The sequence below is a fragment of the Glycine max genome, chromosome 3 (assembly GCF_000004515.6).
Source record: "Glycine max cultivar Williams 82 chromosome 3, Glycine_max_v4.0, whole genome shotgun sequence".
In the NCBI taxonomy this organism is placed as follows: Eukaryota; Viridiplantae; Streptophyta; class Magnoliopsida; order Fabales; family Fabaceae; genus Glycine; species Glycine max.
The window spans coordinates 1,732,169-1,804,257 of NC_016090.4; the positions used below are offsets into that span (position 1 = coordinate 1,732,169).

Below are 72,089 nucleotides of genomic sequence, written 5' to 3' on the forward strand. Positions count from 1 at the left end.
TACATTACTTGCATCATTAATTTCATGTCCATGACATAACACACTTTTCCCTCAAAGCCTGCTGCAACTTCTCTTTTTTGTATATACATGCTGTGAAAACTTTTCCTTCACCAAAACATGTATAACTTATTCTCTTAACCTTCAATTCCACTTGTTTAAAGATGCTCAAAAACCTCCATGGTTATAGTAGTATATTAGTATACATGTGCTTTTCACTTCTTATTATTGTAATAAGGAGAAGCATAACCATTACAAGGGGAGGCACAACCGTTGTTGTTATATGGAGAGGCATAACCGCTATTATAAGGAGAGGCATAACCGGTATAAGGGGATCCACAATCATAAGGAGAGCCAGTGAAAGTAGGTGGCACAAGCACAGAAGAAGACACCTTGAACCTCTTACTCCTTGAACCCTCATCACTAACATCAGGGCTTTCAACCCACCCCATCAACTGCTCCAAGAACCCTTGATCACCAACACTAGCCTCTCCGATCTCCGACCCGTCTGACTCCAACCCGAGTTTCGAATTATTATTCCCAAACCCTACCCACTCAGAGCTGCAATCAGAGACACTAGAAGCACTTTCCCAGTTGGCAACACAAGAATTATAATCACCACCACTTTGTTCCATAGGAGGCACAATAATACTAGGCTGCACCACTTTCTCAATGTTCTTCATCATGTCACCTTCAGGGATTTGGTAACTCCTACGGTGGAAGATGCTGGCAAAGGTGAAGTGGTCACTCACCCTACTCTTTGAGGACTTGTTGTTGTTGTTGTTGTTGTGATCACTTGCCCTAGCCATAATGTTCTGAAGATTCTTGCTCAACTTGGCCTTCAAGGATGCAAAGCTCAAACCATGCTTCCCAATATCAGACCCAGTTGAAAGAAGGTTGTTATTATTATTAAACCCTGATTGTTGACCCAGTTGGCCATTGACTAGTTGACTCACTGGTGCAAAGTTGGTTCGAGCATTTTCACCTCTCAGAGCTCTTGCAGCTTCATCATAAGCCCTTGCAGCTTCTTCAGGAGTATCATAGGTTCCAAGCCACAACCTCACGTGCTGAGAAGAGTCTTTGATCTCAGCCACCCACCTTCCTGAGGGTCTTTGCCTCACCCCAATGAACCTTCTAACGGAAATTGGTTTGTTCGATTTGGTAGCCATGCTGTTGTTTGAAGCAGTGATTGTAGGACTTGTAGCAGAAGAAGCATATTTTGTAGCTTCAGCTCCAGCCATGACTAACTATAGCTATAATAATAATAATAAAAAAAAAAGGCCAAAAGGAAGAGAATGAGAGAGATTTTAGTGTTTTTGATTAGCTAAACTAGCTAGCTTGTTTTGGTTTGGGGTTGAGTAGAGTATGTTTTTTAGGTAATGGTGTGTATGATTGGATAGAGAAAAAAGCACTTTGGTGTGGCTTATATATATGATGCTCATCTATGCATATGCTCTCTCTATATATATGTAAGGTTTTGGAAGTGTGTGCGTATGAATGTAGGTATATTCCCATGCTCTATTTGTGGTTTGTACGTTTCTTCATGCTTTCTAATTTTTAATGCTTACAATGTGTGCCTCATGTACTTGCAAGTTGCACTCCCGGCAACTTGGATCGGTTTGATTAGGTTGTGAAAATGCCACCAGTTGTTACTGTGCAAAATATATCACTCTTACTATAGGTTCATGCGAACAATTTGTGATTTGGAAAAAGGATTTAATTTGAATACACTAAATGCAAGTAAATTAATCTCGTTAATATGGGATCCACTTATGCTTTACATAAGAAAGAATTATTTAGAACGTGTTCCTTTTGAACTTGAATATAAGTAAAAATAGTTATTCTTAATTTATACTGATTAAAAATATTAGTTAAGTTTATTTAATTTTGTTATTTCATACAAAAAGGAATCAAATTTACTAAACTACTCTTAATCATATTTATTGGATATCATGGTCAATTTTGGAGTGTTAAATCGGGTTTGATTGATTGAAAATTATTTTATTTCAGTTCGTCAACTTCACACTAATTAAAAATGTTAGTTAATTTTATTTAATTTTTTATGTAATAAAAAAAGAACTACATTTCATAAGTTACCTTTTATCGTATTTATTGGAGATAGTGCTTATATTTAAATTAATTTAAAGATATATTTAAATGATATTAAATAGGGTTAAGCTAATTAAAATTTACTTATATTTTAGTGTATTAAACTTGAATGTATTTATATATATATATTTTTGTGCATGAGTTTTTTTTATTGTGGTATTGATACAAATTATCTCGTAGGAAGTAATTGTTAATTTTTATCCAAAACAATGAGTATACATACCGTGTATATTTTTCTTTCAATACAATGAGGGCACACATCTAAAATTTAATTAAGATTTAAACTATGAATTAATTAATTAAGAAACACAAATTGTTACTGGTTGTTAGGTTGTTAATAAGTTGTGCTTGATGAGTATTTTGCTAAGCATTTGAGATAATCTTAGGAGTTGTTGATAATTGTAAAGCTAAAGAAAATGAGTCAGTATTTCCTCGATCTTTGGGATACGATCGATTGCATGGTCAATATCTGCTAAACTCCAAATTGAACCGTGTTAATCACTACTAGCCACAAAATCATCCAAATTCAATTATTTACAATGCATGCCTGCAATATTACAGATATATCGGCCAACTTCGACTAATGCTGCCTTTGTAATTATTTTTTGTATTTGTAATTTTGCATAACTATATACTGAGCTACATTTGAACTTAGTTGACCATTCGCACTTCAACATTTTACTTTTCTGTTTAGCTTCTAAAAAGCTATCCTAACATATACGGTTGAGTTTCACGTACATAAATGCTGGTACGATTTTTTTTTTCTTTTAAACTATGTAGCAGTACGATTAGATCATCTCCAACCTAGCAGAGCTTTTTCATATATTTTTTGTATTTCTTATACATTTTAGGTCGTCTATTACACATAACTTAAACATTAACTCTAATATTTTTGTTACTAAATGAATCACACAACTAACTATCCCCCACAACGTAAAAATTAATTAATTATTCTAACATGAAAAACATCATTATTCTAACATAAATAAGCACCCAGTATTTGACAAGTGAAGTGCTTCAATGCTTCCTTCTTACTACTACTATTAAACATCGAAGCTTAATAAGAAAAAATAAGTTGAAATACCTCCAATAGAGGTGGCTTTAGTTTACTTAAAAATATGTATTCAGGAAACAGTGTAATAAATTTAATATATTTCCCCAATAAAAAATATTCATATATATATATATATATATATATATATATTACTGTATAATTTTGCATTTTTCTGTACCTAAACATTTTTTTTAAAAGTGACATCACACATAAGTAACATTCATTAAAGAATATGTTGTATAAATATTTTTCTCTCTACTAGATTAGTCTAAGTGTTTAATTAATTAGACGATGCTTATTATTCGAGTCTTGATGGAAATAATTTTTTATCAGATTTTATTTATTTTTTTGACTGAATTTTGAATTAACCAAGAGTCTTTTTTCCTTGATGAAATAAAGGATTAAAAAAAATAAAAGATGGTTGGAGTGAGTTAAGTTTGGTTGATCCTTACTATTTTATAATTCACACTGGAACTCTTAATTAAGAGCCTATATATGGATAAAAGTGAGTTAATTAAGTGCATTATTGAAAGGGACCAAAGGTATTTCTTGACTCATGTGTATGTTAGGCGGGCTACTAGGCTAAGGTCACGACAGAAAAAGTAAAAAAAAAATAACGTAGTTTGTTTTGCGTGTGTATGTTGCAAAGCAAAATAAGAGTAGGGGACACTATGGTTTGTTGCAAAAGGGTTGCCATTTTATGTTGTTGAAACTCCAGATTACGCTGCCACTGCCATCACCCTCATATCTTACCGTTGCTACTAAGTAAAAGTAATAAATTGTTATTATTTTTTGAAATTACTTTTACTTTTCCATTTAGCCTTATCAATGTTCGGAATAAAGGGCATACAATTTTCTTCACTCACAGTCATATACCATATATTTCCAAATCAATCATTGTATTTTATTGGGAGTAAATAAAGTATGGTGTAAAGAATTTTTATATTATTATTTAATTATAAATTATCATTTATATATAAATTTTCTAATTTTAATAATAATTATCTTAAGAATTATTTAAATCATAATATTTTATTAGTTAACCGTCTAAACTGATAATACATTGAAATATTTGCCTGTATTGTAGTTTTCCAGACTTTTTATTTACCGTATGAAGGTTATTAAGATAAGTTTTATCTCTCTTATATTAATAATTTTTTCATAATTATAAATCAAATTATAATGTATTTTAGTATAAATTATTTTTATGAAAATAATCACTTTTTAAAAAAATGAAAAATTAAATAACTAGATCGAGCTTAAAGAGAACTCATCTATCCAACTAGATCGAGCTTTGTCAACATGGAAAGTTTATCCATAATTAACTAGCAGGAAGCTAATTAAGGAACGTAACTTTGGAGTGGCTAAGCTATAGCCGAGCAATACAGTTAAAGAAGCAAACAGAAGTGTTAGGACATATTTTTTAATGTACTCTTTTAAATATACTTTTCACTATTAATTATCATAAATTTATTAAAAATCATATAAATTTTAAAAGATTTATTTCTTATTTAGGATATTTTAGTCTAGATCACAAATATTCTTCACTAATATTTTTCGAACGAGATAACTATGAAACTCTTTGAAACCTTTGATGATCTTTCTTGTTTAGGATATGTAAGAAAGTATATTACTAGCTACTACTCCTAATAACTAAATAATAGTATAATACATTTAGAATCAAACAAAAGAAGGGCCGTCAAAGTTTGTCGTCTTGCTTAAGAAGAACGGGTTCCCAACGTTAAATCAAGAACAGAAGAGAAATTTGAAAGGAAAAAAAAAAACCATAGATAAAAAGTTTGTTTATAGCTTCTAGTGACGTATTGGAATTTAGCCGTTGTTGATAGAATGATTCATGGGCTCCACCCCTTTGTTCCCCTGTCCCTTCTGTTGTTTCCATTATAGCCCTAATGCTTTCATCACATTTTTATATATGATATAATTAGGGAATATAAATTTGTTGCAATTTAAGTTTAGTGGGTGAAATTAAGATGGCTATTTTGTCCTCTTGTTGAAGACGTGGTCCATTTGAATTAGGACTAATCACCTAAATGCGGCCAAGAGATGCCACTGCTTACGTTCTTTGTTAACTTGGAGGAAATATATTTGTCCACTAATATGGTGGAATTTGGGATAATTATGTATATAGAATGACACCTGGCACGTTTGAGTTTGTGTAATGCTGCCACTAACCAAGGATAATCAAGAGGAAGAGTTCCATCAAATTATGAGTTTGATTATGTGTATAGAGCATGATCAGTTTATAAATTAAAGGACCATTAATGGAGGGAATCCTCTATGAGAGTTTAAAAGTTTGTTTGGGAGCTACTTATTATTTTATGACTACTGCAACATGTTTCCCAAAAGGCCAACTAATTCAAAATTCCCAAGCTTTGTCCAATTTTCAGTGTAAGGTAGCAAAACTAATGTTCTTCTTTGTCGATGAAATCAACAAATTAATGTACTGCCTGCTCGTAGTAATTAACTAATTATAATAAAGTTGACTTGATCATATTTCTTGAAGTTGGAGTTTTGATTGTTTAAAAACTTCAGTTCATAAAAATAAGATCTTGAAGAATTTTGATTGATGAAAAGATTCTCAAAGACATACCATGTGTTTGATTAAGCATTTAAACCACGTTCAATGGAAAAATACATGCTTCAAAAAAGCACAAAAGTTAAAGTAATAATGTGATGATGGTTTGCTAAAACCGAAGGCACGAATAAACTAGTGGCACTTCTTCATGGTCAAACACTTACTACTAATCTACTTTCTTGATTATCAGTAAAGGTACAACATGTGCATGAGTTAGAGATTAGGGAGCATAACATACATATGCATTTTGTGTAATGTAATGTGTGAATCATGTTGTATAGCAACTAGGTACAACACTTGTTTTATATCAGATTATTAGTGTGAGATATTATGAAATTGTCTAGGTTATAAGTATTTGATTGCATTATGTGTGTGTATGCATGATAGAGAACAGGGTGTATGTCTAGAAATTAGGCAAAAGGTGTTTCGTTAGAAACTAAGAATGTTTCATGTCACCTTAGAGGTTTAAGACGGATTATACTTTAGAATCAGTCGCGGATTCGGGAAATAATCGAAAGGGGGCTAGATTTTTTTTTACTTAAATTATTTAAATATCTAATTCTAACAAATAAATATTTAATAAATAATAATTTTTATAAAATTATTTATTAGTTTTACACGTAAAATTAAAATTATTTTTTGTTTCAAATAATAAAAGAAAGAAATATGTATTTATAACTTGTACACGTCTTTTTCACGTTTTGAAATATTTTCTAGTCTCACAGGCACAATAACAATCAAACACGATTCATTTAATAATGTCACAAAAAAAACTCATCAAATATAATAATACCTGAACGTCATCAAAATTTATAATAATTATATAATATATATATATATATATATATATATATATATATATATATGAGACTTAAATAATAACACAAAAATATATTTGGGTTAGATTATAACTAGAGACAATATATATTATTAAAAATATTAGTATTTTTCAGTATTAAAAATATTATTTTATATAATCAAATTCATTAATTAACATATTTATTTTATTTTTAATGTAAGTAGTATTTAACTATTAATTAGTATATATTATTTTTTCTGAAAATAGTATATTTATTATTAATTAATATATCATTAACTATTATATATGCTATTAATAATATTTTTTTTTAAATATTGTTAACTATTATTATTGAAAGAAGTTTGAGGGAGGAGACTAAAACCCCTCGCTACCTCCCTGTAAATCCGTCCCTATAAAATAATGCAAGTTATTAATTTTAATGAATAAGACAAAATAATAAATAATAAAATTTTAATGATTATATACTAATAATATAAAAATAATTTTATAATATAATATAATTATAATTTATTATTTATATAATTTTTAAAATAATTATTATAAAAATTAATAAAATTATATATATATATATATATATATATAATTATTTTATCTTGTATCCTGTCAGTAGATCTCCCTTTTTCTCAAATAATAATGTTTAGAAGTCATTACCCTTTTTATAAACCTTTTTTTTTCATATACTGTCCACGTTAGCCTGCATATGCTAGGGATAAGTGCAAAACTAAAGTTAGACCATTTATTTTGTGGTGTAGACTCACTGACCCATTTAAATTGTGGACCATTGAAATGCGAGCCTAAACGAATGAACCAACTTGTATTCCCACTTTTAACTTGATACTTTCGAATTTAAGATTGTAGACTCACTTGAAGACTAATTTCATACGACAAGGATTTTTTCTTCCCAAAACTTATCCTAAAAATAAAAAATGTTGGCAATTTCCTATTATATTTTAAAATTTTATTATCTAGTGGAATAGTGATTAATAACACTATAATATGCTAATAAATTATTAGTTTAATTAATACGGAGTTCGATCTTTTAAACCTTATAAATAAATAAAAATAATTAAAATTCAAAATTTATTAAAGAGATTTCTTTATAAAGATTAATCATTTATAAATACTCCACACCAATATTATTGTGATATAAAAATATACTCTTACACTACATTACATGAAATCATATTTGCTTATTTATTTAAATCTTTTGAAGGCTCGGTTAGTGAGCTTGACTCGTTAAGCGAGAGTAAGTGAATTTGGCACGCTAAGCGAGTTGCATGTCTCTCTCTTAGTGGATGTCACTCGTTAAGCGTATATGTCTCACTTAGCAAGACATCAACTGCTAACCTTCTTTTCTTTTAGCATGAAACCAAAGTGGTTTCAACATTAATTCACAAAAATGAAAGTATTTACTATATAAAATCAAACTAAACATAAAAATATGTACAATTCCTACAAAAAGAATGATAAATTAGAGGAAAGATGTTAATTTCATGTCACTATTCAATACAAAAGTTAATCATATATAGAAATTATTTTAGTTAATTTTTTTTTACCCATAACATCAATGCGGAGTATCCACTACTTTCCGTAACAACTAATCTTTCTTAGAGAATCTGTTCAACCATTTTTAGTTAGATACTTTCTCCTAATCATGCTTTTTGCATCATATGATTTGAATCTAAAACATTGTTTAAGGGAACAAAATCCAATAGTATCACCCGGACCAACTATGATATTTCCTATTTTGTTTGATGCTCAATATTGTGACACAAAATTAAGAAATGAAATTAATATTTTAGATTTCATAAAAGTTGTGTAATTTCTAGATATATACGACATCATTTTTCTTTTATACTAATTATATTATATCTTATTTATACTTTTTAGCTTATTTTTTCACTTGATAATAAATATTTAAGGATATAATTAAAAACTTTAATGATGTTGTAAAATGATAATCAAAATAAAACAAGAACAATCTGCTAAAAGGTTAAACAAAATAGGATAGATGAGGGACATGGGGTAATTAAAATGACATTTTTTCTTCAGATTTCTTAATTAGCAATAATATATTTTATGAAAATAATTTTATTTTAATTGAGGAAATATATATACCAATATAGTGTATTTTAAAAGAATTTTTTGATAATTTTTTTTAATTTTTAAAGTATTAATATTTTATATTGTTGGCCAATAAAAAATGATGACAAATATAACTTTTTTTTTCATTTGTTATTACACTCAATTAAAAAAGAGTGTAATAAATATTATTGAATACCAACAAACAAAGCAATTGTTGTTGTGTCTTATTTGCAAATGCACGATATGTGCATCTAAATCTGAACGAATAGGAATCACCGACACCCCCACATCCAAATCCTTGTGCGAGACCCATATTTCACCAAAAACTATTCATTTAAAACAAGATGAAACAATGAAAGGAAAGAAACATTCATGCACTTACACTCATATAACGTCATTGCAGGCCACGTTGGTGTTCATGACAAGGCACAAACTCCTTATGATAAAAACCTCCTTCCTCTCATCCTATTTCACTCTTCACATTTCTTCTCCATTCCCTCTTCAAAAACTCCTTATGATAAAAACCTCCTTCCTCTCATCTTGTTTCACTCTTCACATTTCTTCTCCATCCCTTCTTCAATTTTCTCCTATGCTTTCTCATTTTTGCTCTTTGAAATGCATCATTTTGCTATTCTCTTTAATTCTTGTCCGTTTTCTTCTTCTTTTTTGCCATGACTCCACCAATAAAATTGCAATAACATTTCAAGTGATTACTCCCTTTCTCTTTTACTCTCTCTAATTTTGAAACTCTCTTTTAATTCTCTACATTGAAACTATCATTTTTTTTTGCAGAACTACAATATGTTTCGTTGGAAGCAATTCTCATTAAGAAATGAATCCTAACGTCATTGAGATTCCATCTATGATAAAGAACAATGCTTCCAATTCCATGAAGCAGAAAAAGGTATATCTCACTATCCTCTATTCTCACCTTACTATTTTTTTATAATTTAATTTTCTTTTTTTTCTCACAATTATTTTATTTATGTTGAGTACTAACCGATATTTTTTTGGTTTTAATTTGAGGTTTAGGGTGATAGTATTTTGGTTGATCAATTTGGTTCAATTGAATTTTTTGTTTGTTTTTAAAGGCTTTTTTTATGTGGTGGCATGCATTTTGTGGAGTTCGAGGTTGCTAGGTTTGTGTGCCATGAGCTTAATTTGTTGGTTTTGTGTTTATAGGTGTGAGATGAAAGTTGAGAAAATACTTTATTTAACACTATAGTGCATTTTAAAAGATTTTTGTATTTTTTTAAAAAAATTATGTATTATTAGTAGAAATTATTTATATTGTTAACCAATAAAAATCATGACAAATATATCATTTTTTCATTTGTTATTACGCTCAATTTAAAAAAAGAGTATAATAAATATTATTAAATACTAATAACTTGACTGTCAAACAAAGCAATCACTGTGTCTTATTGGCAAATGCAAGACACGTGCAGCTAAACCCGAACGCAAGAAAATGTGTCTCACCGACACACCTAAATCCTGAACGCAAGAAAATGTGTCTCACCGACACACCCAAATCCAAACCCCAATGGCAGACCCGTAAATTTCACCCAAAATCCTATCTATTTATAAAACAATATTAAACAAAGAGACAAAAGAAACGCTCACACACTTCAACTCAGATGACGTCGTTACACACCCTGTTGATGTTCATGACAAGGTGCAAATCCGTTACCATACAATCCTCGCTCCTCTTTTCCCCTTTCACTCTTCAACTTTTCCTTCAATTTTTTGTTACGCTTTCTCATTGTCGCTCCATGAATCACATTGTTTTGCTTTTCTCTCTAATTCTTCTTCTTTTTCATGACTCCACCTATCAACATGCAACAATATTTCAAGTGATTACTCCATTTCTCAAACTCTTTTCTAATTCGCTACATTGAACACAATGTCATTTTTTTGTTGTTTTTGCAATAGAGTGTGTTTCGAGGGAAACAATTCTCATTGGAAAATGGACCCTGACATCATTGATATTCCACCTCCAACGAAGAATAATGTTTCTAATTCCATGAAACAGAATGAGGTATATCTCACTTTCCTCTACCCTCACCTCACTATTTATTTTAAAATATATACTTTTCTCTTTTTTTTCTCACAATTATTTTATTTATGCTAAGTAATGACTGAATTTTAATTTTATTTTTTGGTTTTAATTTGAGGTTTAGGGGTGATCATGTTTTGGTTGATCAATTGGGTTTCAATTGATATTTTTTTAAAGGCTTCTTCTTCTTCTCTTTTTTTATGTCGTCGTGGCATGCAATTTGTGGAGTTTGAGTTGTTAGGTTTGCATGCTATCAACTTAAAATTGTTGGTTTTGTGTTTTTAGATGTGAGATGAAAGTTGAGAAAATACTTTATTTAACAATATATAGCAATATAGTGCATTTTAAAAGATTTTATTTATTTTTGTCAAATTTTAATTTTTTTTGTATTATTAGTATAAAATTTTTATATAGTTGACAATAGAAAATTATGGCAAATATATAACCTTTTCTTCATTTGTTATTACACTCAAATAAAAAAGAGTGTTATATATATTATTAAATATTAATAACTTGAACACTGAACAAAACAATCGTTTGTCTTATTGATGAATGCAAGACACGTGCAGCTAAACCTGAATGCAGGGGAACGTGACTCACTGAGACACCCACATCCAAACCCCAATGGTAGACTCATAAATTTCACCCAAAATCATGTCCATTTAGAAAAAAAAAGGATGAAACAAAGACAAAAGGAAACACTCATGCACTTACACTCACATCGCGTTGTTGTAGGCCATGCTAGTTTTCATGACAAGATGCAAATCCCTTAGGATAAAAACCTCCCTTGTCTCCTTTTCCTTCACTCTTGAGTCTTCACATTTCTTCTTTATTCTCCCTTCAATTTTCTCTTACACTCTCTCATTTTTGCTCATTGAAACACATTGATTCACAATTCTATCTTCTTGACTCCACCCATGGAACTGCAACAACATTTCAATTTATTACTCCCTTTCTTTTTCACTCTCTTCAATTCTCAAGCTCTCTTTTAATTCTTTGCATTGAAACATTGTCATATTTTTGTTGTTTTCATAGGAGTAAAGTGTGTTTCGATGGTAGCAATTCTCACTGGGAAATGTACCTTGACACCATTGAGATTCCACCTCTAGTGAAGCAAAATTCTTCCATTTCCATGAAGCAAAAAGAGGTATATTTCAGTATCTATCTCCTATCCTTATCTCAATGTTTTTTTAATTTAATTTTCTTTTTTTCATAATTATTTTATTTATGTGGAGTATTGACTGGTTTTTAATTTGAATTTTTTTTGGTTTTAATTTGAGGTTTGAGGGGTGATCTTGTTCTGGTTGATCAATTTGGGTTTTGTGTATGACTACATTGATATTCAATCTTCTCTAAATCCCCATCCAATGTATCGAAAAGTTCAAAAACTATAAAAAATGTAAAACCTCCCTCCTCCCCTTTCACTTTTTACGTTGCTTCTTCTTTCTCCCTTGAATTCTTTATTACGATTTCTCATTTTCTCTTTGGGAAACACACCATTTTTGTGATTCTCTTGGATTCTTGTTACTCTTCTTCGTTGTGAATGCACCCATCGAACCGCAACAACACTTCAAGTGATTACTTGCTTTCTTTTTCACTCTCTCCAATTCTCAAACTCTCTTTTAATTCTCTGCATTGAAACATTGTCTTTTTTTTTTTTTTTGTTTTCACAAAAGTAGAGTGTGTTTTGATGGATGTACTTCTTATCGAGAAATGAACCATAGCATCATTGAGATTCCACCTCAAACAAAGAATAATACTTCTAATTCCATGAAGCAGCAAAAAAAGAGATATGTCTCATTATCCTTTATACTCACCTCAATTTTTTTAAAATTTAATTTTCTCTTTTTTCTCACAATTTTTTTATTTATTTATGCTAAGTATTGACTGAATATATACTAAGTATAGACCAAATTAATTGTGAGAAAAAGGAAAGTTAAATTTTAAAAAATAATGAGATGAGTATAAAAGATAGTGAGATATACCTCTTTTTTTGTTTAATGGAATTAGAAGTATTATTCCTCATTAGAGGTGGAATTTCAATGATGGCAAGGTCTATTTCGTGATGAGAATTGCTTCCATGGAAACACATTCTACTCATATGAAAACAACATAAAAAAATGACAGTGTTTCAAAGCAGAGAATTAAAAGAGAGTTTGAAAATTGGAGAGAGTGAAAGAGGAAGCCAGTAATCTTGAAGTGTTGTTGTGGTTCAATGGGTGAAGTCATAACGAAGAAGAAGAACAAGAATGAAAGAGAATCACAAAATAGTATGTTTTCGAGAGGAAAAATGAGAATCATAATAGAGAATTGAAGGGAGAAAGAGGAAGCGATCCAATACACTCCCGAAGCCTGTTCCCACTGCGCCACCACCAACACCATCACCCTCACCTACTACCACCGCGGCGGCGTGCGGTGGCGCACCCCCCACCTGCTTTAACTCCGGCACGCTCTCCGCCCTCATCCGGTGCCCCTCCGGCGACACGAGCGGCCTCAACTTCAACCTCTACCTCTCCTCCCTGGAGGGAAACAAGTCCCAGGACGAGATCGACTTCGAGTTTCTCGGCCGCGACAGGAACATCGTACAAACAAACTACTTCTCCGAAGGTGTGGGAAACATGGAAAAGGTCCACGTTTTAGGGTTCGATGCTTCCGATGGGTTTCATGAGTATGGGATTGTGTGGGGGAGCGACGCGATCGAGTGGCGCGTGGATGGGAACCTGGTGAGAAGGCTATGTTTTTGTACGCTTCGATGTGGGATGCAAGTTGGGTTAATGAAGGGAAGTGGTGTGGGAAGTACTGTGGGACTGTTGTTGTTGAATGAGTCACTGCATTTTTTATTTGTAGTTGGAAATTTTACTGTATGTGTTGTTTCAGTGTAAATTTAACTGTGGATAAAAATAAAATGAATGTCAAAACAAGAGTCTTGATTTTTTGACAAAATTATTTTTGCTTCAAAGATACTCTTTTTTGTGAGTGACTATGAATCTTGTCATTTATGGTGTGCTTTTGGGGTTGTATTCTTTTGTTGTTGTGAGTGTTGAGTTTTTTTAATCTTGTTTTCCATAATGTATGCTTCCTTTATTGTTTCTTTTCCCTTACTCTAGTTCAGTATAGAGAGATCAGAGAGATGAATACAGTATCTTATTGCCTTGGGTTGCATTGCTTAGATAGACCACTTAGGATGTGTTGGAAACTAGTTTGCATCAATGCAAACAAGAATTCACACTTTCCAAAGAACAAAAATAGGAAGCAACATTTTACTTATCATTTATGTCATTCATGTATATGCCATTTTCCCGCATTCAAATGTGACTCAAATGTTTGGCGATTGGACACCCAAACTAAGATTTACTTAATTCTTATGGAAAGTTGCACCCCTTGTTTTGCAAACCTTTTTTTTCTAGTTGAGTTCAACACGACTTTCATCTAAAGTGAGGTTTGTTCCAAAACTACTATTCTCTTGCTTTTCTGGTTAAACGTAGAAACCTCCAAACTTGAATCAAATTGCATTAACTTTTAAATAAACTTAAGTTTACACAATAAGTGTCAACCAAACTTCATTTTTTTATCTACATCTAGAGCATGTTTGCTTTGTCGTTTCAAATGTGGTGGCACGAAGTCCAACACTTCCTGGAAACAGACGCACCTAGAAGTTCTGCTTGTTTGCTTCTTAAGGATGTAATGGATTTATCTACACCCTGCTCTATTTATTTGTGGGTTGGGCTTTAGCCTTCCTTTGCAACAAAAAATAAAAAGGCCATGTGATTGAAAACACAAGGGCGCGTTTGATTCTTGATGTGAGACTGCACAGTATACAAAACTGGGATTTGAATGTGAGTAATGATTAAAGAAATTAATTTTTATTGTTAACAATAAAATCAACAATTGACATTTCAATACATCGATAATTTATCATGTATATACAGGTAACATTGCCGGTTGATTTTATATTAAATGACTTAAACTACTCATTTTATAGGAACTGTTAAGACCAGAATCCAAGAAATTGAGCTATTGTACAACATTTTGGGTTGCTTGTTATCTGGAAGTCCACTTATAGCACAAACAATTTTGGAGGTGATATACTGCGTAGGTGGTACATGTTATTGAAATTATTCTTCATATTTTAAGAAATTAAACACGTCCTAATTGACAAGATCTCAGTGATGAAATGGAAATTTTACACAATGCTAAATTGAAACAGAGGGCAATTCCAAGTTTCATATTATTATGTATACTAGTAGTACTTATTTATACTGACCTTTAATGCGTTGATATATATCAAGGGTCTACTAGTTTTCTTGGTAATTTCTACATTTTTATTCTAGTTTCGTTTCCCCTGATGATGATCAGGTTCTCAAATTTAATTTATCATGGCTCGTCTGAATGGTTATTTGATATTGAGAGATTGCTTGGAGAAATATTCATTAACAAGTCTACATTAATTAGTCAGTCATCACCGTAATTAAGCACAAGCTGATGGACATTGGCTTGTACCATTTTTCTCATCTAGCTTGAAAGCAACATGCTTGTATTTTCTTTCCGGTCAAGCATAATTAAAGCCACCAAGAAGGACCTTGATGATCATACATGCTGAATAACCTTCATGCAAGGGCATTAGGGCAGCTTTATCATAAGTAGGGATTGGATGGCAATTAATTAGGTAGGAAAATGTTTTTTTTTTTATACAATTAAAGTGGGACAAGTTTTATTGTTTTCTTTGATTTTGAGAGATATTTTTGAACTAGGTCTATACAAGTGAAAAAGGTTGGGATAATTGTATAATATCAAATGTTGAAGTTGGACAATATTTAGGCAAATGATTTAACTTCTTTCCCCCTCTAAGCATATTGACAAATTAATTAATGGCTATCACATTTTCATTATCATAATTGAAGTAATTTGAACCAAATGATTTAGCAGAATGGTTAAGGCAAACGTTTTTTTCTCTATAAATAAAATGGCCCTCAAAGGGGCTAGCAGGTTATGGTGACTGGTTACCTAAGTATGGAGAATGCTAACAAAAGAAGGGTAACTTGGGAAAACACGTCTGTTTTGCTTGGCCTGGCCATAACATGTTTACATTCTGATTATTAGTTAAATTGATTTAAACGATAATTTATGACAGTTTACTACAAATATGAAAAATATTTGCCGTTAATCAGATTTGGCTAACTTTTGCTAATTAGCTAAATCAATTCAACGAATGGTCAATCAGATGCGCAAACCAAAAAGGGGTATTTTCCCCCATCTCTTTATGATTTTGATTAATTACTTGGACATGAATTCTCTGTTTTTCACACAATACTTTTTTTGTGAATAATCTCCCACGTAAACAAAAATGTGTTGATATGAGAAGGACCAAACTATGGTTTTGTACAGCTCCTATTGTGCATGCAACTTTTCCTTCCTGATAACTTTTTTGTGCGTGTGAAACACGTTATTTTATCTTAATGGGATTGCTACTTTCAAATTCAGATACTTTCATGAAATCGCAAGAGTTATATCCTTATAGTGTGTGCATTGGATAAAGGCATAAAGCTAAGTAGAATTCCTATTTTTTATTTATGGGATGTTAAGCTGTTAGCGTTATTTTATCTTATACCTCTTTTGTTGTATGTTTTAGCCAATGCTTTAATGATGACTTGAAACAATTATGTACTTAACAATTCAAATACAATCGAATAATTTATATTTACGAGTTCCATTTTTCAAAGTTGGAAAATAACAAGTTAGCTGATCTTTTGACTTGAAGCTTGAAGAAAACAATGCAAAACTTTCTAACACCATTTTATTATTATTATTATTCGCACTTTTGTGGGTGACAAAACCGCAAGCAAAATGGCATCACGGCAATTCTTGAACAGTCGAACTTATCCTAAAGTAGCCAGACCAGGGGAAATGGAGAGAGAAAGACAGAGAAAGAGACTTGCAATTTGTAAAACAAAGTAATTTCGAGAGTTGTCAGAATCTCAACCTTAAAAAACCTGATGGTGTACTTTCTGCACACCGTTGAGATCTATATTTGCTGCCAAAAACCATAAGATTCGACACCCACCTCTCAAGGCCTCAACCCTTCGATTTTGTCGTTAGTTGGTCAAATCATGTCGTGGACTCCACCAAGAATATGATTCCAATAAACAACAGAATGAAAAAAAAAACGAACGTTCTTCTTCCACAACTCTCCTCTCTCTCTCTTCCCCACCATCCACATATTTTCCCTTTGAGTCAGACCAAAGCCACTTGGATTCCATAAAAATTTAAAAAATTGTATTTTTACTATTTTTTCTGAAAGAGTTCTCATTTGGGTGTCTATTATTTTTTCTATTTTCCTTATTTATCTCTTGGAAACTTGTGGGTTAGGTATTTATGTGATATTTGGGTTCACTCTGCTCTCATGTTTTATATGTGAGGTGGGTGTCATGTTTTGGTTCTTCTGATTGTCTTCTTTGTTTTAGCTTCTTCTGGGGTTTGTGGCCTGGTCTTGGAAATTGGTTTTGTGAAGTGGGTACAATGGGTATCGATACCAATTTGGTGACCACTGTCATTGGCTTTGGTTTGAGTGCAACTTTCATTGTTTTTGTTTGCGCAAGAATAATTTGTGGAAGACTACGAGAGCGAACACGGACTATATATGAAATTGAAGCAATAACAGATATAGAACGGGTAATTAATTAATTTCAGCTGTGACTTCCCCTTCTTCATGTGTGTTGATTTTGCTAGTTACTATGATTAGAGCTAGGTAAGGAATAAGCTCTAATTTGGTGTTCTTATTTTTGTAGTTAATTCGAGGAATAATGATAGATGCAACTTTTTGTTAGATACTTAAATATGTGATGAATTTTTTTAAATATATACCTGGTGAAATTTTTTCAATCAGATGAAGAAATGGATGCTTGGTACTATTAATTAGCATGTATACTGCCCCTTAAAGTAATTTTTGTTGCCTAGAACTTTTTACTTTGTGCCTGTGTTCTGTTCATGTTGGGTGCTTCAGATTTTAAGTTTTGCATTGTTTACTTGACAGGCAGAATATCATGGTAATGACCCTGCGCCTGCTTTTGTTGCTGCAATCCCCACTTTGAATTTCAACCATGAAGCCTTCAGTTCAATTGAAACTACACAGTTAAGTCTAGTTTCTGGTCTTTATTCTCTAATTCGTAGGTCACAGACAATGTTCTTCCTTTCTTTATTTTTATATAAGACATGCTTTTTAGCCACTGAAAATATTTCAAAATGTTAATTTTAGTCTTTATATAAATATAATACATCTTTAGTCTTCATATTCTGATAAAAACATGTGTTTTTAGTACTTAATAACTACATCGCTTTTGGTAAATGTGTATTAAATTTTTATAGCGACTAAAATTAATATTTTAAAATATTTTGAAGGATAAAATGTGCTTTATCTTTATTTTATAAAACCTTATTTGAAACAGACATCTACTTAATGGACATGATTTAGTTTCTTTTTGCTTATATTTCAGTTTGAAAGGAGTATGGGTCAATATGTTGATATATTATTCAGTTTGCTTTTACAGGTGTGTGATATGCTTGGCAGAGTACAAAGAAAAAGAGCTATTGCGAATCATACCTAAATGTGGCCACACATTTCACCTTTCTTGCATTGATATGTGGCTGAGAAAACAGTCCACATGTCCAGTGTGTCGTTTGTCACTGCAGAATGCTCTTGAAACAAAACATGTGAGGCATGCAACGTTTACCATCAGGCATTCTCTTGATGAGTCCAATACTGCAGAAAGGAACACAGATAGTGATCAGAGGCTAGTTGAACTTGATTCTAGTAACGACTCCCAACAACCAACTTTGGGAGAACCAGAAGCTAGACAGTGATGTAAGAAAGCTAATTGAAGGAGTTGTTGTAGTGTGTGTGCCTAATCTGTGTATGTAAAGGAACATTGCTAGTAACTAACTCCCTATAAATACTAACAACACATTTTGATATTTTTTTGCTCTTCTAGGAATCAAACACAAGTATTAAAAAATTCATAACAATTTGATCATACATTTAACTTAACCAATCAACTGATTTAGTCTGTCTTGCTATACTTATGTGAATTTTATTTTAGTCTCACTAAATAATCATGGACTATTTTCAATATATTAAGTAAGACCCATATAAAATTTATTCAATGATAAAAAAGTGTTTTTTTAGAGGATAATTAAAAATAAAGTGTTAGAGTGTTTTATTGGTATTTTGATGCTTTAAATAGTTTCAATTCAAATTCTTTGTTCGTTTTATGGCCTTTTCCTCTAGAATAAAACGGGGGATGCCTACAATGATTTCTTCCTTTTAGAGAGACTAAATAAATAACATAAAAAATATTTTTACACCAATATTTGTTTTTTTAACTTTTTATCTCGTTATTTTTTTAATATTTTTATCCTATCTCCTTTCTCTTTGTTTCCTTCCTCCCAACAAACAATGAGTTGATTAAATTAAATAGTTGATCAACTTTCAACTTCCAATATCTAGCTAATTTTAGCTAATTTATCCACTATTATGTATTACGTACCACCAGCTGATTACCGTTGACTATGGCATCCTTATCGTTACTTACTTGGGCGAGCACACTAACATCATAAATACACGTTAAAGATTAGCAATGATTTATGTTTCTTGCACAATTATTTTTCAACAGCCACTTTTCTAAATTAATGCTACTTGACAGGAATGGATCAAGAAAGTTTTCAAGGATGGATAAATGAATAATATAATCGTTGGAAATTAAAGTAAATATTCAAATACTTATATATTAATTGAAAAAAATATTCAATAAATTTATCTTAAAAATGATAAGTAAACTCACCTTATATTTCCAAATGCACAATTTTCAAATTCCATTTCCCATATTGTATTTGCTCTATGTTTCATCGTGTTTCTCGACACATATATACGACTTTATTTTATGATATTTATAGGAATACACTGATATATTTCAGTTGTCGCATAAGTTATTGGTGATATGAGTGGGGATGCAAGTGGACAATTTGCAAAATATCCCGTAAAACACAATAGTTTATAACTATATATCCTGCTGATAAAAAAAAAAGAGTTTATAACTATATATCCTTTTCTTTTCAATTAATATATATATTAATCTCAATTGTAAAATAAGTTCCAACTACACGACACGAGTCCACAACAATGACCTTGACAATGGTTTTAGGGTTATGATTCATGTTGAAAGTTATATTCGTCAAGAATTGCTATTTTTTTTATCAATACTTTTTTATTATTACATAAGTATTTATAAGTTATCCATTGATAAAGATTAGGCTTAAACACTTTTTTCCTATATGCTATATGATTTTTTTTCTTTATTTTAATCCTTATATATTTTGTTTGTTTCAGTTTATTCTTGTATATTATTGTTTTTAGTTTCTATAAAACTTTAATTATTTTATATAATTCTCTTTTATATTAGAATATTTTATTTTGATTTTTTTATTTATGCTGTATTGATATTCAAGGATTTTAAAATACAATCAATTTTAAAATATAATATGAGTATATATTTTTAATAATTTATTAAGTTTTATATTCTGAACACTGAACAGAAAATGTTTTCCCTTTTTTTCAAAAACTAAAATAAATATTTACCATATTATTCTATAAAACAAAGTGTATGCTATAAATTTTTTGTTACATTGTTCAATCCTACCAATAAAAGAAAAATACTAATTTTCTTATGGTAGTAATGCAAAAAAAAAAAGTGATGCATAAAGCATAATCAAGGAGCGGAGTGTGTGATTGGTTGTAGTGTTATGTTACTGTTACTAAAGGCAAGAAGAAAAAGGGAGGAAGTGGATGACGAGTGCACACGTGGGAGCCATGTCTAGTTCTACATGCTTCCCTTCACTTCCTCGACTTCTTCGACCTTCTTTCACCAAAACCAAATCATCACCTAGTAAGTTAACTAGTTACTCATAATTCAATTCTAGTTTTATGTGCTCAGTTCCACTTGTCCTGGAATACAGTACGAGGTTTTTTTGAGACACTGCCAATCATCACTTAACACAATTTTAAGGAATGTCAATGTATTTGTAATTTGTGATAACTTTGTTAATTGCCCTTTTGAAATTGTTTTTGTGATAACTTTGTTTATTGCCCTTTGTTAGATTTTAGTTCTTGTTCTTATTGTTATGATTTTTGTGAAAAGGGTATTCGGAGACTAATGAAAACTCAGTTTAACAAATTATAATGACTGTGTGGCAGCTTTTGTGCTATGACTTTGCAAAATTTGTACCCTGGTTCGAGTAATTTAATGCCATTGAGATATATCTTGATGAAAGATAACAGTGGTTTCTAAGCTTATTGTTCTTTATCAGAGTTCAGCATGAGCATGAGCAAGGATCCGGTTCGTGAGTGGATTCTTTCTGATGGGAAAGCTACGGAGATAACCAAAATTAGCCCTGTTGGTGGGGGTTGTATCAATCTTGCTAGTCGCTACGACACCGATGCTGGTTCATTCTTTGTTAAAACAAACAGGTATAGCACATGGGAGATGGGACCTTCTGTTTTTGGTTTCGTGGATGAGGTTTGCCTCAGGATTGAATTTTTCATTTTGAATGTGTTGCATTGTTTCAATTTTATTAAAGCAAAAGCTTTATATTATACATGACAAGTTCTATGTTGTTGAAAGTTGAAACTCTATATCAGGAGTATTGGACCATCCATGTTTGAAGCTGAGGCTCTTGGTTTAGGAGCTATGTATGAAACCGGGACTATCCGTGTACCTAAGCCCTATAAGGTGAGAATGTTTAACATTAGTGTTGTGAGAGATACTATTTACTAGTTATATCATGGTGGAGGGAACTTGAGTTGACTTGTTGCTAGGAGTTGTAGGTTGGACCGCTACCTACTGGTGGTTCTTTCATCATTATGGAATTCATACAATTTGGTGCATCTAGAGGCTATCAGGTGAGATACCTAGCAATTGCTTCTGATTAGGAAAATGTATGCACCTTAATTGTAATCTATTGCTTCCCAGTCTGATCTAGGGAGGAAGCTTGCTGAAATGCATAAAGCTGGAAAATCTAGTAAAGGCTTTGGTTTCGATGTTGATAACACCATTGGCAGGTTTAATGCACCTTCATCATGAAAGTTATCATTGTTGTTGTAATTGTTATTGTTATCATTTATCATGAGTTCTTGACTCTTTCTTCTTTCCGTTTTACCTAGGCATGTGCTACTTGTCAGGATATATCAGCTATCATCTTTTGTTTGTTTGTTCGAATTAGTTTCTAATTACGTTATGTATATTATGCTGTAGCACTCCACAAGTAAACACCTGGTCATCAGATTGGGTTCAATTTTATGGAGAGCATAGATTGGGTTACCAGTTGAAGTTGGCATTAGACCAGTATGGTGACAGAACTATTTATGACAAAGGTAATTTTGTTCTGCTACTACTGTTCTTTCTTCCCGTTAATTAATTCTAGCTGTACATCACATTTTTGTTGATGGCATATTGAATAAAATAAGCAGGTCAGTAGAACTTGAACTCACAGACAGATTGGATACATGAATGAGTACATTAAGTTCATTGATGTAGTGAGAATAGGAAGCTATTCTTTTCTAGTGGATAGTTGTATATATTTTGATCTTTCATTTAGTGACAATTTCCTGTTTTCACATTCTTCTTGGTGGAGTAACCATAGAACAAGTGTCTTCAAGAGTCTTACTGGAGGTAAGAATGCAGTACCTTTAGGGAATAAATTATTAAGGCATTCTAAATATTTCATTTAGTTTGGAATCTAAATATCAAGTAAGTATTATATATATATATATATATCATAGAAACATTACATAAGAAACTAAGTACCACTGAGCACTATTAGCTATGTCACTCAAACTTGCCATTTTTTCATTATCTTTGTTACAATTTTGATTCTTTATAAAGTATTGACATATAATGTTCTGTTTTTATTAAAACTCCCAAAATGTCTCCATATATATCTACTTGAGTTGTTCTGCAGGACAGAGACTGGTGAAAAGCATGGCACCCTTGTTTGCCAATGTAGTGATAGAACCATGCTTACTACACGGAGACCTCTGGAGTGGAAACATCAGTTCTGACAAAAATGGAGAGCCTGTCATATTGGACCCTGCATGTTATTGTAAGTCAAGCATTTGCAACAAAGTGTTATATGGAAGATAAAGTTTGGAACCAGATAAACAGTTGAAATTTGTGTCACAGAATAATTTAACACACAAAAATACAAAGGAAAAGTAAAAGGAACTAGTTCAAATTCGGAAAATTGTGACTTTTGATTTATGTGATTCACTATTTAATTGCTTGCCAAAATAAAATAGTCAATAGAAATGCTTAAACTTGAAGAGTAGACTTCTAAGTGGGTTGTAAATTGTAATGTTTCTTGATAACTTTTGTAGCCACTTTTTTTTTTACTGTGCCCATGGCTAACAATTTTAATGTAATTTGATATTTTATCAGACACATTTTGAAGGACCTCTAATTGAGCTAAGAATAGTAGGAAGCACAACTCAATTAAGTTGCATCCCCAGAATAATTAGGTGCAAGTTAGGTTCTCTAAATTTTTCCATAGTGGAGTTAGCGCAAATATGTGAATGTGAGACTGCAATAATCATACAAGCTTTGAAGAAAAAATTTGGCTGACAATTGTGGCACTGTTGTTTTATTCTGTAGATGGACACAGTGAAGCAGAATTTGGTATGTCTTGGTGTGCTGGCTTTGGAGGATCATTCTATAATTCTTATTTTGAGGTAATACTGTTTGCTGACATATGATATAAAGGATTCATAATTATCTTAACACCACATTTTCTCCCTTCGTGGGTTTCTTTCTCTTTTTGTTGTTTATTTCTTTTGGAAAGTATGTAAATAGTCTCTAGGTTCTTTGAATATAGGCTAATCGTAATAATGTAATTTTGGTAATAATTTTGGTAATAAGGATGTGTGTGATTCTTGTAATTGTTACATGGACTCGATATAATAGAGCTTCCACTTTGTATTTCAAAAACACAGAATTAATCAGATGCCTCTTGTAGTCTTGTTTACTCTCTTAGTCTGACAAGAGGCAACCCTAATTCGTGTCTGCCCGGTGAACTCAGTGTCCACCAATGAAATTTATTTTCCAGTAATTGTGTTTTCACTCCATTTCTGGCTCTCCTCATCGGTGTCTGAATGTTGATACCATGGTTGTCAAACTCTAGAGTCAACTCGTAGACTCTTACGAGTTTAAGAGTTTACTTCAGTCCCGCGAGTTGACTCGGAAGCAAACTCGCTTTTGAGCAAACTCGGAGCAAACTCGTGGACTCGAGTGGACTCGTGTAAACTCGTAAGAGTCTACGAGTTGACTCTAGAGTTTGACAACCATGCATAAGTGTTCAAAATTAAAACATTTAAATAATTAAAAAAAACACAAATGTCTTCAAAGAAGCATGTTCAATCCTCTAATAGGATCATCTCCATGAATATCATCACTTTCATCATCATCTCCATCTCCATCATCATCATCAAGGTCTTCCTCAGATTGTGCATCATCATTAGGTTCCACAAAAATTAAATTATCTAGATCAAAAGCTTAAAATAGATATCAAATATGCTATATTAGAAATAGTTAAAACTTAAAATAATACACAAACAAATTTTAAATATGAGAAAGTTCAGAAATTATACCTTTTCTTGGTGTTATTAAAGTTTCATTTTATCTTCTCTTTTGCATTTTCCATCTCCTCACATATGAAAAGTATAATTCTATTGAATTTCAGTAACAAGTTTGATCCAACTCCAACATTGTAGGGTCAGTTGTTGTGTTTTGTAATAGACTAATATGAAGTATGAACTATGAACTATGAACTTATTGTCATCTGTTTGCAAATTGGTGCATTTTGAATATATTTACTTATTATCCATATATTTTTTTTTATGAAGTAGACTCTTACGAGTCTACGAGTCGACTCTACGAGTTGACTCATAGAAGCTCTCACGAGTCTGCGTAGACTCTCGATATTGATAACCTTGGTTGATACTTGATACTCTTACAACCTTAGTTGGGTATGCCATTTGTAAGTTCAATCAAAATTTTATCTCATGGTAAACTGACCCTGATATATGTTTTTTTTATCTGTATTTGTTGATGTAAGATCAAATTATATTAAAAAAAATAAATAATGCTTCCAGCAATCTTCTCAGTCCAATCAATTTCCGTTGTGTTAATTAAGATCTATCAAAGTTATTGATGTCATTTATAGTGCATTTTTTGGAAAACATTCTACCTCAATGAGGTGAATATTTGTTTGGCTTTCTCAATATCCTTTTTAAACTTGTTTATAGCCGGATATGATTGCCTTATTTCAAAGAAACACAATCTTGGTATTGAATTGCCATGTGAAATGTCAGTTTCATACAATCATTTTCTGATAATAATTTCAAATGATCTGCAGGTGATGCCTAAGCTACCAGGCTTTGAGGAGAGGAGAGACCTTTATATGCTGTATCACTATTTAAATCATTACAATCTCTTTGGTTCTGGATACCGATCTTCCGCCATGTCTATAATCGATGATTATCTTGCAATTTTAAAAGCTTAGGATTGCGTGCTTTATCGTCAAGCTTGTACATGCATGAGGTTCTTTTCCTGTACATTGAACTACTTATATTTCCCTAATCAGCTCATTCAATGAAATGGAGGTGTTATTGATACCAATGCACAAGTTATTTTGTTTCCTCAAGCGAGATTAGTTCTATCTTGTTTCGTTCAATTTCCCTTCTTTTTGATAGTGAAGAAAACTTGAGGGTTGAATCAAGTTACCACTAACAACTTAGGCAAAATTTTAGGTAGAAATGAGTTAGCCTAAAATATAAACCAGAAACCAAAAGACAGCATCAGAAAACATTCAGACTGCTATTCAAACTCATACATTTAAATGTACCTTGTAAAGTCTTAATGAGCATAAGAAACGGTAAACCGAAAAAAGTACTTAAATTGGTTTTAAAGTTTAATACAGGATTATCTGCCCTAGATATTTTCTGCTGCAATTTTTTCATTATTTATTGTTCAAATTATATAACAAATCCACATTTTTTAACTGGAAACCATCATGCATTTGATCTTGACAAGACGACAACCATATTTAGAGTCCAGTAGCACATGGTGTTAGTAGAATGAAAATATAAGAAAATAAATTTTAGTAACTGTTTAACTATTTTTATTATTATTTGAATCAAAAAAAAATTATTATTATTATTTTCAAGTCCCATTATATGCAACAAAATTAAGGCTATGTTCGATAAAAATAATTGAAAAATTGACTGGAGACAAGAGAATTAACTAATAACTTAAAGTTGTTAGTTATAAATTATTAATCTAAGTATTGGGTAAAATTATCTCTGATAAACACGGAAACATAATATAAATGCAGTAAAAAAAGAACATAGTTGTTAAAGTTCGGCCAGACATCTGAAAGATCTTCTTAAAAATCAGTTCATACGGAGATGACTTACTTAGTTATATAAGCACTTACCATGTTCGTTAACCACCCAATGTGGATTAGCAACACGCCCCCTCAAGGTCGTCACCACAAAGCGAGGACTAGTGGCAATATCCACACCACCGGGTAGAACCTGCTCTGATACCATATTAAAGTTCGGTCAGGCATCCGAAAGGTCCTCTTAAAAATCAGTTCATAAGGGAGTGGCCTACCCAACCATATAATCACTTACTATGCTTGTTTGTTTTGGATGCCATGCTCTAGGCAGGTAGCCTTGATGAGTGTGAGGGAAGGTGTTGTGATGGGACATGTTGATAAACTATATAAGTGGGAAGTAATCTTCACTTTACAAGCCAGTTTTGTAGGATTGAGCTAAGCTCATGAAAAACCCTCTTTCTAACAATAATATAAATATGAACATTTTTATATAGATTTTTATTTAACTTTATTAATGATTTTTTAAGATAATTATAATTATAATTAAAAAAATTAATTAATTTTAAACTCATAACTTTTTATTTAAAGATAAATTATTGTTATTATATTTTTCATTTTTTTCATATTGTGCATTCTACTATTAATTTTATATCTTAAAATATTCTTAACAAAGTTTAAAAAATAAAATTAACATATGCTTAAGTAGACATCAAATTTTTATCATGTTGGTTAACATACTAATATCATTGTGTATTAGTATATACTAATCTAGTATCAATATTTTAAAGTATAATATTAAAATAATACAATATATAATATAAATATTAATGGATAAAATAAAATAGTGTAATATAAAAAATATCTAAAAATAATAATAAAAGTAAAAATGGAGGAATAAAACCTTTTCTTATGTAAAAAATATATTATAAAATTAAAATATAAAAGTTAGAAATATGTAGTCAAGGAAACTTTTCAAATAGTTAAAAAAAGCTAGAAATTGTCTAACTTACTCTAAATGAAATCAGCGATGACTTCGAATAAGATAAAATTCTCAATGCAAAAATACAAAAAAAAATCGACAAATCATAAGAAAACTCTATTCTCTTTTTAGCCTTCCACAGCTTCAAGCAACACCATTGAGCAAATTCTGTAGAAAAGTCAACGAAAAGAAGAAAAAAAAGATAAGAAGGGAGAATAGAAAAAAAAAATGTAATATTTATCTGTACCATGCGCAGCGGCGCCTGTATATCTGCATTTCTATTGGATTATACTGTATATGAGTTAAAAAGAAAAAACAAAAACTTTATCGTATATTTATTTTATTATTGGAAAAACGATTCTTATATTTCTTTAAAAAAACACATTTCAAGTTTTTTGAAATAAAATTAAAGGAAGTAGAGAAAACAGAATGATATTTAAGTAATACTGATTTATTTAAGAAAAAGTTAAGAAAATAGTGAAATAGTTTGAAATCTTAAATTTAAAAAGATATTATTCTTTCTAAATAAAAATAGTTAGTTTAGGATATTGATGCTTAAAAGGGTTACAAAATTTACTTTATCCAATATAATCATTAACAAATATGAATATAATAGCAGTTGCTTAAAATAAAGAAGGAATGAAAGAAAAATTTTAAGAGATATGAAAAGAAAACAAAAACAAATTTATAACTATCAAAGCATATTAATTAGTAGTTAATACATACAAATCTAAAAGTATGAAAATAAGGAAACAATACAAACAAAATTATATTTAGAAAAAAAAAACTGTATGAGTGGCGAGTGATTAGTGGATGATTAGAAGTGATTATAGTTTTAATTGAGGGATAAAATAATAAAATGAACATGTAAACCAAGATTTGTTCAAAATATTGTATTCCTCATCTGGACATGACTTGTTTTATTTTGGTTTAATCATGGGAAGGTTTTTGAGTGTGTTTTTCAAGATAAAATGGTCTAGAAAAGAAGAGATAAGAGCTGTTACTAAAAGTGGTATCCCTTTATCTATTGTTATAGATTATAGATATATTCATGAACATACATGCACATGGATTTAACCGTTGATAACCAGATATTTAAATCCTCATAACTAAACTGCTGAGTTCCATTTGGAGGATAGAAAATTTCATCAATCTGTCCTGCTTCAGCCCCAGAAATGCCATGTTCTTTTCCATTTGATGGTGGAAGAGGAATGGGAAGAGATGGGTGAAATCGTTGGCACATGTCATTGGCTAACAGAGTTGAAAAATCCATTTCACTTTGCACAGCAAGATCATTCACACAGTAAACATGTGTGTCCTCATTGAAAACTTTTCCATCAGTAGTATTTTCAGCACATGTCTCCCCCGACTTGCCATTACCATTGTTCATAAATTCACCAGAGCTGGATGTATAACGTGCAAGACCAAGCAGTTCGCACAGTAGACACAATTGGTTTTGCCCAGTTGCTGTCTGATCACTTGAACTTAAAATTGAGAATTCAAACAATGGGTTGCATAAAGAATGCAGATGCATGCAATTACAGATCTTAATGTGACGGTTGTGCAATTGGCGCCTTTTCCTGTTATCATTGTCAGTCCGAGAAACATGCTGTGATCCCGAATTCAAATCAGATGAATGTATATTGCTGTGCTGTTGAATTGGATTAGCTTGTTTCAAAGATTACTGAAATAGATAAATATACAGATAGGTCATGATTCAAATACAACATGATAATGCTGAGACAATATAAATAGTGGAGACAACTTATATTATGTTGTAACAATTACTAGGGCAACAACAACAAAAAAAAAAGAATGAGAGTTTAGAGAGTATGCTTCTGTTATTGAGTATTGAATGACAACAAAGAAAAGGAGAAAACTCTTTCAAAAGTTTCCCCTTCAAAAAATTCTACAACTTTGGACCCATTTGCTAAAGTAACAAGATGAGGAAATTTAGGTGGAAAGATAGATGAGAACAAAGAGTTATTGCCAGAAATGTGATCAGAGGCACCTAGGCACCTGAGTCAATTATCCATGGATTTTGACCTTTCACAGATTGAGAAATACAAGTTGTTGAGACACTTGGCCCCGAAGAAGATTGGGCTTGATTGATGGATTTTAGTCTCAGATAGTCTTGATACTCCTCATCAGAAAATTTGGATTCCGATTTTTCAAATTTGGTGACAGGTGCAACGCTGTCAGGATAACCGTGCAAGGTATAACACTTTTCTTGAATATGACCAGGCTTTTTGCAATATGTACATTGAGGATGTCCACCTCTACTACTGTGTCCTCCTTTATTTCCTCGACCTCCTCTTTCACGAGATGCTACCATGGCTAATGTTTCAGTAGGTGCTGCTGAAGTTTCAAAGGCTATAACTGAGTTTTCACCTCTCACCAAGGTAGGAACACCAAGAACCCTAGTTACTAGGCTGTCCATTGAAGGAACTTGCTCACCCGCCAGAATTTGGTCATGCACATGATCAAAATATGAGTAGAGTCCGCAAAATGACCACCACGAATAGCTTTTTGAGTCTTCTTTTCATTTCATCCACAAAGTCATGTATTAGGAACTTCTTTAATTCTTCAGCAGCAGCTTTGGCTTAGGCTGTGTTAGGTCATATTGTGGTTAGTCGGTTTGAGAAAAATGCACGGCTTGCTTTATCAAATAAACTCTGGATGTCATTAGCAAAAATATCTTGAGCATTTTTCCAGAAGGAACAAGTCTTGAAGGATCTGAGTATTTCCAACACATCAGGTTCTATTGATTGCCTTAAAACAACACACAGTTGGAAGTCAAATGTCTTCCACTGATTTCTATTCTTTGCTGGAATTTCGCTAGCTTCTTTCTCCAAATGATCATAGTGCCCTTGACCAAGGAATGATAACTCAACCGAGGCAGACCAAGATAGATAATTTTTCAAGTTAAGTTTTTGAGTAGTAATAGTGGGAGTTCCAGAAAGAGGAGAAGAGAGAGTGGAATTCGTAGATGTCATTTTGAGAAATCAAGGACGAGTATCTAGTAATAGACGCGTAGCACAAAACTTGAGGAAACAAACATAGACCAAGGGATGGAGGTGTACAGACCCACTGTACAAACAACACCAAAACAACGATCTGAGGAATGAAACAAAGTGGGGAGAGGCCGGTGACCAAAACCTAGGTGTCGCGTCGGAGCTCCGGTAATCGGAGATGGGCACGTGGGATGCATGTGCCTAAGAATGACATGTTGAGAAGTGGCACGTGGGATGCACTGAAAGAGACAACCCAGATCTGGGTGTCAGAGATAGGTGCTGTGGTGGTCGGCGGTGCTGGTGACGGTGGCCGGCGATAGAAAGAGAAGGAAGCACAAAGTAGGATCTTCCTGCTTTGATACCAACTTGAAATGTTTGAGTACGAAAATGTACACACAAAAAGGATCCTCAACCTTAGTTTGCTGAGGTAGGTAGGTAGGTGTGTGTGATAGTGAAAGAAAACTAAAGAATAAAAAAACAATGAATAGCTTAATCATGTGATTCGTGTCAATGATATGGAATTGCACTAATTCATCTATCTATAGTTAGGTTCAAAGTTATCTATGATTTATCATATGATATGAATTGTTGGCTACCCAATTCATATTGAATCATGTGATCCAAATCATGAATTGTAAGATTCTATAATCATGACAAGAAGCATAAATACCACCCTGCACTTGCCAACACCAGCTTCATACACCATTCCCATATTTTTTAGCGTGACAGATTAGGGAACCCAATGATCAACCATTGGGCTAGCCAACACATTGATGCATTGGGCTAAATTGACTTAGGTCACTTTGTATGGTGCCCCTCCTTCATATTTCAAGTACCAAATCAATATCCATATACATGGTGTATTGGATTTGGTGTAGCATTAGCATTAAAGAGCATTACCCAAATGAGAACCAAATATCAACCACCTATTTATGGACTCATCACTTCCAAATATATTCTCCCAAATTGTTGGCAGAGATCTCACCATAGGTGAAACCTCAAAACTCTTTCACTTCATATATAGGCAGGATGCTTGTCATACTGAAGATGAATCCAACCACTTCAACTGAATTCCCAATTATGTGTGGTAAGACCATGCAATTACAGAGTAGTATTCTCTGAGGAATCTGAAGCACTCATACTAAGTTTCATTTATTTTAAAGGCATTATCAACCCTGACCAAAATAGCTAGAAGTAATAGGTTGAATGATTTGTTGGCAGGGTGCAAATTCTCTTTGACCTACTTGATTAGTTATCTAAAATTTGATCCTAACTGATTAACTCAAGGATTATCATACATAGATACCAATAACAGCTAGTGGTGGGATTAAACTTTGTCATGAAATTTAAAGCTCGAGCTCTGAGGTTTTTATGATAGAGCTATCATTACCTGTAGAAAACACTAAAATCTACAATTTTGTAAAAGCAATGCCAATATGAGTCACTCAGTTGACGTTTGATTATGGGTTGGAAATTAAAAAAAAACCTTGCAACCTTGCAGAGTTTCAGTGTCAAAACTCAAATGTTTTAATACAGACTGTGTAGTAGAACTAACATAAAAAACAAGAATTTAACAGTAGAATTTTATCATCACTGCATGCTGTTGTTTACATTGTTAAGTTTCTTCTGATGTATCCAATGTAATCCCCTGGTTCTGGCTATACACAAGACAGAATGTTTTAATACAGACTGTGTAGTAGAACTAACATAAAAAACAAGAATTTGACAATAGAATTTTATCATCACTGCATGCTGTTCTTTACATTGTTAAGTTTCTTCTGATGTATCCAATGTAATCCCCTGGTTCTGGCTATACATAAGACAGCGTAATATGGATAGTGGTTTTAGTTGGGCTATATAAAGAACTCAGACTGAGAACAACAACTGCTATTCGAAAAGAGAAAACTGGACCTATACATTGCTAAAAAAATTAAGGAGAGAAACTAATAAAATTAAAGAGAGAAACTCATCTAGAGATGGGTAATGAAACCTAATATTGAATTGCATATATTCACTGACCTAAGCTTAACTAAAACATAAATATAAGATCCACATGTTGATATAACTTAATTGTCATTTTGTTCAATATTCTCCTAAACTCCTGATGGTACCAAGAGATCCAAAGCAAAACATGTGTGAGCTAGATAAAAGGAAACACTTCACACATTTTGAAAGATTAAAGCTTGAGACTTTCCTTTTTTGTTTTTGAGGCATCATTTCGAGGCCCACTGACTTCACTGTCAAATTTTTTGGCCAGTTTTTCTCTCTGTATTCACAGATTTGGATAGAATCTTGTCACATTTATCCGGCTACTTGAGTTTGTTGATGCTGATTTTCCATATTTCTTAGAAGGGCAGCAAGGTTGGATTCTTTCTTGTTTCCAAAATCCTTCAGCTCCTGCAAATTTAAAGCACCAAGGTGTACTCTTACTCTCTTAGACTCAAACTTGCAACAACAATACAAAGAATAGCATAAAGCAGGATACAAGTAACTTTAATATAGACAAACCTTGACTCGGAAGAACAAACCTTTCAACTTCCCTTTGCCTTTTATTTCCGTTCAGTTATTTTCCCTTCTGCATCATTTCACCAACGGCTTCTCTAGAGAGACATGGGTATCGGAGTAAATCAGATTTGATCACTCCAAGAGATATACATAAATCATGTAATGCCAATTATGTTGCTCACAAATCTATAATGCATCTCCTGTCCCCCTGAACTCAACCACTCAACCTTGAACATAATTGTGGAAGCAAAACACACACACACACAAACACAAGAATCATTGGAAGAATTTTTTTCAATTTAGAACTGTTATGGGGAATATCCCGGCCACACTACTTTAGACGACGTAAAGAATAAAACTCAATCACAATCATAAGTTGGCTAAATAGTAAACTTAAAGGATATCAGAGCACTCAACTACACGTGCACTCAAGGAAATGAACTCCAACAGATTTCCCTGCTGAAAATGTCTATATATAGAGGTCTCCTTTCACAAGTAATCCTCTTTTACATACATTCACCCCAAACTACTTCTGATTTGATCGTTGGAATCCCTGCAGGTGAACACCACCTTGGTCGAATCTCTTCGACCACCTCAATTCCGCCTTGCTGTTGATCCATTCTCCATTCTCTCTTATTCACCTCACAACAAGAACAAACCGAATAACCAATCACTCCTAGAACAAGGAAAAACAGTTAAATGGCTAAACTATTGTCTAAAAACTATAAATACTTTAATAACCAATCCCCCCTTTTAAAAAAATCTTCCCTTTAAGTAACCCCCTGAACATTTTTTTACCGGCCATCATAATTGAAACCCTTTTACCAACAGTTCAAGCTGATCAATGAAACTAAGTTACTGAAACTAGTTTTTTCACAATTAAGGAAATATACGCAGATAAAGGCAAAGCTAAATGGAAAAAGGCTAAACTGAACACCTTCTCGTGGCAAAGACAGAGAGTTTGCGGTGGAACAGACAAAGGGTCCATTCAATGACCCTCATCTTGTTGGTTGCGTTTTCCCTTGTCACTTGTGACTTTTGACAGCATAGAATTGATATCAACGTCGGTCGGTCGTAAACATAGTTTTAGATTGAGGCCTCAAGGTAAAGTTTTTACTCATCAAGACTACATGCAATAGCAACTGCAACTGCAACTGCAACTGCATGAGTGTCCCATTTTCTCTATATTTTTCTGCAGTATCAAGGATCACGAAACCGTAACCGAGGCCGATAGCAGTGACCATTTCATTGTATCTTTTTTGGTACAGTATCCGCTCATATGTTATCAATAATTAATTTACCCCAGAAAACTTATTTAGTTAATCTTAATAAATTTTTTTATTTTAATCACATTTTCTATTCAAAAGTGACACCATAATTAAAAAAATTGAATCCAGTATCATGGGAGCCAATTACTTGTTTGTTCGGCCCTTTCATGGTATCTGAATCCTATGTTTGTGACTTCTAATTTACGTTTATGTTCACCCACGGGGTGATATAAAACGAAATGTAACAAAACAAGGATAAATGTGATTTTAGTCATTTTCTTCTTTTTTTCAAATGTGATTTAAGTCTTTACAAAATGAATTTGGTTCTGGATTATGTTTGTCAAAAACTTGGTTGATCATCTTTTCATCTTTCAATCTGATTATTTGTTACAAAGATAACTTTATATTAATATCATAATTCAGTAAAATTTTTTTTAATGAAATATCTCTTCCAATCACATTCTTCATTAACAAAACTTTTGAATTCAAAATCTTACTTCAACCCAAGTTCTACTCAAACCAAAAACTTGGTAAATCAAAATCATGTATAAGGATATGATGAATTGCAGTAAAACTTAACAAAATATTTGAAGGGTATGTATAGTAAAAGTGGGAGTTCAAAAAGCACTTATATTAATTTTATTAGGTTTTCTTTTGTGGGCTTTTGGGCCCCTAAGTAAAGATGATAGTCGAAAGAGTAATGTTTTATGGTACAAAAAATTTAACCACAATTTTGTACGAAATCAAGAGATGGTGTTCTATTAGTTCAGCATAAAATATTGAACAAAAAACTCAAGAAAAAAAAGGAAATTAGTCGTGCTTTCGTCAAGTTAATTTGATTTTGAGTTAAATTTTTATGCTGTTAACTAATAAAACATCACCATTTATAATATAAATTAAGAAAAAAAATTATGTATTAACAATTTCATTCAATCACAAATTATTATATATAATAAATTTATTGACTTTTATAATTATTACCTTAAAAGTTATACAAATCATTTTTTTTATTGAATGACAATGTTAATACAATAGTACATAACCTTTAAACTCATATAAATTTATTTTATATTATTAATACATAACCTATTTTATCTTAAAATTATAATAACAAGTTATGATTGACTATTGAGAAGTGTGAATAATAAACAAATAATAATATCTACAGCCTTATCTCTCAATATCATTTCTGCTTCATATATTGTATATATATGCTGTTATATCATGGTTACTATCATATGAGAAATGTGAAGTTAGGTTAGCTATATCAAAATAAGATCCTTGCATGGTCCTGTTCCAAAGCAAATCCCTATATATGGACAAAAAGTGCAAATCATGGGTGTCCCCCTATTATAGTTCCGGCTAGACAAGGGCATAGTAGTAGCACTGATCAGTAGATACTATCAGACAAATCCGGGCCCTGCACGGTTGCATGCACATTCATTAGAGTCAAACTCAATTACTATACGACATGCTTCCAAATCCAACTTGATCCTCACTGTCACTTTTTCACTCCCCAAGACACATCAAAATAGTGCCCACGAATTAATTAATCACAGAACCATCCACTCGGCTACACACTTTTTTGTCTCTTTCCCCCACTCCATAACCACACCCTTCTTTTTAGTGAGTTGAATGTGAGAATTTATCAGGGATTAGAGTAGGCTTTTTGGTTCAAATAACATTTATAAAAATACTTATAGATTATTTATTTCCTTTCATTTCTTCTTATTAGATATACATAGTAGAAGTATAAAAACTAGCTTACCAGTTAGGACAGGGTAACCAAACTAACATGATGTTTGGTTTAGTTCCACTTTTAAGTTTTAAGTTAAAATCGATTAAGATTATTTACATTGAAGGCAAACACAAGTCCAAAATTATTCCTATTTTTTTATACTATCATTGTGATTTTTGTCCTTTACCATTGATCCAAATACATTATATATACATCATAATTGAGAAATGTTATAGAACTAACTGGTTCAGGCAACTTAAGTTAAGAAAAGTTGATCCACTTAAATATTATTAAACTCATATTTTATAAAAACATGAGTTTGGACCTCATTACAGATGTAAAAATATTGTCAATAGGTCATTCTTGAGTGTACATGTTATTTTAAGTTTGAGGTTTGTTCGATCTCACAAATTCCTTGAAACAAAAAATCCACCTAAAATTTTATCTAATAAAATAAAATAAAATAAAACTAATCCAACTAAACTGATAATGACCCAACAAATTTCTAAGTGATTTTTTTGGGAATTTTTCATTTTTAAGTTATGGAATTCAACCAAATAATTGACTAAGTCATGAAGCAATAATCGTACGGACGTAAATGTAAAAAGTGTTTTTCATTTCAGTATTGCCCAACAACCCAACCAGTATAGTTAATTAGTTCCTCACTGCTAGCTTCACAACCACTTCCAGAATTCACTTGCGTGAAGCACCACCTATCATATTCATATTATCAATAATATTTACTAACCAGTATTTTTAAAATAGTGATTAATTTTTTTTATAAATAACATAATTTTTTGTTTTTCAATAAAAGTATATATATATAAATTTCTTAAATAATATCTTAGATGATTAACATTTGCATAATATTATTACCTTACCTTGATGAGAAGAATATTATATATGGAGATCTCCACCTAGAAGCTAGCTACCTCTCTCCTTCTTCTACTCCTTCTCTCACTCTTCCTTTTATATATATTGACTCTTGAGTTATTCCACTTTCACACTCCTGAGTTCTCCACCAACCTCATTCTCTCTCTTTACATAACTCACTTTTTGACAACACATTATTACATTCCTTAATTCCAAAATGAGCACGCAGCAGCTGAAAAGGTTCAACTCAATGGAACGCAGGCCAAGAATGCTGAAGGACTTCCTCAGCGAGAATCTGAACTCTTGCTCCTCAAGCGGCTTCGAATCACTTCCAAGAAAACCAACCAACAACAACAACAACAGCATGCACAGCCTCATAGAAATGGAACTCAAATCATCATCATCATCGTCATCATCACCCTTTCAAACACTCATCAACACCATAAGAAGCATCTCTCTCTTCACCCCAAAATCACCCTCAGTGCTTTCTCTACCCAGAAGCCTCTCTCGCAAGCTATCATCTTCAAGAAGAAGAACAAGAAGAAGAAGAAGCCGAGTGTGCAGCGATGTCAACATCACAACGGCGGTGAAGATCAAGGACATCATACGGTGGAAATCGTTCAGGGACATCGTGGTGGAACCTTCTCCTCTTCCACCACCACCACCACCGTTGGATTTCATGGTGGGGTCCACAAACACCACCACCTGTAGTAGCTGTAGCAGTGGCTCTAGTTGGATTAAGAGTGATTTTTTAACCTTGGAAGAGGCACAAAACGACAACGTTGAAGCGGCGGGTAAAAGGTTTTCGTTTATTTCACACCTTCTTGTCGGCAGCAAGAACTCCTGGGCTAAGGTGAACAATCATTTACTGCATCGAATCTTCACAAATATTGAGGCTCTTGTTATGTTTGTTTGTTCGTCTTTTGCTTTTTTTGTTAAGTTCATTTTAGATTTTTCTTTTTTTTTAATTTCTTTTACGAATTATCATATAAGGACAAGAAAAAAAGGTGTTTGTTAGGAAATAATTTTGTGGACAATATTTTATTTTATCATCTGTCGGTGGGAATGGGAATTGTGCAGCACTTTTCATTCGTTTTTTTTATTATATAATTTTTAGTTAAGAGAATAATATTTTCCAGTATAGTTTATTCCATTCTCATATTTTAATCTTGATTTTTATGTTAAGACATGTTGATTAAGTCCAACATATATAAGCATGTATATGTATATTTCTTTATGAATATATATTGCCAATGACTATAAGACCCTCTTAAGAAACATTTTGCAAATTTATCTTACTTGTTGTTGTAAGATTTTAAATGGGGTATTTACAGTTGATGATCACAATTAAATAATTACTTTAATGCTGATTTTCATGCCAACCGTTTATTTGGAATATCTTTTTTTACTGATTATAAACTATTTTTGTTTTACTGATATAAACTATTATGTAATCTTGACAGGAAACTTTAACTTGCCAAGAAGAACAACACAGTCCAGTTTCAGTTCTTCAGGTTGGAGAAGATGAATTCTCACCTTTTGATCAAAGCCTTGCCAATATTCAAAGTAAGTTTAAGTTCCTTCTTTCACTTCAGTTGTCTCTTCTAAGTCCTAATTCTGTAATTCATTTAACCAACACATTCTATATGTGCATGTTTGGGTACCTACTGTTTATAGGAAAATAATCATTTAAAAGAAGAAAAAAAAAATCTTAATAATTGCAAAAAAATGATTATTTCTTTGAAATAAGATGAACCAAACATGCAATCAACTAACTTATTTTCCATGGATATTCATCAATTGTGCTGTCCTAATTGTATAGATTTCATATGAAAATGGTACTAATAATCTTTTCACTTTTGAGCAGGGAGAAAACAGAAGTTCATACAAACAGTTCAGAAATTGGAGAGTCTTGCAAAATTTGACCTTGCAAACTTAGACCAGTGTCTCTCATTGGATGACAATTCTGGCTATGATGAAGAATATGAAGAAGATGATGCTGATAATGAAGTTGACATTGAAGAACAAGATTGGATTGAGGAAAAGGCAAAGCAGCTGCTGAATTGTGTTAAAGCAAGAGGTTCAGCAGATGGATGTAGAGACTATTTGGATACACTTCTGTTGGATTTTTTTAGGGAAGAACTAAGTGGAGGTAGAAACCAATACAAGAATGAAGAGGAGTTTGAGTTAGAGACATTGAGAATAACTGAGGATTGGATAAATGGGTCATTTGCTTTTGATGCAGGGCATGTTGACAAACATGCTTATATTAAGGACATGGAAAGGAGAGATCAGTGGAGTAGGTTTGAGGAGGAGCAAGAAGAATTGGCCTTTGAAATTGAAACAGCTATATTGCATAGTTTGGTTGCTGATCTTCTTGACCTGGATGGTTAATACTTAATAGTTTTTCTTTTCAAAGTTCAAATCAAGTTCTGGCAATTGCTTCCTCCACAGTTGTTTCCTGCACCTTCCTAAGCTTACGAAACACCTAATTGAGAATGTAAAATTACATTCCGTTAGGTGCAGGAAGCAATTGTCTCTATTTTCAATTTCTTTTAAGATCTCTGGGCCTTTAGCCTCACTTTTCTCAACAGAAATTATCTGGCCCACTATAGCACTTGAAGCCCAAATCAGAAAAGTAAGTCTCCTCCTACAGCATCCATTTAGACCTACCAACCACACCAGAAAAATAATGAGACCTACCAACCAAGGGCAGAGGGATGCCCTTCTTTAGTGGTAACAAAGGACAAATGTCATAGTTTGGTGAGTTTTGGATACTCTTCTATGAAGGGGTAATGAGATTCTGGTGGACGTAAGTACATGATTGGGTTGTACTGTACTTAAATTTAGTTATGGCTTAGATTTTGGACTTTGGAGTGTAGCAATTTAATTAGTGGATTTCAAGGCATAAACTCATGCCTACTTTTGTCAATGTACTGGTGCTTAGGAAGTCTTTAGATTGTTCAGTTATCCAATATATCTGTAAAGGAAATTATTCAGCATTTAGCACTTCTCTTTTCAGGCTAATGTTTCAAATACAAGGCCTTTCTACAACTGCAGCTAAAAATGAGAGTATGCATATAACTTTGTTTTTCTATTATTTAATATTATTTGATGGCATATTTCTTAAAGTTATTTAATCTTGTGTATAATTGTGATATTCAAACTCATTTGATGATATGATAGTATAAATAGAAGTATGATAAAACTTTTACAATTTATTAATCAAAATTAAATTATTGAAAAAATAATTAATAATCATGCTTTTCGTAACCTTATATATACACCGGTGGAGGCAAGGGGAGACTGTATGTAGTTATTGATGTAGAATAATGTTAGATGGAGATCCCATTTAAGTAGATATGTTAAGAGAAAAATAGATATAAAAATAGAAATGTAAATGTAATATATGATGTGATAAAAAAAAATAGACATAAATGAGGTATTTGTAGTATGTGAGTGTCCAAAAATCAAAGTTCTTGATGTGTGATAAGATAATGTGACATGTTTTTAAACATAATGCATAATCAAGGGAATCGTTTTATAATTTTTTATGAAAAGACCAATACCAACAATAAAAATACTAAAAAATGGCATATTTTAGCATATAAGAAAGATTGACTAAATTTTTTTTTACTTGTTTATTCTGAACTTGTTTTTGAGGGCATTGTTTATTGTGAACTTAAAATTTGTTTTCTGGTTCTTTATTGTATATAACTTTGCATATCCAAAGCTTTTCACCGGACTTTTGAGTCATTTGAAGCCCACTAAATAACTTGCACTACATATCATAGTTATTTTTTATACCCCCTAATATTTTTTTTTCTATTTGAAGAAATCAAAACCTTTGGTATTGAATTCTGTTTGAGAGATAATTATGGTTTTCCAACCCCTAGAGATGCTGAAGCTTGGGCCTTCTTCAATATCATTCTCTAATTGCAGAACCTACAAATCACAAATGTTATCATAGAATTAGATTACAAAATCGTTATAGATCATTTCAACTCTTGTACTATAGGTAGTTCCTATTTCTATATAATTATAGATAAACGTAGGTAATAATTCTCTTCTTTTACCAAGAGGAAATTTTGTAAAAAGACAAACTAATCTTATAACTCATAATTTAATAAAGACTTCAAGATTTTACTCTTCCTCTCACAAGTTTCATTACCTCCCCTCATGTTTCAAATATTTTGAATGAAATAATTTAACTATGTTTCTTTTAATTTTTTTTTTGACAGAGAATTAGTTATCAGTTAACTCACACTTCTTCTCATCATGCCAAAAGCTTTCAAAATATTCAGCGGTTATAAAGTCTATGCTACATTGGATTTAACTCATGTGTGCATTTATATTAGGATATTATAACTCATACTCAAGTAATATAAAAGGGACACTTATGCCACTATACAAAGTTACAAACTCTTTTTTCATATATTATTATTTTATTGATTTATATGCTAACATGGATATCATAATGTTTTTTAGATACCCTTTACCTATTTGCGAAACCATCACCAACATGACTTCGACCATTAGAGGATTAAATGAACTTTTGGTAAGCATGACAATGAAACGGGTCTCACACACACATAATTTTTGTTTTAATTTAATTTTAAAATAAGTAAGTGAAAATAAGTCTGATTTAATTTAAAAATGGCTTTTTAACTTTTTGATTCATGTGTTTTTATTTGATTTTTACTACTTACACTGAATATAATTAACTTAAGAGTATCTTTATAGAGTATTACTTAAAAAAAATTAATATCACTTATTATCAATAATTAATTCCTAAAAGTCATAAGCTATGTGGTTTTGACATTATGTAGAAGAATAAACAAAGTACGATTGATTTAGGGTTGCAAAAACAGTTTTTTTTTTAAATTTTAATTTATGTATTTTTATTTGATTTTAACTACTTGCATTGCCTCCAAAACAACTACTTACATTGAATATAATTAAATTATGAATATATTCATTTTTTTTTGGCGGAAATTATGAATATCTTCATAGAGTCTTACTTACAAAAAAAAAAATTAACATCATTTATTATCGAGAATTAATTACAAAAAGTCATAAGCTATGGTTTTGACTTTATGTGGAAGAATAAACAAAGTACGGTTGATATGAGCTTATAGGGTTGCCATAACAGTTTTTTTTTTAACTTTTGATTTATGTATTTTTATTTGATTTTAACTACTCTACTTATATTGAATACAATTAAATTTTGAATATCTTTATAGAGTCTTATTTTACAAAAAAAAATAAAATTAATATCATCTATTGTCAAGATTTATTTCCTAATTAAAAGTCATAAGCTATAGTTTCGGCTTTATGTAGAAAAACAAACAAATTATTGATTGATATGAGCTTATAGGGTTTCCAAAAGGTCGTTTTTTTTGGTATAGCAAATACTCGAACTTTTATTGACTTCCTCCGCCCAAAACTGAAAGCATAATTTGTTTTATTTAACAAAGGCTTTTGTTGAGAGATTCCTTGCACTCTAATTAAAACAGCGTTTTACTTATACAAAACAAAAGTACACCGTGTTTGATATTTCTTCATTTTCTTTAATAACGCGATTACGACGTTTACCAAATATATAAAAGATTCCCATTTGTTGCATAAGGCAACTGGATGATCCTATCATTATTTTTTTTATTATTATAAAATTTAGACTAAACACTCAACTTATTTTTTTTTTAAAATTGTTTGAGCTAATTGAATTATTAAAAAAATCAAATAATTAAGGTTACAAAAACAAAATACTTTAATCCTTCAATCATTTTCTCTCTAACAAAAATAAAATCCTTCAATCATTTCCATTATGTTTTTAATACACAATTAGTCCCTAAAATATTGTTTAGTGTTTTTTTTTTGGTGAAAAAATATTGTTTATTTTAAAGAAAAAGAAAAGAGAGAAATTTTAACTAGGGAAAGAGACGGATCGAAGAGGTTTCCATGGATATTAGAAATATCTTCTTTCTTTTGTTCTTTTTCTTTTGTTGGGGGGACCAAGAGAAAGAAAAAGAAAATAAATAAATTTATTATATACCTAAAATTGTCAAATAAAATTATTAACTTAAGAATAATTAATGTAATTAGTATAAATATTTTTTTCTTCCAAATCCCCTCTCTTTTCTCTATTAGAACCCAATTCATTATTGTAATTATGTTTAAAAAATAATACCATCCTCTGTTATTTATCTTATCATATAATAAAATAATAGTTATTAAATAAAAAAAACCTTTTTTTCCTGATGTATTAAATAAATGAAAAATTCAAATCACAAAAGATGAATCAAAACAAAATCTTGCATCACATGTTCGAGTTCCTACTTATTTCATCTCTGAGATAATTCATTTGTAAGTGTTACAGTCTCAAGGTTTTCTTTGGTTTGCAGGTGGGGCATCTTCCCATTTCCTTAAATTTTTCTAGAGCGAAAATAAAATAAAATAATTTATTATCTTTGGCGAATAAAACAAATGTTTAAAAACAAAAAATATGATTGAAGAAAAATAAATTAAATCATGAAACTTAAATAAATTATTTATTATCGTGAATTAATTTTTAAGAATTGAAATTAATGTAAAATTCATTTGTGACTAACAGTTTCTTTAAAATAAATAAATAGATTAACTTTATTATCAATTGAAAAATATTAAAGAAAATTAATTTATATCCTAAAAAATTTGTAAATAATTTTAAAATAAAATTATTGTAATTTTATATTTTTTCTTACAATAAATTAATTTATTAAATTATTATAATATGTGACTTCCAATTTTATTTATTATTATAATTTACTTTTAAGTTCCAGCAAACAAAGAATCAATAACCATCAAACACAGTGAATAAATTGACATAAAAATATTTTTATTTAATTAAATATCTCAAATTTAAGTCTTAAATATTTATATAATATATTTGTGGTCCAAGAAAGAAAACGATGAGTCAACCATATCAAACCTCTCAACTGCATATTGATATAAAACCCATCAAATTTCAGAAGAGGTCCCTAAAGAATACAAGTGTGATAAAAACATGTTCTGTATTGGATTTTCCTATTCTAGCTAGAAAATATGAGATGAACATTAGGTCACTTTTTTAATTCTAGAAATTCCAAATTTCAGACTAACTATGAAAGTTAAATTGACAATATAAATTTATAATAATATATAACCTCGTGCAAGACATAATAAAAAAAGCCTCGTGCAATAAGTCCAAAAAAATAAATAAAATCTCGTGCAATTTTTAAGCACCAGTCCCATTCATTATATAATAGAAATAAATGTGATACCAATGAATGACACAGACACAGTCATGTTGGACAAATAAGGGGGGCTCTCCTCTCTTCTAAAGTCCTTTTCATTGAAATTTTTCATCCAATAAATATAAAACAATATTAATTTGCTCTTAAAACGTTAGGTCCCATCAAGTTATACTAGTATTTTAGTCTAGTATATTTGCGTTGGCTAAATATTTATTTTATACAACTATTTTTTTAATAAAAAATGTTTTTAAATATATAAATTATATTATAATTAAAATATGTAATTAATAAATGTATTTATATAAATAAATTATGTATTATATTTATGAAAAATAATTTACATTGTGATGTATTGTTATTCTTAATTATTGATAATTTATTTTTAGAAATATTGCAATTCAAATTAGAATTAAAGATATTTTTTTGATAGGTAAAACTTGAAGATATTAAAAATGATAGACTAAAAAATGATAAAATGTTAATGTAAATAGTTTAATTGATATTAAAAGCAAAAGGAGATATATCATATACATATTAAGAGTGAAATTGAATTTTCAAATATATATATATTATTTAAAATTAGTTTCTGATATTCAGTTTCTTTTAAATTGTTTTAATGATATTAAAAGTAAAAAAAGATATATAAGGAGATTATTTATATAATATATTTTTATTACATTATTTCTCTTTTCATCTCTGTTTTATAACTCAGTTTTTTGATGAGTCACAATTCATTCTCTTCCCTTTCACTTTGATAAATGATAATTGTATAATTATTTTTAACAGTTTTACTGTAAAAAATATTTTTTTTTCATAAACTTTTAACATGAAATTCAGTCTTTGATATAAATTTTCCATTTTTTTAATAAATAAAAGGCATGTAACGATATCACAACAGATATAAAATTTTCATATTAATTCCTAAAAATTATAAATTTGAATTATATTAATACTTGTTATCATTATCATTATAATATATATACATTAATCCCCTAAGATGTTCATAACACCTGTATTTATCATTTCAAAAAGATTAAAGTGATTATCATTTTATATTTCCAAGGACTTATATACACTGCTTAAAGGACTTTTCAGCTTGTATACACCGTATAGATACAAAATCTTCTTCCACATGTAATTGTACAGAGCTATATATATCCACCACGTATAGATTGAACATACAGTCATACATTAACCACATTATTATTTTGAATATGTATACTTTTATCTGTCTCTGATTATTGGAAACCAAATTCCACACATGCAAACTCTCTTTCATTGAACCTTGGTTTTGGGACAGTGCAGTGACCATAGCAGAAGAAGCTGTGATGTCAAAGGCAGCAGAGCAAGCTCGTAGTTTATTTGGAATTTGTCTCTCACACAGACCCAAATGGCAACAATTCCTCATTTGTTCTTCTGGTTTCTTCTTTGGATATCTAGTTAATGGCATATGTGAGGTACTATATAGGGTATATACATATGTACATGTACTGATTAATTGGTTAATTTTCTTCAATATTATTTGGTGGTTTGAATCTGTAAAACCACTGTAATAGGCCATGGTCTTTTATGTTTTCTGGAGAAGAGAGAAAATAATGAGTTTATTGTTTCTTTCTGTTTGTGGAAACGAGGACAAGGTGAGTGGCTTGGAGATCAATCATGCTTTTGGGATTTTCATTGGAAATTTGGGCTCCAATTGTACTATTTCTGCATGCAACTCTAGTCAATCATCCAGATAAATAAATTGTTTGTGTGCTGCATCCGAATCATTGCAGTTTCTGGTATGTGAAGTTATACCGCAAAATAATCCCTTTTTCTAATGCTTATAATATGTGTATAACAGGCTTCAGTTTATGTGAATTTCAAAACCTGGGTACTTTTTCATTTGTTAACTATAATAGATCGATTAGAGCTTTTTGATTGGGGATATTTTCAATATAATGAAATAGTTGACTTGGTTTGTTATTTCAGCTATGGTTGGTACTTGGCATTTGTTCAAGGATTTGTTTACTTGTTTCTGATTTGTCTCCAAGGGTTCGCAAGGAAGCAAACGGAGATGAACCAATGGAAAACTTATGTGAAGCTTTCTGCTGTACCTATGGTTCCCATGCACGGGGGATCATTGGCTTTCCTTGACTACACAAATCTCAAATCCATGAAAGTAAGTTAAAGAAAACTTTGAATAATTTACTACTCCTACGATGTTATTATTTTTTTTGTTGATCATCAAAATATAATAGTTTTTTTAAAAAAATTATTTTATAAAGAAATAAAATTTTCCACTGAAAAAAAAAAAGTAAACTATAACTAAACTTTTAAGAGAAAAACAAATGATTTATAAATTAAATTTTTGAAAGAAACAGATAAATTAAAATTATTAAAAAGGTTGGTGGATAAATTATAAAAACAAGTTTTTTCATTAGAAGGAGATAAAATAAATAACTTATAAAATTATTTTTTAATTAATATTTCAAAATTAGATAGTGTTTATTTTCTATAAAGTTTAGTATTAAAATTTTATTTATTTAAAATAAAAAATTAAAATTTTGGGTATAAAGACAATTGAATTGTCCAATCCAAGTAAAAACTTATACAAGATAAGATTTTAACAAATGAAAAGAATTGAAATAAAAATAATTCAAATTGTACTTATTCCAAATTCGTTAAAATTTTGACTCTTCGAGTTTGCGTACAAAGTGAAATTTTGAAATTTCCCGTCAAAAACACCTTATAAAAACATACATGCATGGCTTGTTTTTCATCACAAAAGTTTCCGGTTTCCCTCTGACAGTCTCTCGTACTGCCTCTTGCATAGCAAGAAGTCTTTACCAGTCTTATAAATATAGGATTTGTGTTTGTTTTTCTCTCCTGAAATTGATTCGAATAATCATGGCACTAATAACTCAAGAAATTGGAGGGTATGGGATAACATCATCAACTTGTCCTTATTGGCAAATTAGGAGATGCAACAGAGATCCTTTCATGTTCTTGCATAGAACGGCACCGCCACCAACAAGTACGTGTAAATACTGGATGAATGGTAACTGCAAATTCGGTGATCAGTGTCGGAGTTTACATTCATGGTCAGATGTGGAGGCAACTTTTGTTGGCACGCAGCATGTTTTTTTGGTATGTTTTTCCTTTTTTTGTTTTGCAATCACCAAATACTCAAGAGCAAAACAAATCTAGAGGTTTTAGGCCATCAACATTACTTTTTTCTTTAAAGTCAAAAACAAAACAAAAAATTCCTCTTAATTTTTGATTTAGGTCTTTTGTTGGATTGGTCTTGGATGCAATGAGTTTGTTGCCGAGTTTATTCATTTTGCTAACATGCAAATACTTCCACAGGACGATAACCCAAGACCTACAAGATTGGTTTGGTGGACCCCACCTCCCAGAGGATTCTTTAAACTCAACTGTGATGGGGCCTTCACTGTTTATGGAAATAAAGGAGCTGCAGGAGGAGTTCTGAGGGATTGGAAGGGTGAATTTATTCTTGGCTTTTCCGATGCCTTGATCGAGTGTTCTTCCGCGTTAGAGGCTGAATTATGGGCCATCAAGATTGGAATGCAAACAGTAGTGGCAAGGGGATACAGAAATTTAATTGTGGAGAGTGATTCTCTAAAAGCTATTCAGATCATTAATGCTCACAAGGGTGATTTTCTTCGATCTTCTATCCAACACATGACTCGGATGGTTGACCGAATTTGTTGGAATCATGTATACAGAGAAACTAATTCGGTAGCAGATGGTTTTGCTAAACATGGGTTATCCTTGTCTCAAGACCAGAGCATCAGAGTTTTTGACTCTGCTCCTGATTTCATTGAGTCTCGTTTGTATGGAGATAGAATTGGAAAAATATACTGCAGATGATCGATTTTCCTCTTTATTTGATTGGGGTCTGTATTTTTTGTTGACCCTTTGGAACCATTTTTCTTTGATCAAGTATCTCTCTTTGTTATGTTAATATTGTTAAAAAAAACATTGTGGAATACAACAATTGAGCAAGTGTGTGTCTGATTTTACCATGGGTTAGCATTGTTTCTTGTTTCATGTTCGGAAATATGTGTATAACACCTCCGGTCTAGATAAACTTCCTAATTTTGAAGTTTTTTTTTCTTTGTTAAACTTGATTTGAGGTCTGATCATTGGGGACCTTTTTTGATAATATTAATGACTGACTTGCTTTCTTATTCTGACTATAGATATGTTTGGAATTTCACATTTATTCAAGGATTTGTAATAATTAATATAAATGTGTTTCTTCTGAATTAAAAAATAAAAATAAATTTTAATGGAATTTAGGGTAAAAAATAATAGCCAATAGATTACCATTACAATAACTATAATTATAATAAATAATTGAGAATCGATTTAAATGTTTTGAATAAATAAAAAATTATATTATAGTTTAAATTTTTTATTATAAATTTAAAATATAATTTATATACTTAAAAATATTTATTTGTTATAAAAAATTTAATTATAGTATAATAATCATTTTTCTTATAAAATATACTTAATACTAATTGAAATATTATACTTATAAATATCATGGAAGTTGCTAACCACAAAAGGAAACGATATTTTGATTATTTGTAGAAAGATAAAAAGATATGAAATTATTTTAAATTTTGTCTTTGCACTGTTAAACAAAAATTTTGTTACTTCAAGAATGCACATCTAGATACACAAATTAATATTTTTTTAATTTATTATTGTTGTGTATTTCAAATGTAAAATAGATCCTAATTGTTATCAAGATTACACTCGAGATGGGAAATGATTATAAAATATCACTTGCATGCATTGTCATGTTTACTAAGTTGATAGACCATTACAAGGTACTTGTCACATGCTCCTTGCTTGCCTAGCTACCTACTCTCTTAGTCACATTTTCCTTCCTCTTAGTAAGTTTTTTTATTCTTTTAGATAATAAAATGTGGAGATTAGCAATGGAAGTGTGTAATATATCTATTATGAGTGGTTTTGAGATGAATTCCGTCTAGAGAACAGATGATTTTCCACTCACAATTGTTGGAAAGGTTAGTTTCTATATGATTTTTGTTTTATTTTGTTTTATTCACATAATTCAAGATGCTTGTCATTTTTTCTTAAGTGTCTCGTGTCCGCCAATTTCTTGAGTCACTATTGCTATCTTTACCTTCATGATTTCGAATGGATGACAAGAGAGAATCAAACCCGCTCAATTCAACCCAATATTTATAGTAAAATAAAAGTAATTTCTACTTTATAGAATCTCATGTCTCAATTAAGAGGAGTCATGAAAAGAACGAGTTCAAAATCTCGATCAATTCTTTTTTCAAATCCTGTCGGCAGCTGCACAAGCTCTTTGCGCGTGCCATAAATGGCCTACAAATAGGGAGAATCCTAGAACAAGATGAGAAGTAAAAAGTCCTGTGCAGAGAAGTAAACTCCTTTGAGTGATGAAAACAGAAGAGGACTTTTGAAGGATCATCACACATAAAATTTTGAACCTTTTAGCGGAATAATCAGAAATCTTCGGCGAGAAATTTTATCTTCTATATAATTTCTTTTTTATTTTGTTCTCCTATTCTGCAACACAGTTTATTTTCTTGGAACAAGATATGGATATTCAAATGTCACGTGTTACATCTTCTTGAATTCGTTGGATCAGTAATGTTGATGTGATAGAATAATTTAAATTTTATTATTCTTCTATATTCTATATATATTTATTGTAAGTTCACAAAATTAAATCCAAATAAAATGTTAATTATTTCATCTTTTTATATTTTAATTAATTCTAGCAGGTTTAAAATCATAAAAATAATAATTATGAAATAAATATTAGGAGTTTTAAAAATGATCAGAAATCACGTTTTTAAATTTTAAAGGAAAGATAAAAAATATTTTATCATGAACCAACAACAACAAAAATTAATAGGAATCAAAAATAAAATTCAATTATTTATCATCAACGAAAAATATATTTAAATATTTTTAAATTTTCATAATTTTGATCTACTATTTGTGTGGTTAATATTAAGTATATTGTTAGAGCTGTCAAACCTGTTTTTATTAAGTATATTTTATAAGAAAAATGATTATTTTACTATAATTAAATTTATTATAACAAATAAATATTTTTAAGTATATAAATTATATTTTTTTATTTTTTATAATAAAAAATTTAAATCTTGTCTTTACTCTATTGAATAAAAAAAATGTTGCTTCAAGAACACGCATCTAGATACATAAATTAATATTTTTTTTAATTTATTATTGTTGTATATTTCAAATACAAAATAGATCTTAATTGTTGTCAAAATTACATTGGAGACCTCCTTCCCAATATGTATCCCATTTGATGTCATAAATGGGTCCACTTTCCCACATGCATACCATGACTTATGGGAAATGATTATAAAATATCACTTTCTTGAATTATCATGTTTACTAAGTTGATAGACCATTACAAGGTACTTGTCACATGCTCCTTGCTTGCCTAGCTACCTACTCTCTTAATCACATTTAATATTCTTATAGTATTAAATGAACTAAGAATGTTTACGTTAGGTTGAAGATTATCAACCTATGATTCCTTACTACTCTCAGAACACAGAACCAAGATCTCACGAGAACCTAGAATGCAAAGGAAGAAGGGAAACTCACTCGTGGAACTCACACAAGGAAGAACAGTCCCAAGGGACTGAATGTTATTAATTTGTTATGAATTAATTTGATTACGATAGGATACTACTATTTATACAAGTGAAAGCAATGAGACCCACTTAAACTCTAACAACCCTTTCTATTTTTAACCCCTTACAGTTATTTTTATAAATTGATTATTACAATTTCCCCTCCATCTGAAAGCCTTGCCCCCAAGGCCCTCTCATCCACTGGCCTCATTAATAAAGAGGTCCAATCCACTTGAGGAAACTATTGCTTCAGCTTGTGCACCTCATGCCATGTAGCTTCTCCTGGTGTGGTATGTTGCCAATGTGTTAACACTTCTGTGATCGGCCTGTTGCCTCTTTTCTTTATTATTTTAGCTAAAATGTCAATTGGCATCAGCTCAAATTGATCATTGCTGTCAAAACTTGGCAGTGCTGTAGAAACTGGACAATCTCCATGATGTCTTTTCAGCAAGGAAATGTGGAATACATTATGTATGCGAGCTTGAGCTGGTAATTCTAGCTTGTGTGCCACCTTCCCCCACTCTCTCTACAGTTCTGTAAGGACCATAAAATCGTGCAGCTAATTTATGAAACGCTGAGTTAGGTATTGATTGTTGTTTAAATGGTTGTAACTTCAAATATACCCAATCTCCCACTACAAATTCTTTGTTTGTCCTATTCTTGTTAGCATACAACTGCATCCTCCCCTGTGCTTTCCTGAGATTCTTGTGCAAAATTGTTGCAATTTCCTCTCGAGTCCTGATGGTGTAGTCTACTGCTTCAATCGTTGTATCACCTGCCATTAAGGGATTGTTGTTGATTGGTTTGTAACCATATAAAGCTTCAAACGGGGTCATTTTTGTTGCTGAATGAAACTTAGTGTTGTACCAAGATTCGGCATAACTTAAGAATTCACTCCACTTAGAGGGCATCTCTCCTGTTGCACACCTGAGATATCCTTCTAATACTTTATTTAAAGCCTCTGACTGCCCATCAGTTTGTGGATGGAATGCAGTGGACTTTAGAAATTTGACTCCATGCAACTTGAAGAGTTTTGACCAGAATTTACTCATAAAAATTGAGTCCCTATCTGACACTATCTCACTGGGCCATCCATGCAACTTCACTATTGTATCAATGAACACCTGAGCAATCTTAGTAGCATTGATTGGATGCCGTAATGCTACAAAATGAGCATATTTGGTGTACCTATCAACTACCACCAGAATGATTGTCTTCCCATTAGATTTTGGCAAGCCCACAATAAAATCCATGGCTAAGCACTGCCAAGCTTGAGTAGGGACAAGAAGTGGTTGTAACAAACTAGCTGACTTAGTCAAAACAGGTTTATTCCTTTGGCAAACTGTACACTTGTGCACCCAATCCTTAACCTCTTTCTGCATCCTTTTCCAATAGAAAATTTGATTCAACCTCTTATATGTATGTGATGTTTCTGAGTGACCACCAAGGACAGATTCATGGAAATAAGCAAGCAACTTGTTTCTCACCTCCTATTGTTGCCCTACTACTATCCTTCCTTTCCTCTTCAACACCTCTCTTTGCCACTCATACTGCTTATAGGATTGTTGTAACAGTTGGATCTTATCAATTATTTTTTGTATTTTATTATCTTCATTGTAAGTGTCTTTCACTGTTTGCAGTAAATCTGATCCTATCTGGTAAATTGCAGCAACACTTCCTTCCGTACACTTCCTTGATAACACATCTGCAATTGTGTTCTCTCTGCCTTTCTTATATTCAATTGTGAATTGCAGCCCCATCAGTTTTTCTAAGCCCCAATTCTGCATCAAGGATGTTGGTGGCTGTTCCAAAGATGCTTTAAAGCCTTCTGATCTGTCTTGATGATAAAATGATTGTCGAGAAAATAGTGTTGCCACTTCCGCACTGCAAATAAAATAGCATAAAACTCCTTTTGATAAGTGGATAACATCTGATATTTCTTCCCCATTGCCTTGCTTATATACGCGATAGGATGACCTCTTTGTATCAAAACTGCCCCTATACCTGAACCTGAAGCATCAGTTTCAATTATAAACTATTCTGCAAAATTAGGTAGACCTAGTACTGGAGCCCTTGTTAATGCCATCTTTAATGTAGTAAATGCTTCCTCAGCTGCTTCATTCCACTGAAAATGTTGCTTCCTTCTTAAAAAGTGTTGTCAGAGGTTGTGCCAGCTGACCATAATTCATGATAAACCTTCTATAATATCCCGATAGACCCAAAAACCCTCTCAGCTGTTTGGTTGTTGTCTGTCTTGGCCACTTCTGGACTGCTTCTATCTTGTCTGCATCAAGAGCTACTCCTAACTTGGAAATTACATGGCCCAAGTATTCAACTTGACGTTTAGCAAAGATACATTTTTCTCTGTTCATAACCAATGTGTTATCTCTTAGGAGTGTCAAGGCCAAGGAAAGATGCTCCATGTGCTCACTCCAAGTTTTTGAATAAATCAAAATATCATCAAAGAAGACTAAGATGAAATTCCTTAAATAAGGCCGAAAAACATCATTCATCAAATTCTGGAAGGTAGTTGGTGCATTGGTTAATCCAAATGGAAGAACCACCCACTCACAGTGTCCACTATGAGTCCTAAATGCAATTTTAGGAATGTCAGGCTCCCACATTCGAATTTGAATATAACCACTCCTCAAATCCAACTTAGAAAAATAAGTGGCACCTTCCAACTCATCCAACAAGTCCTCAATCAATGGAATAGGAAATTTATTTTTAATTGTGACTGAATTTAACTTCCTTTAGTCGATGCAAAGTCTCTACCCTCCATCCTTCTTCTTGATGAGCACCACTGGTGATGCAAATGCACTCCCACTCTCTCTGATAAATCCTGTTTGTAGCAGCTCTTGCACCATCTTTTCAATTTCTGTCTTTTGGGCATGTGGATATCTGTACGATTTAGAAGATAAAGGGGTATTGTTTGTCAAATGAATCTGATGATCGTATTTCCTGTGAGGAGGCAACTGAGTAGGAATTCTGAATAGATCTTCAAATTGCAATAATATTTCAGTTAAGTCTTGTTGTTGTTGTTCTGTCAGCGTTGTTTCCAGATGTGAAGTCTCCTGTTGGGTCTCAAGAACTGAAATAGATAACAACATAGCTTTTGGTAAAATGCAATTCATAACTATAGTTGCTCCTTGGTGCTGTCGACCTTGTTGTTCTCCCACGAGCTTCACTGTTTTCCTAGCATGTTCAAATTTCATAGTAAGAGATTTGCAGTTCCACCTTATTTCTCCAAGTGTTTTCAGCCACTGTGTTCCAAGAATTACCCCAAAGTGAGATCCAGGTAACACTAAAAAATCCCCAACAAATTCATGGTCTTTAAATTTCCAACGCAATTGCTCACACTTCTTGTCTATAATTACTGGTTTATCACTGGCTACCACCACAGGAAATTCTTTGATACACTGAGTTGTTAATCCTAATTTCTTCATCCATCTATCACTCGCAAAATTATGTGTACTTCCAGTGTCCATTAAGAATGGTAACTCTGTATTGTTAATAATTCCTTTTGACTGTAAGGTCTGGCCACTAGCTATCCCTTTAAGGGCATGTAGTGAAATTTGAACTGCATCAGTATCTAACAGTTCTTTTCATAAGGCTATAATGTTCTCATGTTCTTCCTCCTCTTCAGATTCTTCTGATGCCTCACCCTGAGCAGTAAATATGACACTTAATTTCCCCCAAACGACACATTTTTCTCTATGATTCTTATCCCATGGCTCACCACAAAACCTGCAGAGACCTTTTGCTATCCTGGCACTCATTTCTCTTTTGCTGCTTGAAGAAGGTTTTGCTGTAGACATTTCCTTTCTAGATGGATTTGTAGAAGATTGAGCTGATGGACTTTGTGTATTGGTGATTGGTGATGGTCTTGAGTTGACTGTTGTAGGATTCCAACTTCTGTAATAGCTTCTGGCACCCTCAAATTGCTTCTGCTTTGTACCTTCCAATTTCCTTTCTAATTCTTGTAGGACCTCATCTTGCAATCTAGCTAATCGCATTGCATCTTGTAGAGACCTAGGGTTGTGAATACGGACTGATTTTTCTAATGAAGCATGTAATCCTCCCAAGAAAAAGCTGATAGCCATTTCTTCAGTAACATCTACCCTAGCTAATAATTGATCAAACTTTTCAAAATAATCAAGCAAGGTACCTTCTTGGCGTAGTATAGATAATTCTGATATGGGATCATCATAATTCCCCATGTCAAATCTTGAAGCCATATCCTGAAGAATCTACTGCCAAGATTTCATCTTATTGCTGTTATGAGTCTTGTAATGCCTTTGCCAAACAAATGCTTTCCCTTCCATTGACAATAACAAAATCTTGCCCCATTGAGCTTGTGGCGCATTCTCCAATTCAAAGAACTGTTCTACTTTGGCTCTCCATTCGCGATAATTTGTGCCATCAAAAGTGGGGAACAAAATTTGTGCTCTGTCCAAAATCTTGGCAGAACCTATCTCGCTGCCCACCTCTTCTTCTTCTTCTGAATTTGATTTAGCACCCAATAACTGAACTTGTTTATAGAGTTTCTCGAGCATGGAATTCATAGAATCCATCGCCAACTGATGGTTTTTTTATTATTCTGCAATGGCCGCTTGAGTTTCTTGATGAATCTTGTAGTTGTCTTGCTGTGAATTCTCCAAGATCTTTTCTAGACCTTCAATCCAATGCTCCAAATCCTTATTGGTTGTATTGCCTACCATCGTTACCCGTCAACTGATACCAATTGTTAGGTTGAAGATTATCAACCTATGATTCCTTACTACTCTCAGAACACAGAACTAAGATCTCACAAGAACTTAGAATGCAAAGGAAGAAGGGAAACTCACTCGTGGAACTCACACAAGGAAGAACAGTCCCAAGGGACTGAATGCTATTAATTTGATTACAATAGGATATTGCTATTTATACAAGTGAAAGCAATGAGACCCACTTAAACTCTAACAACCCTTTCTATTTTTAACTCCTTACAGTTATTTTTATAAACTGAGTATTACAATTTCCCCTCCATCTGAAGGCCTTGCCCCCAAGGCCCTTTCATCCACTGGCCTCGTTAATAAAGAGGTTCAATCCACTTGAGGAAACTGTTGCTTCAGCTTGTGCACCTCATGCCATGTAGCTTCTTCTGGTGTGGTATGTTGCCAATGTATTAGCACTTATGTGATTGGCCTATTGCCTCTTTTCTTTATTCTTTTAGCTAAAATGTCAATTGGCATCAGCTCCAATTGATCATTGCTATCAAAACTTGGCAGTGCTGTAGAAACTGGACAATCTCCATGATGTCTTTTTAGCAAGGAAATGTGGAATACATTATGTATGCGAGCTTGAGCTGGTAATTCTAGCTTGAGCTGGTAATTCTGGTAATATGAATTTCCTTTCCATTGTTAACATACAGATGGAAATGCTTTTCTGCTCTACTGTGGTGGGATTGCCTTTCTTGATTCCTCCCATGCTTTTCACAGGACAGTTATTCAAAGCATGGACATCATGGTCACGGGTACATTTGAAAATATTGTTCCTGTTTTTTCATACGTAGACATATTTGTTTTCGAAATAGTCACCTTATCTTGTTCTTGCAGCATCTATATGTGTATGGAGTATTAGTTATTGAAGCAATGGCCGCATTTATTGGCCAACTCTCTGTGCTGTCACTCATTGCCATTTTTGGAGCTGCCAACACAGCCATGGTAAATTAGTCTCACAACTTTTCCTAGTTCCATTATGTTTATTTGGACTTTGGACCATTATATGGCTCTCAGCATTAATAACTCTGTCATGACATCATCATTACAAACTTCGTGTAGGAGTTGGGACATGAAAACTCTGAGAAGAGAAGCACCATATGTCTTAATTAAATGTCATAAAATGATAAATACTTAAAACATCTTGTAACTAAATATTTTGATTTGGAATTGAAAATTGATTTGATTTGTAACAATTGATAATTTAAAGGTATATATCATCCTATTCTGTTCAAAATTTTTACCCATTGTAGGTCTCAGCATGGATTAAGATATTCTAATGTTAAACCCTTTATGTGGTCCAAACTGAGTTTCTTTCCTCATTGAATAATTGTCACAGATAACAACGGCAAGAAAGGCAGTGACATTGCTACTATCATACCTCATATTTACAAAACCATTGACAGAACAACATGCAACTGGACTCCTACTCATAGCTATGGGGATTACAATGAAGATATTTCTTGATGACAGATCCAACAAGAAGGCCTTGAACTCTTCTCCAATTGCTAATATTCCAAAACCTTCTGAGGACAAAGAACTGATGGCGCAATCAGATTATGCAGGTGAACATGAAGAAAGCAGACCATTGGTTTAGCATTGACAGACATCAGATACATTTTAATTTCTATAGTGCATGAAAAATATCATTCAAATGTCAAATTAGTATGTTTTATTTTTTTTTTTCAATTGAAAACTCTTTACAATTAGGCACTACATTTTTTTTTATATAATCAAACATCTTACAATAAGTTCATTTAGAATGTAAACCTATTATAGGTTGTTCTGAAGGAAAATATACATTTAGAGTGTGTTTGGATGGAGAAATTTTAAATTCTAAGAATTTCAAATATTTCAATTGAAATTCTTTTATTTTCAGAATTTTGTGTTTGGATAAAAAAAAATTAAAATTATGAGGATGAAAAAAATGAATGAAAAAAAAGAGAAGATATGGTTGGTGTGCTAGTTATATGTGTTCCTCTATGCTCACACCCAATCGATGTTTTAGGAGGTGAGACAGTGTTTTTGAATAAGAATATAAGAAGAGAATTTCAATTTTTCATCTTTTAGAAGAAAATTAAAATTCCAGATTTTTAGTTGTTTAAAATTCTAAAATTTTAAATTTTTCATAAAAAGCATCCCAACAATAAATTCTAATTTATAAAAATTCAAATTCTCTAATAAATTACTTTCTTCACTTAAAATTTTTTCTATCCAAACACACTCTGAGTGATGTTGCATGACTTAGTCATAACTCTTGATATTTAATCTTCTTATTTTTCCAGCAATTTCATAGAAAAATATTAATATTTTTTTAAAAAAGCGTTGAATAATTTACTACTCCTAAGACGTTATTATTTTTTTTGTTGATCAAAATATAATAGTTATTTGTTTTTTTAAAAAAAATATTTTATGAAGAAATAAAATTGGCAACGGAAAAAAATAAGTAATCTATAAATAAACTTTTAAGAGAAAATAAATGATTTATAAATTAAATTTTTGAAAGAAATGGATAAATTAAAATCCTTAAGGTTGGTGGATAAAAAAACATTTGTGGAATGCGACAATGGAGCAAGTGTGTGTCTGATTGTTAATTTCATGGGAGAATGAACTTCATAATAATATTGAAGTTTTTTTTTCTTTGTTAAACTTGATTTGAGCTCGGGGACCTTTTTTGATAATATGAATGGCTGACTTGGTTTTTTATTCTAGCTATATATGTTTGGAACTTCACATTTATTCAAGGATTTGTAATAATTAATTAATATAAATGTGTTTCTATTGAATTAAAAAATAATAATAAATTTCAACGGAATTTAGCGAAAAAAATAATAGCAAATAGATTACAATTACAATAACTATAATTATAATAAACAATTGAGAATCGATTTAAATGTTTTGAATAAATAAAAAATTATATTACAGTTTAAATTATTTATTATTAATTTAAAATATAATTGATACACTTAAAAATATTTATTTATTATGATAAATTTAATTATATAAAAATAATCATTTTTCTTATAAAATATACCTTATATATATGTTATTTAAAATTAGTTTCTGATATTCTATTTCATTTAAATTTTTTTAATGATATTAAAAGTAAAAGAAGATATATAAGGAGATTATTTATATAATATATTTTTATAACATTATTTTTCTTTTTATCTCTATTTTATGATTCAGTTTTTTTATGAGTCACAATTCATTCTCTTCCTTTTCAATTTGATATATGATAATTGTATAATTTTTTTTAACAGTTTTATGGTAAAAAAATATTTTTTTTCTTAAACTTTTAACATGAAATTCAGTCTTTGCTTATAGAAATTTTTCATTTTTTTAATAAATAAAAGATATGTAACGATATCACAATAGATATAATTATGATATAATATTTTCATATGAATTTTTAAAAATCATAAATTTGAATTACATTAGTAGTTGTTATCATTATCATTATCTTAATATAATGATATATACATTAATCCCCTAATTAAGATGTTCATAACAACCTGTATTTATCATTTTACAAGATTAAAGTGATTATCGTTTTATATTTCCAAGGACTTATATACACTGATTAAAAAGACTTTTCAGCTTGTATACACCTTATAGATACAAAATATTCTTCCACATATAAAGAATGGACTACATTATTTGTACAGAGCTATATATATCCACCACGTATAGATTGAACATACAGTCATACATTAACCACATTATTATTTTGAATATGTATACTTTTATCTGTCTCTGATTATTGGAAACCAAATTCCACACATGCAAACTCTCTTTCATTGAACCTTGGTTTTGGGACAGTGCAGTGACCATAGCAGAAGAAGCTGTGATGTCAAAGGCAGCAGAGCAAGCTCGTAGTTTATTTGGAATTTGTCTCTCACACAGACCCAAATGGCAACAATTCCTCATTTGTTCTTCTGGTTTCTTCTTTGGATATCTAGTTAATGGCATATGTGAGGTACTATATAGGGTATATACATATGTACATGTACTGATTAATTGGTTAATTTTCTTCAATATTATTTGGTGGTTTGAATCTGTAAAACCACTGTAATAGGCCATGGTCTTTTATGTTTTCTGGAGAAGAGAGAAAATAATGAGTTTATTGTTTCTTTCTGTTTGTGGAAACGAGGACAAGGTGAGTGGCTTGGAGATCAATCATGCTTTTGGGATTTTCATTGGAAATTTGGGCTCCAATTGTACTATTTCTGCATGCAACTCTAGTCAATCATCCAGATAAATAAATTGTTTGTGTGCTGCATCCGAATCATTGCAGTTTCTGGTATGTGAAGTTATACCGCAAAATAATCCCTTTTTCTAATGCTTATAATATGTGTATAACAGGCTTCAGTTTATGTGAATTTCAAAACCTGGGTACTTTTTCATTTGTTAACTATAATAGATCGATTAGAGCTTTTTGATTGGGGATATTTTCAATATAATGAAATAGTTGACTTGGTTTGTTATTTCAGCTATGGTTGGTACTTGGCATTTGTTCAAGGATTTGTTTACTTGTTTCTGATTTGTCTCCAAGGGTTCGCAAGGAAGCAAACGGAGATGAACCAATGGAAAACTTATGTGAAGCTTTCTGCTGTACCTATGGTTCCCATGCACGGGGGATCATTGGCTTTCCTTGACTACACAAATCTCAAATCCATGAAAGTAAGTTAAAGAAAACTTTGAATAATTTACTACTCCTACGATGTTATTATTTTTTTTGTTGATCATCAAAATATAATAGTTTTTTTAAAAAAATTATTTTATAAAGAAATAAAATTTTCCACTGAAAAAAAAAAAAAGTAAACTATAACTAAACTTTTAAGAGAAAAACAAATGATTTATAAATTAAATTTTTGAAAGAAACAGATAAATTAAAATTATTAAAAAGGTTGGTGGATAAATTATAAAAACAAGTTTTTTCATTAGAAGGAGATAAAATAAATAACTTATAAAATTATTTTTTAATTAATATTTCAAAATTAGATAGTGTTTATTTTCTATAAAGTTTAGTATTAAAATTTTATTTATTTAAAATAAAAAATTAAAATTTTGGGTATAAAGACAATTGAATTGTCCAATCCAAGTAAAAACTTATACAAGATAAGATTTTAACAAATGAAAAGAATTGAAATAAAAATAATTCAAATTGTACTTATTCCAAATTCGTTAAAATTTTGACTCTTCGAGTTTGCGTACAAAGTGAAATTTTGAAATTTCCCGTCAAAAACACCTTATAAAAACATACATGCATGGCTTGTTTTTCATCACAAAAGTTTCCGGTTTCCCTCTGACAGTCTCTCGTACTGCCTCTTGCTATGCAAGAAGTCTTTACCAGTCTTATAAATATAGGATTTGTGTTTGTTTTTCTCTCCTGAAATTGATTCGAATAATCATGGCACTAATAACTCAAGAAATTGGAGGGTATGGGATAACATCATCAACTTGTCCTTATTGGCAAATTAGGAGATGCAACAGAGATCCTTTCATGTTCTTGCATAGAACGGCACCGCCACCAACAAGTACGTGTAAATACTGGATGAATGGTAACTGCAAATTCGGTGATCAGTGTCGGAGTTTACATTCATGGTCAGATGTGGAGGCAACTTTTGTTGGCACGCAGCATGTTTTTTTGGTATGTTTTTCCTTTTTTTGTTTTGCAATCACCAAATACTCAAGAGCAAAACAAATCTAGAGGTTTTAGGCCATCAACATTACTTTTTTCTTTAAAGTCAAAAACAAAACAAAAAATTCCTCTTAATTTTTGATTTAGGTCTTTTGTTGGATTGGTCTTGGATGCAATGAGTTTGTTGCCGAGTTTATTCATTTTGCTAACATGCAAATACTTCCACAGGACGATAACCCAAGACCTACAAGATTGGTTTGGTGGACCCCACCTCCCAGAGGATTCTTTAAACTCAACTGTGATGGGGCCTTCACTTCACTGTTTATGGAAATAAAGGAGCTGCAGGAGGAGTTCTGAGGGATTGGAAGGGTGAATTTATTCTTGGCTTTTCCGATGCCTTGATCGAGTGTTCTTCCGCGTTAGAGGCTGAATTATGGGCCATCAAGATTGGAATGCAAACAGTAGTGGCAAGGGGATACAGAAATTTAATTGTGGAGAGTGATTCTCTAAAAGCTATTCAGATCATTAATGCTCACAAGGGTGATTTTCTTCGATCTTCTATCCAACACATGACTCGGATGGTTGACCGAATTTGTTGGAATCATGTATACAGAGAAACTAATTCGGTAGCAGATGGTTTTGCTAAACATGGGTTATCCTTGTCTCAAGACCAGAGCATCAGAGTTTTTGACTCTGCTCCTGATTTCATTGAGTCTCGTTTGTATGGAGATAGAATTGGAAAAATATACTGCAGATGATCGATTTTCCTCTTTATTTGATTGGGGTCTGTATTTTTTGTTGACCCTTTGGAACCATTTTTCTTTGATCAAGTATCTCTCTTTGTTATGTTAATATTGTTAAAAAAAACATTGTGGAATACAACAATTGAGCAAGTGTGTGTCTGATTTTACCATGGGTTAGCATTGTTTCTTGTTTCATGTTCGGAAATATGTGTATAACACCTTCGGTCTAGATAAACTTCCTAATTTTGAAGTTTTTTTTTCTTTGTTAAACTTGATTTGAGGTCTGATCATTGGGGACCTTTTTTGATAATATTAATGACTGACTTGCTTTCTTATTCTGACTATAGATATGTTTGGAATTTCACATTTATTCAAGGATTTGTAATAATTAATATAAATGTGTTTCTTCTGAATTAAAAAATAAAAATAAATTTTAATGGAATTTAGGGTAAAAAATAATAGCCAATAGATTACCATTACAATAACTATAATTATAATAAATAATTGAGAATCGATTTAAATGTTTTGAATAAATAAAAAATTATATTATAGTTTAAATTTTTTATTATAAATTTAAAATATAATTTATATACTTAAAAATATTTATTTGTTATAAAAAATTTAATTATAGTAAAATAATCATTTTTCTTATAAAATATACTTAATACTAATTGAAATATTATACTTATAAATATCATGGAAGTTGCTAACCACAAAAGGAAACGATATTTTGATTATTTGTAGAAAGATAAAAAGATATGAAATTATTTTAAATTTTGTCTTTGCACTGTTAAACAAAAATTTTGTTACTTCAAGAATGCACATCTAGATACACAAATTAATATTTTTTTAATTTATTATTGTTGTGTATTTCAAATGTAAAATAGATCCTAATTGTTATCAAGATTACACTCGAGATGGGAAATGATTATAAAATATCACTTGCATGCATTGTCATGTTTACTAAGTTGATAGACCATTACAAGGTACTTGTCACATGCTCCTTGCTTGCCTAGCTACCTACTCTCTTAGTCACATTTTCCTTCCTCTTAGTAAGTTTTTTTATTCTTTTAGATAATAAAATGTGGAGATTAGCAATGGAAGTGTGTAATATATCTATTATGAGTGGTTTTGAGATGAATTCCGTCTAGAGAACAGATGATTTTCCACTCACAATTGTTGGAAAGGTTAGTTTCTATATGATTTTTGTTTTATTTTGTTTTATTCACATAATTCAAGATGCTTGTCATTTTTTCTTAAGTGTCTCGTGTCCGCCAATTTCTTGAGTCACTATTGCTATCTTTACCTTCATGATTTCGAATGGATGACAAGAGAGAGAATCAAACCCGCTCAATTCAACCCAATATTTATAGTAAAATAAAAGTAATTTCTACTTTATAGAATCTCATGTCTCAATTAAGAGGAGTCATGAAAAGAACGAGTTCAAAATCTCGATCAATTCTTTTTTCAAATCCTGTCGGCAGCTGCACAAGCTCTTTGCGCGTGCCATAAATGGCCTACAAATAGGGAGAATCCTAGAACAAGATGAGAAGTAAAAAGTCCTGTGCAGAGAAGTAAACTCCTTTGAGTGATGAAAACAGAAGAGGACTTTTGAAGGATCATCACACATAAAATTTTGAACCTTTTAGCGGAATAATCAGAAATCTTCGGCGAGAAATTTTATCTTCTATATAATTTCTTTTTTATTTTGTTCTCCTATTCTGCAACACAGTTTATTTTCTTGGAACAAGATATGGATATTCAAATGTCACGTGTTACATCTTCTTGAATTCGTTGGATCAGTAATGTTGATGTGATAGAATAATTTAAATTTTATTATTCTTCTATATTCTATATATATTTATTGTAAGTTCACAAAATTAAATCCAAATAAAATGTTAATTATTTCATCTTTTTATATTTTAATTAATTCTAGCAGGTTTAAAATCATAAAAATAATAATTATGAAATAAATATTAGGAGTTTTAAAAATGATCAGAAATCACGTTTTTAAATTTTAAAGGAAAGATAAAAAATATTTTATCATGAACCAACAACAACAAAAATTAATAGGAATCAAAAATAAAATTCAATTATTTATCATCAACGAAAAATATATTTAAATATTTTTAAATTTTCATAATTTTGATCTACTATTTGTGTGGTTAATATTAAGTATATTGTTAGAGCTGTCAAACCTGTTTTTATTAAGTATATTTTATAAGAAAAATGATTATTTTACTATAATTAAATTTATTATAACAAATAAATATTTTTAAGTATATAAATTATATTTTTTTATTTTTTATAATAAAAAATTTAAATCTTGTCTTTACTCTATTGAATAAAAAAAATGTTGCTTCAAGAACACGCATCTAGATACATAAATTAATATTTTTTTTAATTTATTATTGTTGTATATTTCAAATACAAAATAGATCTTAATTGTTGTCAAAATTACATTGGAGACCTCCTTCCCAATATGTATCCCATTTGATGTCATAAATGGGTCCACTTTCCCACATGCATACCATGACTTATGGGAAATGATTATAAAATATCACTTTCTTGAATTATCATGTTTACTAAGTTGATAGACCATTACAAGGTACTTGTCACATGCTCCTTGCTTGCCTAGCTACCTACTCTCTTAATCACATTTAATATTCTTATAGTATTAAATGAACTAAGAATGTTTACGTTAGGTTGAAGATTATCAACCTATGATTCCTTACTACTCTCAGAACACAGAACCAAGATCTCACGAGAACCTAGAATGCAAAGGAAGAAGGGAAACTCACTCGTGGAACTCACACAAGGAAGAACAGTCCCAAGGGACTGAATGTTATTAATTTGTTATGAATTAATTTGATTACGATAGGATACTACTATTTATACAAGTGAAAGCAATGAGACCCACTTAAACTCTAACAACCCTTTCTATTTTTAACCCCTTACAGTTATTTTTATAAATTGATTATTACAATTTCCCCTCCATCTGAAAGCCTTGCCCCCAAGGCCCTCTCATCCACTGGCCTCATTAATAAAGAGGTCCAATCCACTTGAGGAAACTATTGCTTCATCTTGTGCACCTCATGCCATGTAGCTTCTCCTGGTGTGGTATGTTGCCAATGTGTTAACACTTCTGTGATCGGCCTGTTGCCTCTTTTCTTTATTATTTTAGCTAAAATGTCAATTGGCATCAGCTCAAATTGATCATTGCTGTCAAAACTTGGCAGTGCTGTAGAAACTGGACAATCTCCATGATGTCTTTTCAGCAAGGAAATGTGGAATACATTATGTATGCGAGCTTGAGCTGGTAATTCTAGCTTGTGTGCCACCTTCCCCCACTCTCTCTACAGTTCTGTAAGGACCATAAAATTGTGCAGCTAATTTATGAAACGCTGAGTTAGGTATTGATTGTTGTTTAAATGGTTGTAACTTCAAATATACCCAATCTCCCACTACAAATTCTTTGTTTGTCCTATTCTTGTTAGCATACAACTGCATCCTCCCCTGTGCTTTCCTGAGATTCTTGTGCAAAATTGTTGCAATTTCCTCTCGAGTCCTGATGGTGTAGTCTACTGCTTCAATCGTTGTATCACCTGCCATTAAGGGATTGTTGTTGATTGGTTTGTAACCATATAAAGCTTCAAACGGGGTCATTTTTGTTGCTGAATGAAACTTAGTGTTGTACCAAGATTCGGCATAACTTAAGAATTCACTCCACTTAGAGGGCATCTCTCCTGTTGCACACCTGAGATATCCTTCTAATACTTTATTTAAAGCCTCTGACTGCCCATCAGTTTGTGGATGGAATGCAGTGGACTTTAGAAATTTGACTCCATGCAACTTGAAGAGTTTTGACCAGAATTTACTCATAAAAATTGAGTCCCTATCTGACACTATCTCACTGGGCCATCCATGCAACTTCACTATTGTATCAATGAACACCTGAGCAATCTTAGTAGCATTGATTGGATCAGTAATGTTGATGTGATAGAATAATTTAAATTTTATTATTCTTCTATATTCTATATATATTTATTGTAAGTTCACAAAATTAAATCCAAATAAAATGTTAATTATTTCATCTTTTTATATTTTAATTAATTCTAGCAGGTTTAAAATCATAAAAATAATAATTATGAAATAAATATTAGGAGTTTTAAAAATGATCAGAAATCACGTTTTTAAATTTTAAAGGAAAGATAAAAAATATTTTATCATGAACCAACAACAACAAAAATTAATAGGAATCAAAAATAAAATTCAATTATTTATCATCAACGAAAAATATATTTAAATATTTTTAAATTTTCATAATTTTGATCTACTATTTGTGTGGTTAATATTAAGTATATTGTTAGAGCTGTCAAACCTGTTTTTATTAAGTATATTTTATAAGAAAAATGATTATTTTACTATAATTAAATTTATTATAACAAATAAATATTTTTAAGTATACAAATAAATACTAATTGAAATATTATACTTATAAATATCATGGAAGTTGCTAACCACAAAAGGAAACGATATTTTGATTATTTGTAGAAAGATAAAAAGATATGAAATTATTTTAAATTTTGTCTTTGCACTGTTAAACAATAATTTTGTTACTTCAAGAATGCACATCTAGATACACAAATTAATATTTTTTTAATTTATTATTGTTGTGTATTTCAAATGTAAAATAGATCCTAATTGTTATCAAGATTACACTCGAGATGGGAAATGATTATAAAATATCACTTGCATGCATTGTCATGTTTACTAAGTTGATAGACCATTACAAGGTACTTGTCACATGCTCCTTGCTTGCCTAGCTACCTACTCTCTTAGTCACATTTTCCTTCCTCTTAGTAAGTTTATTCTTTTAGTTAATAAAATGTGGAGATTAGCAATGGAAGTGTGTAATATATCTATTATGAGTGGTTTTGAGATGAATTCCGTCTAGAGAACAGATGATTTTCCACTCACAATTGTTGGAAATGTTAGTTTCTATATGATTTTTGTTTTATTCACATAATTCAAGATGCTTGTCATCATTTTTTCTTAAGTGTCTCGTGTCCGCCAATTTCTTGAGTCATTATTGCTATCTTTACCTTCATGATTTCGAATGGATGACAAGAGAGAAAATCAAACCCGCTCAATTCAACCCAATATTTATAGTAAAATAAAAGTAATTTCTACTTCATAGAATCTCATGTCTCAATTAAGAGGAGTCATGGAAAGAATGAGTTCAAGATCTCAATCACACTACTACAAATATGACATTCTAAGTCGATTAAATAAGGTATTCTACGACGGTTTTGAAGCGTCGTAAAACGCAGCTTCATAAAATAACATTATACTTACAACGACGGTGTCTGAATCGTCTTAAAAACTTATATTTTCTAAGACGGTTAGTAAATAACCGTCTTAAAATGATCCCTTTTGGAAGGCAGTCTAGGCAACAACCCGTTTTAGTATGTCTTATTTTCTAAGACGGTTTTTCAAAAACCGTCTTAATATGTTGTGATCAACATATGACATTTAAGATGGTTCTTAAATAACCGTCTTAGAAAATAAGACATTCTAAGACTGTTATTTAAGAACCGTCATAGTATCTTTAATTTTATTTAAATTTCTATTTGTTCAGCATATTTATTCTTGTTTCTCAGACATCAAAGATCAATTGCATTACAATGAAAGCATAGTAATTGTTTTTTTTATAAAAAAAACAGTTATGATTCTATACCTTATATCTAGAGCTTTAATGAATCTACATACTTCAGTTGCTTTTATTAAGCCAAAATCAAAGACATCTGAGCCGGAGACATCAAGGATTTCCCAAGAAGTATCAGCTAATGCGATCAGGACATCATCATTCAGCAATTTTCTTCTTCTAGCAATAACTGCCACTGTTATATGTCAATAAGCATAACTAACTTCTTTATTTGTATTGTATTGTATTGTATGTATAAAGTACATGATGCAAGATGAAGGATTCTTTTTTTGAGCAGAACACAAGTTTCAAGTTTCAACCACTTAAGAATACTAACCGGGTGCCTCAACAAAGGATATTTTTTCTTTAGCAAATAAAACGGGCAATCCTAGAGAAACCTTTGTTTCCCACACATTTACATTGAGAACACTATAACTTTATAATTTCAATTGTTGACAAGTACGAGCATTAGGATAAATGACTTATTAAAGGATTTAGCCACCTACCTTTATATCAGCTGGCAAGTTGATAGCAATTTCACTCAAATCTGCAATAATATCCTCCAAATGTCTTTCAAGAACTCCAACACAAAGGCTGACTAAACTCAGAGGCTTTGTCTTCTTAGGTAATAATCCTGCAGAAAAATTTCTCAAATAATTTGTTAATGCCTATTCTGTGGCACATGTTTATGAAAAAAATAATTCGTGCATGGTGCCGTGCCACCAAGGTTTAAACTACCTAAACCTCTCACAACTAACACCTACATAGTGTCTCCTTCAAAGAAAACAAATTTTAGTCATTCTATTCAGGGGCAAAACTCAAACTGAGTTTCCATAATTTCAGCAAAATATAGTCATACAAAACACAGAGTGATTTTGGTATATTTACATAGACTGTGGGTTTTTATTTAATTCAATAAATGCATCATCAGTATTAATCTCATCAGTATGGTGTTATGTACTAGGAAGTAGGAGTGCAATTTGAGAAGGCTAGTTGTTTGAGATGATAACGTGAGAGGTGACTCTCACCGCAATAATTAAAGCTTAATTATATAGACAAGGAAAATTAGGTTGATTTTTTTTCTTTTTCAAATTCAGCTTGTAACTTTATGTTGGTTAAAGCAAGTTTAAGTTTATCAGTTAGTTTAGTTAAGGAAAAAAGTTAGATATAGTTACTTAGATTAGTAGCTAACTCCCCGATTACTACCTAATTATATGCCATTATATTAATCTCCTCTTAATCATTTGTGAATTAAAAATGTATATAGTTGGCCATATATCTAAGTAGACACCAAATACAAAATTTCTTGATATACAATAATTCTTATTCTATTAAACAATTGAAATTAAGAATTTAAAATTATAAATTATTACTGTAAAAAAAATATACTATTAATCATTAAGAAACTATAGCTAAGTCTGAATTTCAAAAAAATATTTTATTTTATTAGTACATAGGTTATTTATTCTAAAATTAAAATTAATAAATAATTTGTAACATTTAAATTTATTATTAGCAATTTTCAAAATTTTATTTTATATAATATTTTTTTTAAATGGATCAATTTACTAAATTCCCAAAGGAGCCAAACATTATTCTTTGGGACAAAATATGTTTTGGCATACTTTTTTTAAAATTTGGTTTTAATTCTTATAATTTCAAATCAGCCCATTTTGATCTACAAACTTTAAAAAACATGCAAATTTAGTCATTCTCTTCTTTGAATATACAGAACCTAAAACTAATTTCAAATAAAAATACAAAAACCAAAAATATATTTTACTATACGTACCCATATTTTTATTTAACTCACCGACGCATATGCATGAGAGATTGGCTCACTATAGATCAATTATCAATAGTTTAAGTGTTACCTAAGAAGTCCCCTTCATCCATCAAATAAACTAAAGGCCTATTAGATACATAAATAATTATTAGATTTTCAATGTTTTTCATGAATTTGAAGTATAAAGTATAAATTTATATTAAAATTTAACTTTTATTTAAAGGATAAAGACAGCAAAAATTAAACTTTTAAATACTTAATAATAAAAGGTTTTATACTGTATCATGAATTATTGGAGGAAAGAAAACCTGAAGGAAGTCCAACGAAATGAAACAATTTATCTTTAATCATAAATTCAAATTCTCACTCATTATCTTAAAGTAAAATAAATGCAATTTTTTTATGAATGATGTTTGGGCTTAGAATTTTTTATTTTGTATGAATTGATCGAGGTAATGTCGTCTTCACTTAAACCTTGTTATAAGAAAATAAAGGAATTATTTCAAAAATTTATATTGTTAAAAAGGTACATAAATATTTTAATACTGCATCCGAACCGGAATGAACCTGATTTTTTTAAAAAACGGAGACTTTCATTTTTACTGACTGAAATGGGAATTCATATGAAAAGTATAATCTGTTGACTTAAAATAAAAAATATTTTAAGTGCTACATAAAAATAGGTAAATAATTTCTTCAAGGACAGTCTGATTTTTTTTGTTATTATTTAATTACAAACTCATTCGTATGTATTATGTATGATAACCTTACTGCTTTTGTACTAATTTAGAAAACATATCAACAATAATTTAGTAGTACTAATTAATAATATAAATATTCTATACTAACACCACATAAAAATTAAACTAAAAAAATCACGCGTTTTTTACAAGTAGACTGGACACTGGAGTGGCAGCTGCCCAGTTGACAAAAAGTTAATTGTGTGGAATTTAGAGTGATTCCACACTATAATTTCTGAATTATTTTTATATTTTTTTGCTGTACTGAATTATTTTGATACAAAAGACTAAGTTATAATTATAAAGTGAGAGCTTTTAGAATAGTGTTTTTTAATAAAGAAATTATGTTTTATTTTTATGATTAATTGTATCCTAACAAATACCACATGCTAACAAATACCTAAGAGCTTTTGGATTAGACTAATATGCCTGAAAGTAGATGAGTCGGTTGAGTTACCAATCTAATAAGCCATTAAAAAACTTGGCCAAAATAGAATGATCCACGTGGAAGCAAACTTTAGATAAGGATTCCAAATAACATTTTTTTTTTTTTAGGCTTCCTCTCACAAAGAAACAAGTTGAAACACAGTAAGAATCACAATTCAGGTGGAAAAAGAAACAAACCTCTCTGGAATCCTCAAAGACTTCCATTTCATCGTCATTAACAGTTTCCCAGCTTGCAGCATCACTTATTTCACTCCCAGCAGCAATTGATTCATCATCGTCTCGACCAACCACATAGATTGCTTGGGGTCCAACCTGAAAATAAAGTAAATTATTGACAGTCAAAATGGAAAAATTGTATCATCAGACATAAGTGCTTAAAAAATAAACTCTCTCTCTCTCTATATACATATATATATATATATATATATATATATATATATATATATATATATATATATATATACCAACCTCGATATGTTGCCAATAGCTTTTTTATTTACCCATTTTGGATCTGAAATCACACCGCGGAATCAAACAAAAATACAGTTTTGCTGCCAATCGCAATCCAGTTTGCGAATTCAAATTCGCACGCAAACAAACGGCATCATCAATAAACCATTTCAGCTGAATCAGACAGCATTGTAATTAGCAATATCCAAACCCGAAATCGAAATCAACAGCTAAACGCAGATTAATATACCCTAAGGTAGCTCAAACATTTAATCGAATAAAAAAAAGGCACCTAGATAAATTGATCGAAAACAAAAAAAAAAAATAAAAGGCAAAAATAACAGGGAACAAACGAAAGCTTATTTCTCTACCTGTCCCACCACATTCTGCCTAACACATTTGAGATTATAGGATTAGGGGGAAAATATTCCTTAAGATGCTATAAAATTAGGCTGTAAACTAAACATACTAACTGGTTTTAAAATCAACGCTACAAAAGATAATTTTCCAGTAAGATGCAACACAAATATCCTTATGGCATTAACATGATAGTCGTCAGCAATTACCTTAAAGAAGTCTCTTCATTTTGAAGGTCATAAGAATCATTACATCCTGATTCCTTTTCTTTAGAATGTAAAGGTATTGGTGGCAGGCCAGACAAATGGCAATATCCGTTCATATATACTTGAAAGGACAGTCACAATTACATGTGCATACTAAAAAAAAAAAAAAATTCACAATCCGTGAAAAATTAAACTCTAAAAAAACCATTAAAAATTATAGGAAAATAAAAAATGCAATGTGCTTGCCTGTGAGGGAAGCCAGTTTCTCTAAACCAACAGTACTCTCGTGAAACACAGATTAATTTTCATGGATAGATAGATATAGAAACACAGATTTTGGAATAGCAGTGATGTCCATGCAGTTGAACAATCCACAGTTTGGTCAAATACAAACGACAATCCAAATAAATAAGTAAAAACAATGAATCTATAAGGAGGGAGGGAAAAAATAGGGCAAATAAAAAAATGAAACCTCAGCAGCAGCAACATCGTTTAGAGTGACAATCGGCGCGACCCAAACAGATTCGGGAGGAGCGATGGTGGCATAGTAGTCGTCGTCATCTTCGTCGTCAACATCAGCCCATGACTTGGAGGTGAGAGGCGCGGGGGCCCAAAAGACGTCCTTCTTGTCATTGGGCTTGGACGGGCCCTGCTGGTCCTTCTTCTTCTTGAGGCTTCCGAGCACAGCAAAGATGTTGGTGCTGTTTATGGCAGGCTCCTCGTCCCTCCTGCTCCCAATTTCCACTCCGGCTGCGAC

At 31.2% G+C, this 72,089-nt stretch overlaps 4 protein-coding genes and 3 long non-coding RNA genes across 9 annotated transcripts; 6 read left to right on the forward strand and 1 right to left on the reverse strand.

Moving 5' to 3' along the window:
* The first annotated feature begins 8,950 nt into the window (after positions 1 to 8,950).
* On the forward strand, positions 8,951 to 13,807 carry LOC106798024 (uncharacterized). Its single transcript, XR_005890863.1, has 4 exons — positions 8,951 to 9,367; positions 9,454 to 9,565; positions 10,594 to 10,699; positions 11,753 to 13,807. It is a non-coding gene; the product is annotated as an uncharacterized lncRNA (long non-coding RNA).
* A 2,929-nt stretch (positions 13,808 to 16,736) lies between these two features.
* Positions 16,737 to 18,766, forward strand: LOC100810553 (RING-H2 finger protein ATL39). Its single transcript, XM_006576305.4, has 3 exons — positions 16,737 to 17,386; positions 17,748 to 17,845; positions 18,262 to 18,766. The coding sequence occupies exons 1-3, from the start codon at positions 17,234 to 17,236 to the stop codon at positions 18,572 to 18,574; spliced, it is 564 nt and encodes a 187-aa protein (XP_006576368.1). The 5' UTR covers positions 16,737 to 17,233; the 3' UTR covers positions 18,575 to 18,766.
* A 1,620-nt stretch (positions 18,767 to 20,386) lies between these two features.
* LOC100809481 (protein-ribulosamine 3-kinase, chloroplastic) lies at positions 20,387 to 25,434 on the forward strand. Of its 2 annotated transcripts, none has more exons than XM_003521304.4 (9): positions 20,387 to 20,652; positions 21,074 to 21,233; positions 21,405 to 21,495; positions 21,591 to 21,665; positions 21,736 to 21,824; positions 22,018 to 22,136; positions 22,724 to 22,864; positions 23,413 to 23,489; positions 25,172 to 25,434. In XM_003521304.4, the coding sequence occupies exons 1-9, from the start codon at positions 20,553 to 20,555 to the stop codon at positions 25,316 to 25,318; spliced, it is 999 nt and encodes a 332-aa protein (XP_003521352.1). In that variant the 5' UTR covers positions 20,387 to 20,552; the 3' UTR covers positions 25,319 to 25,434. The 2 variants fall into 2 exon arrangements, with proteins under 2 accessions (XP_003521352.1, XP_025983504.1); XM_026127719.2 differs by having other exon boundaries at positions 20,486 to 20,652; positions 22,769 to 22,864.
* Positions 25,435 to 28,381: 2,947 nt separating this feature from the next.
* On the reverse strand, positions 28,382 to 33,922 carry LOC121174641 (uncharacterized). Of its 2 annotated transcripts, none has more exons than XR_005890865.1 (3): positions 33,591 to 33,922; positions 32,657 to 33,294; positions 28,382 to 32,545 (listed from the first exon to the last, which is right to left on the reverse strand). It is a non-coding gene; the product is annotated as an uncharacterized lncRNA (long non-coding RNA). The 2 variants fall into 2 exon arrangements; XR_005890864.1 differs by having other exon boundaries at positions 32,657 to 33,329.
* Positions 33,923 to 36,514: 2,592 nt separating this feature from the next.
* Positions 36,515 to 39,568, forward strand: LOC102661341 (uncharacterized). Its single transcript, XM_006576307.4, has 3 exons — positions 36,515 to 37,385; positions 37,996 to 38,098; positions 38,400 to 39,568. The coding sequence occupies exons 1-3, from the start codon at positions 36,750 to 36,752 to the stop codon at positions 38,924 to 38,926; spliced, it is 1,266 nt and encodes a 421-aa protein (XP_006576370.1). The 5' UTR covers positions 36,515 to 36,749; the 3' UTR covers positions 38,927 to 39,568.
* Positions 39,569 to 55,858: 16,290 nt separating this feature from the next.
* Positions 55,859 to 57,079, forward strand: LOC100811090 (UDP-galactose/UDP-glucose transporter 4). Its single transcript, XM_014773309.2, has 3 exons — positions 55,859 to 56,007; positions 56,090 to 56,197; positions 56,592 to 57,079. The coding sequence occupies exons 1-3, from the start codon at positions 55,876 to 55,878 to the stop codon at positions 56,847 to 56,849; spliced, it is 498 nt and encodes a 165-aa protein (XP_014628795.2). The 5' UTR covers positions 55,859 to 55,875; the 3' UTR covers positions 56,850 to 57,079.
* A 1,866-nt stretch (positions 57,080 to 58,945) lies between these two features.
* LOC121174642 (uncharacterized) lies at positions 58,946 to 61,804 on the forward strand. The gene is made up of 4 exons (XR_005890866.1): positions 58,946 to 59,555; positions 59,746 to 59,935; positions 60,737 to 60,905; positions 61,125 to 61,804. It is a non-coding gene; the product is annotated as an uncharacterized lncRNA (long non-coding RNA).
* Positions 61,805 to 72,089: the final 10,285 nt, after the last annotated feature.

Bases quoted from the DNA above. Each gene is read 5' to 3' on its own strand.
- LOC100811090 (XM_014773309.2), top strand. From the start codon at position 55,876: ATGAATTTCCTTTCCATTGTTAACATACAGATGGAAATGCTTTTCTGC. The intron at 56,008-56,089 runs GTACATTTGAAA...TTGTTCTTGCAG, and splicing joins CATGGACATCATGGTCACGG to CATCTATATGTGTATGGAGT. The intron at 56,198-56,591 runs GTAAATTAGTCT...TAATTGTCACAG, and splicing joins GAGCTGCCAACACAGCCATG to ATAACAACGGCAAGAAAGGC.
- LOC100809481 (XM_003521304.4), top strand. From the start codon at position 20,553: ATGACGAGTGCACACGTGGGAGCCATGTCTAGTTCTACATGCTTCCCT. The intron at 21,666-21,735 runs GTGAGATACCTA...ATTGCTTCCCAG, and splicing joins GTGCATCTAGAGGCTATCAG to TCTGATCTAGGGAGGAAGCT. The intron at 23,490-25,171 runs GTAATACTGTTT...AATGATCTGCAG, and splicing joins TCTATAATTCTTATTTTGAG to GTGATGCCTAAGCTACCAGG.
- LOC100810553 (XM_006576305.4), top strand. From the start codon at position 17,234: ATGGGTATCGATACCAATTTGGTGACCACTGTCATTGGCTTTGGTTTG. The intron at 17,387-17,747 runs GTAATTAATTAA...TTTACTTGACAG, and splicing joins CAATAACAGATATAGAACGG to GCAGAATATCATGGTAATGA. The intron at 17,846-18,261 runs GTTAAGTCTAGT...TTGCTTTTACAG, and splicing joins AGTTCAATTGAAACTACACA to GTGTGTGATATGCTTGGCAG.
- LOC102661341 (XM_006576307.4), top strand. From the start codon at position 36,750: ATGAGCACGCAGCAGCTGAAAAGGTTCAACTCAATGGAACGCAGGCCA. The intron at 37,386-37,995 runs GTGAACAATCAT...TAATCTTGACAG, and splicing joins GCAAGAACTCCTGGGCTAAG to GAAACTTTAACTTGCCAAGA. The intron at 38,099-38,399 runs GTAAGTTTAAGT...ACTTTTGAGCAG, and splicing joins AAGCCTTGCCAATATTCAAA to GGAGAAAACAGAAGTTCATA.